Source organism: Megalobrama amblycephala, linkage group LG7, assembly GCF_018812025.1.
Source record: "Megalobrama amblycephala isolate DHTTF-2021 linkage group LG7, ASM1881202v1, whole genome shotgun sequence".
In the NCBI taxonomy this organism is placed as follows: Eukaryota; Metazoa; Chordata; class Actinopteri; order Cypriniformes; family Xenocyprididae; genus Megalobrama; species Megalobrama amblycephala.
This window is the reverse complement of record NC_063050.1, coordinates 31,376,862-31,445,234: the sequence shown is the minus strand read 5'-3', so window position 1 is coordinate 31,445,234 and position 68,373 is coordinate 31,376,862. Positions and strand designations below refer to the sequence as shown.

The 68,373-nt window shown below is 39.7% G+C and overlaps 5 protein-coding genes across 11 annotated transcripts in view; 1 reads left to right on the top strand and 4 right to left on the bottom strand.

Moving 5' to 3' along the window:
* LOC125273152 overlaps positions 1-2,952 on the top strand; it is a gene marked incomplete at its 5' end in the record, with an annotated part of 8,348 nt that extends 5,396 nt beyond the window's left edge. The window contains one exon of the mRNA XM_048198418.1: positions 2,512-2,952. Within this exon, the coding sequence (XP_048054375.1) occupies positions 2,512-2,952 (441 nt within the window). The remainder of the gene's footprint in view (positions 1-2,511) is intronic.
* Positions 2,953-15,995: 13,043 nt separating this feature from the next.
* On the bottom strand, positions 15,996-33,231 carry timmdc1 (translocase of inner mitochondrial membrane domain containing 1). Of its 6 annotated transcripts, XR_007185806.1 has the most exons (10): positions 32,941-33,078; positions 30,421-30,642; positions 22,972-23,137; positions 22,642-22,730; positions 21,372-21,439; positions 21,216-21,294; positions 17,155-17,265; positions 16,873-17,053; positions 16,668-16,699; positions 15,996-16,449 (listed from the first exon to the last, which is right to left on the bottom strand). XR_007185806.1 is itself a non-coding variant. In XM_048197056.1 (9 exons), exons 1-8 carry the CDS (start codon positions 32,970-32,972, stop codon positions 16,906-16,908), a joined length of 915 nt encoding a protein of 304 aa, XP_048053013.1. In that variant the 5' UTR covers positions 32,973-33,078; the 3' UTR covers positions 15,996-16,699; positions 16,873-16,905. The 6 variants fall into 6 exon arrangements, 3 of the variants coding, with proteins under 3 accessions (XP_048053013.1, XP_048053012.1, XP_048053014.1); XM_048197056.1 differs by having other exon boundaries at positions 15,996-16,699; XR_007185807.1 differs by lacking the exons at positions 15,996-16,449; positions 16,668-16,699 and adding an exon at positions 19,224-19,433 and having other exon boundaries at positions 16,823-17,053; positions 32,941-33,231.
* A 782-nt stretch (positions 33,232-34,013) lies between these two features.
* Positions 34,014-62,155, bottom strand: poglut1 (protein O-glucosyltransferase 1). Of its 2 annotated transcripts, none has more exons than XM_048197047.1 (11): positions 61,779-62,155; positions 57,737-57,827; positions 57,484-57,627; positions 57,258-57,393; positions 37,534-37,655; positions 37,350-37,409; positions 37,172-37,271; positions 36,583-36,641; positions 36,305-36,472; positions 34,768-34,824; positions 34,014-34,609 (listed from the first exon to the last, which is right to left on the bottom strand). In XM_048197047.1, exons 2-11 carry the CDS (start codon positions 57,805-57,807, stop codon positions 34,453-34,455), a joined length of 1,074 nt encoding a protein of 357 aa, XP_048053004.1. In that variant the 5' UTR covers positions 57,808-57,827; positions 61,779-62,155; the 3' UTR covers positions 34,014-34,452. The 2 variants fall into 2 exon arrangements, with proteins under 2 accessions (XP_048053004.1, XP_048053003.1); XM_048197046.1 differs by lacking the exon at positions 61,779-62,155 and adding an exon at positions 60,527-60,684.
* On the bottom strand, positions 42,690-47,429 carry LOC125272289 (uncharacterized protein K02A2.6-like). The gene has a single exon (XM_048197036.1). The coding sequence runs from the start codon at positions 47,427-47,429 to the stop codon at positions 45,744-45,746; it is 1,686 nt and encodes a 561-aa protein (XP_048052993.1). The 3' UTR covers positions 42,690-45,743.
* LOC125272291 (uncharacterized protein K02A2.6-like) lies at positions 47,448-50,056 on the bottom strand. Its single transcript, XM_048197043.1, has one exon. It carries the CDS (start codon positions 49,005-49,007, stop codon positions 47,448-47,450), a length of 1,560 nt encoding a protein of 519 aa, XP_048053000.1. The 5' UTR covers positions 49,008-50,056.
* Positions 62,156-68,373: the final 6,218 nt, after the last annotated feature.

Sequence of the window (68,373 nt, the reverse complement as noted above, 5' to 3'; positions counted from 1 at the left end):
AATCGTGCAGCCCTAATTTAATTTAATTTGACTTGACATTTGATATTCAATAGTATCCTTGACATTTATTCAACAGTGCTTTTGATCTGCCTGCATTGACACTATTCTTTAAAAGGAAAAATTATATACCAATTATCAATGTAAAGCTGCTTTGACACAATCTGCATTGTAAAAAGCGCTATATAAATGAAGGTGACTTGACTTGACTTGTTGGAGAGATTTATAAAGAATGAAGTTTTGTTTATGAATTATACAGACTGCAAGTGTTTAAAAATGAAAATAGCGACGGCTCTCTTGTCTCAATGAATACAGTAATAAACGCTGGTAACTTTAACCACGTTTAACAGTACATTAACAACATGCTAACAAAACATTTAGAAAGACAATTTACAAATATCACTAAAAATATCATGATATCATGGATCATGTCAGTTATTATTGCTCCATCTGCCATTTTTCGCTATTGTCCTTGCTCGCTTACCTAGTCTGATGATTTAGCTGTGCACAGATCCAGATGTTAATACTGGCTGCCCTTGTGTAATGCCTTGAACATGGGCTGGCATATGCAAATATTGGGGTCATACATATTAATGATCCCGACTGTTACGTAACAGTCAGTGTTATGTTGAGATTCGCCTGTTCTTCGGAGGTCTTTTAAACAAATGAGATTTATATAAGAAGGAGGAAACAATGGTGTTTAAGAATCACTGTATGTCATTTCCATGTACTAAACACTTGTTATTCAACTATGCCAAGGTAAATTCAATTTTCCATTTGATGGCACCTTTAAGTCAATTCCTCTGGGAAGTTTTATCTGACTTTCTGTGTAGGATGGAGAAATCCTTAACTGAAGTGGTGCAAAGAGGAGGATTGAGTCTCTAGATGATGGGCAAAAAAAGGGTTGAACCGGATGTGTCTCATACGTCCTGAAAAGTGAAGCTGCGGGTTCTTTGATTGCCCCCTGGTGGCTGGATGCAGTACAGGTCATAAACCCCGCCCTCTCAATGCAGTCGAATGAGACTTCAGTGAAAACTTAAAAATAAATTCTGCTTCAAATAAAACTTTCTGAAAGATGGTTTTGGTTATTTGAGGTAGTTGTTATCACGCTGATATATATTAAATTGTTCGTTTTTGTGATGATTTAGATTTTAGCTAGCAATTTGATGCTATAAAAACAGGCCGTGCCATCATGATTCGAAGTTGATTGACGGATTGTCTGAGGACTGTCGGAGCTTCGAGGGGAGACTGAAGATGTATTAACTAACTATTAATTTTCGATTTCTTTGTTATTTAACACCAACAAAATGAGTTGTTCAGCAGTAAACTATACTAACCGACCTACAGGATCTGGCGGATCACTGAACTTTTTTTCTATAACATTAAATGTGGGCGTTATAAGCTAATTAATAAATGTTATTAGTACACACCTAATGTTAACCATGTCGGGAAAAAGCAGGTGATCGTTATCTGGCAGTTACTTATTATTTTTATGGGTATAAAATAATAATTAGCAGGACAAAACTAATGATAGCCTACTCTAATTACAGCAATCGATCTCCTGTAACGTTAGTTGAACTTGATTTAAAATGGCAGGACCGTTTCTGACGATTTAGAGTTGTTTCTAGTGGCATATTATATTGATTTTATCTACTGAATTTGCTGTTTCAAAAATATTGTTGCTCTAGAAACAGAATAGCCTATAATTTTATAGGTATAATTTTAAATTGTATAATTTTTATAGTCTATTTAAAATACATGAATGATGACGCAGTCGTCTGGGCGGAAGTTTGATACCGCGACTCTGCCTCCGGGCTCCACGGACGATTCCTTCTGCGCATGCCCAGGCTCCAAACTTTTTTTTCTTTGACGTATTGCGTAACGTGTCAGCGCCCATTCACCGGCCCATTTTGGCTTCAGTTCAATACAATGGAAGGAAGCGGCGTCGCGTCGTCCATCTTTTTTTACAGTCTATGGGTTGAACAGCTAATTAGAGGTGCGGTTGAATCGGATCTGATGCTTTGCAGTTAAGCCTGAGGGAGAGAAAAGAACAGTCACCCACTTTATTAGCACTGCTAAATAAAATCAAAGAAGCCGAGGAGAACGAAGCTATAAAATCAATGCATCTGTGAAGCCCATACAGCTGAAGCAGGATGATAAACTAGACTCCTCTGTAATCTGATAACTCCAAGCAGAAATTCAGGAGCTAAGATTCAGATTTGGGGAAGATCCAAACACTGTTTCGAGAAGAAAAGGAGAAGAAAAGAGCTGATACACATGGAGAGTCTGAAGTACAAGTGTTAAAGAGGCAAGTTCAACAACTGCAACAACCACTGGCAGTCATGAGTATTAGTTCCACTACTCAGTCACACCAAGCTCAGACAAACTCCAGGCCCATTCCAGTTTTAAGTAGAGATAGGTCAGTGACCATGCTCAGTCAGGACTTTGGTGTATCAAACCAAGCACACTCGCTGAGAATTCACTCCATCACTCCTTAAACCATGTTTACACCAGGTCCAGGGAAAAGAGGAAGTCCTCGAGCCAGTTGAGGGACAGGTCAAGTGGAAAGGACCAGGAGCCCTAACTATCCCTTCAAGAAGTGAAATGTACGCAGTGTGTAAAGTGGAGTGTGAGAAGCCACTGAGAAAATACATATTTATACCAATGGATAGTCAACTTCCAGCTGGACTGTTTATTCTTCAAACTTTTCTGTCTTCTTCTGCCATTGATGAGAACAACTTCAGAGTGCTGGTCTGCAATGAGACCTTTAAAGACATCAGCATCCCCATGGACACAGTCACAGTTACACCAGATGCTCCAACTGATCCAAAGATAGATCCCAATGTGTTCAAGTTTGGTGACTCTCCTATTCCTGCTGATTGGGAGAAAAGGCTTAGGGAGAAGTTAGCTGAACACAGAAATGTGTTTTCCCTTGAGGAGTGGAATGTGGGATGAGTCAAAGGTATGAAACATAACATCAGACTGAGTGACAGCCGACCATTTAGGGAACGATCCAGACATGTTGCACCTGCAGACATCGATGGCGTGAGGTGGCACCTGTTGGCTGCAGGTATCATAAGAGAATCCAGGAGCCCTTATGCCTCGCCAATAGTTATTGCTCAGAAGAAAAACTGAACCATCCGTATGTGCATAGACTACCGGACTTTGAATTCCAGGACAATTCCTGACCAATACACCACCCCCAGGAAAGATAATGCTTTGGACTGTCTGCCTGGAAGTAAATGGTTCTACATCTTAGACTTGTGTAGTGGCTACTACCAGATTGAGATGGCTGACGAGGACAAAGAAAAAACAACGTTCTTCTGTCCTCTGGGTTTTTATCAGTTTGAAAACATGCCACAGGGGATCATGGGGGCTCCAGCCACATTTCAGCAGCTAATGGAGAGCTGTGGGAGATATGCATCCAGGTCATCATATATCTGGACGACCTCAGACCTGCTGAAAGTGTTGGATCGGCTGGAAGAATATCAAAGCGTCTATAGACAAGTGCCAGTTTTGTCAGCCACAAGTCAAATATGTGGGACAAATTGTATCTGGTGTTGGGATTGCTCCTGATCCTGAGAAGGTGAAAGCCATGTCTCACTGGAAGATGCCACATGATTTGAAGTCCCTGAGGTCCTTTCTAGGATTTTGTGGTTTCTATTGCCGCTTTATTAAGAACTACTCTGCCATCGTGAGACCCCTCACTGAACTGACCAAAGGTTATCCCTCTGTCAAAAATAAAGCTGTATAGAAAGGCAAGTAGCTACTACCAAGTGTCAGAGCCGTTTGGTGAGCACTGGGACCAAGGTAGCAACATACTAAAATATGCAATTGAGTGTTAAACATTCTACAAACATTCTAATACATGCTAGCAACACTTAGCTGAGTGTTAAAGCATGCTATTTTGTCATGAAACAGGAAGTTGTTGTAACTCAAGCATAAAATGTCCAATCTGCCTGCAAGACAACAGGTCCATTGCTTTCAGTTCAAATACACTAACTGAATGTCAGTAAAAATACAGCAACATTGAAAGAGAAATGCTTGCTATTGTGTATGGTATGCAGCGATATCACACATACTTGTACAGGAAATCATTCATTATAGTAACTGACCACAAACCTCTTCTCACCATATTCACAAAGCCTGCATGCTACTCCACCCAACTACAGTATCGTCCTGGAAGACAAATGATTCCAGCTGACACTCTCAGCTGCCTGCCAAACCCCGAAATCAATGAAGACATTGAACTTGATCAATGCGTTGATGGGCTGGATACAGAATTTGAAGACCCTGAGCTATCAGAACTGAGACTGCAAAATACATAAAGGTCAGTGCATTAAAAGAAATCATCCATCAGGGATGGCCAGACAGAATTCAAGACCTGCTAAAAGACCTACGCAGCTATTGGCCTTTCCGAGATGAAATTACCATAGAAGCAGGAATTGTATTTAAGGGCAGATTCCAGCTTATTCCAGAATCCATGACTGACGACATTCTGACTCAACTCAATGCAGCCCACCAAGGTATCGGAAAAACATGTAGGTTGGCAGTACCTGTGGAGAACATCAATATGCACAACCAAAAGAACCTCTCATTCCACACAAAACACCCACAAAGCCAGCATCTAACATCAGCATCTAGTACCTAGCATCGGATCTATTCGAGATTCATGGACATCAGTACCTACTTACCTTTGACAGATATTCCAGGCAGCCATTGGTTGATGAAATGCCCATGCCAGTAAGCAGCTATGCAGTTGCACAAAAAATGCAAATGAACATGTCTTTATTTGGTCGACCAGATGAACTAATAACAGATAATGGACCACAGTACACAGGACAACCTTTCAGGAAATTCAAAGCTGACTGGGGAATAAAACACACCACAAGCTCACCACACTACCCAAAAAGCAATGGATTTATTGAAAGACATGTGAGACACATCAAATCCATCATACAAAAAACAAGAAAAAAACACAATACAACGCGAAGGAGATATACAAGTGGCACTGATGGAGGTGCGAGGGATGCCTGTTGACAGTGATTTGCCATCCCCTGTAGAATTACTCCTTGGCAGACCTATCACCAAACTTCTACCATGTCATGCAGAACCCAGGTAAACTGGAACCCAGACAGCACCTGGAAAAAAGGACAGCAAGGATGAAAACACGTCATGATCAACGTAGTGGTAGAGACTTACCTCCAGTGTTTCGCGGACAGTGTGTAGGAGTGCTGGACAAGGAAAGGAAAACATGGCACCCAGGGACTATTGTGGAAAGATGCAGGGAGCCAAGAAGTTACCTGATCCAAACACCAAATGGAAACACATTCAAATGTACCAGGAACCACCTCCATGAAGTGTATGCACCACACACATAAAACCCATAAAAAATACAATTCTCTGAAACACCCAAGAGATGCGATTCAACAAAGCCACAAGGATCCAGTTGAAAACAAAAATCACACAACCTCTTGAAACAAAAACAGACAATACAGGAAATGAGACAACAAGACCAAGATACACAAGATCTGGATGGATCATAATCAAGTCAGCGCAATACAAGGGCTGTGTGTAAAGATGAATGAAATGTCAAGCAGTAAAAACAATTCTTAATATGGACTGAATGCTTATTTCTGCACACGTAACCAAACAGGTTGTTATTGTTCATTATTGTTATAATATGCACCCTACTGAAAAAAAGAAGCTTGAGATATCTTTAGGGTCATACCGTGTCAACTCAACCAGAGGTCCCCAGGTTAAAATTTTTGATTTTGTTAATATTTTTTCTGTAGTATGACAAACAAATGATGATGAAAGCCAGAATATTAAATGTCACAGATGTATATTTACTGAGTAATCCACTATTTTGTAGAGGGGGGTCAAAATGACAAGTTTCACCTGAGATTTGGAGCTAATTTACAGGGGTGTAAAAATGACTTTAGAAAGATGGCAGCATCATTTTATTTTTACACAGAGATTGGTAGGTCTATTAGTAAAATCTGTTGACTTTAGCAATCTTTGTTTCATTATATGCCAACGGTGACAGTTCAAAAATGGAAAAAAGCACTTCTTGTTTTTTTTGCCTCAAGTTTGCATTCCTGTAACAGAAGTTTTATAGATATCTTAATATCCTTTTAAATTTTAGATTAGATTTAAGAAACTTGAGGCAAAAAACAATGCCAAATAACATGATATTTAGCCCCTGGAATGTGAATTTTACCAGGGGAACCCAACCAAAAACACAGATTTTACCCTCCCAGAATGCGATTTTTTACCGGGGGACCTCCCCTGAAACGCGAAAGGGCTAGATTTGAGTAGCAATTTGGCGGGTTTTGTTGTAAAAACCTGGCAACCCTGGTCCACACTACAGTGCGAAAACAGCTTTTTCAAATTTATCCACTTTGGAAAGCGTTTTCAAAAAGCTTAATTTTCGTGAATAAAAACACCAGTGCGGACGAGAGAAAAAGATGCGTTTTCAAACAAAAACATTAGTGTGGACATAGAGTTATAGGCAGCTGACTATAGTGTCGGATCTATTCAAGATTCATGGACATCAGTACCTACTTACCGTCGACAGATATTCCAATTACCCACTGGTTGATGAAACCAACCAACTCTGCCTTATTGGCAATGACTTTGCAGGCAGCATTTGTGCACGAAGGTACCTCACAAAACATTTTGGAGAGGCTTCTGAGGCGGCTTAACAGTTTAATAGACCTTTTTCACAAGAATCAGAAATCACGTGACGCAGGGTAAATTAGTTCCGCTATGCCTCTATGGGTGCTTCTCAATATCACTCCTCGTTTCCTTGCTTTTTTATTTTACTTCTAGGTTAACAAAAGAAAACAAACACGTTGTAAGGAGCAAAATACATGTATTTATTTATTTATAAATAAACAGTTTTATAATTGTTGTGCTCTTTCCGTGTGTGTGTGTTAAGCCGCGGTCACACTAGACTTTGAACGTGCAAAATTTATTCAGATGCTGTAACGGCCGTGATATGACGTCACGGTCTACAACGTCTTTTTTATAAACATGAATTCAACACATAACTTAAAGCAATACATTCAAAATGTAAAATTATAGAACCTACTCGACTTTACTGCAAAAAATATAATTATTTTAATTCAGCCAAGAGGTCACGCTGTGACGAATTGATCTTCTACTGGTCGCACGTCTTCATGTGATGCGAATTCGCAGGTCAGAGTTCACCAAACTTTAACTGTATATAATGGGGAGATAAGAGGGTCTGTATCTCTTACTATTGGAAAAAGCATAACGGCTGACTTAATCACGTGTGGCACCTCTCAGCCTATCCTGTAATGGCAGTAAAGTCAGTCGCAACATTCCCATCTGCCTTCTCTTAAAAAAATATATTTTTATCAAGCTAAAATCTACATATAGTTCCCAACGAAAGTATTGTTTAGTGTAAAACATTCTAAAGATTGGCAAACAGGCAGTGGATTAATTAAATGATTAGCTATTTCCCCACAAAAGCTGTTTAATCAGCATAGTGAAGCCTTCCATTGACTTCCATTCAAAAAACAGCCTCTGTTCTCGTTCCCAGCGTACCGCGGGGGGTGGAGCGTTAGCTTTAGCCGTTACGCTTTTTGGGCTAAAGGTTGCAGGCTTGCCTTCCAGTGGCTTTGCTTTAACTTTGGAACGCAGCGAAATGCGAAATTTTTCGCACGAGCTTGCGTTTCCGGTCTGATGCATTCGCAGGCGTTTGAATGGAAGTCAATGGAACGAAAAGTGCAGTGTGACCGCCCCTTTAAGCCGCGGTCACACTAGACTTTAAACGTGCGAAATTTATTCGGATGCTGTAACGGTCGTGATATGACGTCACTGTCTACGACGTCTTTTTTATAAACATGAATTCAACCCATAACTTAAAGCAATACATTCAAAATGTAAAAATATAGAACCTACTCGACTTTACTGCAAAAAATATAATTCTTTTAATACAGCCAAGAGGTCATGCCGTGACGAATCGATCTTCTACTGGTCGCACGTCTTCACGTGATGCGAATTCGCAGGTCAGAGTTCACCAAACTTGAACTTCGGAACGCACGAAAATTTTTCGCACGAGCTTGCGTTTCCGGTCTGACGCATTCGCGTGCGTTTGAATGGAAGTCAATGGAACGAAAAGTGCAGTGTGACCGCCCCTTTATTAGGCAAACATGCAGTTGTGTGTGTACTCGCGTCTCTCGTTGTCAGCTGTGGTAGTCTGATGGCAGTTTTTTTCGTTGGCTTCTAACCTAAAACGACAAAATGAACACATTCAATAATGTATCAGGTATCGTTTGTCTATTAAAAAACATTTGTTACTGACAATTTGGATTTATTTAGACCAATATTAGCGCACATTTGAAGATAGGCCGTAACGGTCAGCCGCGACGGACAACAACTTCAGCAAACGTTTGTAAACGTAATCTTGTCATATAATTTAAACTTTACAAGATAAACAGTGGTTATGGTAGCTAATGTCTACCAAATTAAAATTTAAAATACCTTTTCGGCTGACGAAAGAGAAAACTCAAGGCCTGATCTAAGAAAATCACCGGCAGGACCGTTAACTCTCTAAAGCCGAGGACACACCTAACGATTAGCTGAAACATTCTAAGATTGAACTGAACACACATACCGATTGTTTCCTTCGACTGGAGCCGATTTTAATCGTTGATAGTCGGAGAAGAACACAAACGTTTACGATTGAGACCGCTGCTAAGCAACACACTGTGCGCGGGATCTTGAAAATGGATGTAAACAAACAGCTGGCGCTCTCCATCTGCAGCTATATTTGTACGGAAAATAACAAAAAAAAAGAGGAAAAACGCGCAGGATATGGGTGAGGTCCTGGCTACTTCGGTAAAGTTGGTTTTGCACATTCGGACTTCTGATAAATTCAGACTTTCCAATAAATGTGCAATAAATTAATGTTTGCGAATTTTAAGCAGCAACATGATATTGACAACCAACGATTGTCAACTTACAACATTTTTCACAGTTGATCAAAATAGGCAAGTATTGTTTTAATGGCATATTTACTTGTGAATGTCCACTGAATGTCCAATGTAGTGTGATTAACAAGGCTATTGAATACGGATGTTCGAATGTGCAAATATAAAACCAACTTTACCGAAGTGTCCTGGCTGGAGAGGCAACATGGACTTTGTTCTCTACAGAGAGAATTTGAGGTGAGTAAACTTTGTTAAATTAATCTATTTTTAGGGCTTGCACTCCGGTGGTGTCGCCGTTGTTAAGTAACGATAAGCTGCGATCCTCAATGAAGCTTGTTCGACTTGAAACGGCACTGTACAGACCATTAAATTACCACAGAAGTAACGTTATACTACCACAATGCGACCTCAAAGGGCACTTTAACTTTCGCGATCAAAGGGGCAGGGCTCTTTATATTCTCTCTGTATATATTGTATCATTAACTGTTAATTTTGTATCTGTATCTTTCCAGATAAATAATATATATACAAAACATGATAAAAAAATAAATAAAAAAAAGTCTAGTCATTATCTTTATCACTTGTTACCCCCCTATTGGCTGGTGCCCCAGGACACTCGCCCAATCTCGTCTATGGATAATCCGGCCCTGTACGTACTGTACCTGACACGTTCAAAGCTTCCGCAATAGCAGCCCAGCTTCTTTCCTTATCGCTTCTAGTATTCCTTCGAAGATATGTTGTATAGACATTCGTACTCTTGCCAGAGTTCAACCAGTTTTTCTTCCATATCGGTTGTCCAATGTGTTTTTATGTTGCAAACTTTTTTTTGACAGCATTTTGCCGCTTGTTTACAATCGCCTGACACAGTCTCCAAGGAAACAGAGATGTCATCGGTCGCAAATATTATGCTGCCTTCACATGCTCTCAGCGCTAAAGATTACTTTCCTTGAAAAAAATTGAACTTGAATGCGATTTGCTCGTAATCACTACTTCAGAAGTGGGAATTATCAAATTTGAGAAGAATCTTTGTGAGGAGGACTGGCAATGACTGTTTCTAAAATTCTAAGACTAGAATCTTCAGATGCAGCACACTACACGATTTTAAGCACCAACTGTAAACACCGACTGAACGCAACTGGCTCTGACTCGGCGCGATTGGACATGATCAGTCGTAAGTATCAAATTACATTCATAATCGGCCTTACAATGGTTAAATGTGTGCCCGGCTTAAGCAGCTGAGCGTTGCCATGGATACATGCACGTACCCTAAAGAATGATGTAACTCGATCGTCACTTGCTTGTATCTCCCAGTGTGGCTACATTACACTTTTGCCACATGCTATAACGTTACCTGTCTTAGGTGTAAAAACTAAAGTAATTTTTTTCTAAAATAACTTTTCTTTAATAAAACCATGTTTGACAGGTATTTATGGGTACAGGAATTGTCTTACCTGTGTTATTTTCCAATTTCTTTGCCAGCAATGTGCTTTTCCATTCTTCATCTTTTTTGCAGCATTCATCAGTTGAAGTGAATAAGATTATTTTAGAGCTCCATGGGATTAAATTTTCTTCATGCATGGGAATACATATAGTGGTGGTCAGAATTATTGGAAGCCTTGGTAAATATGATCAAAGATGACTATAAAAATAAATCTGCATTGTTTATCCTTTTGATCTTTAATTCATAAAATTCATATTACCTTTACCGTTACCTTTCATTGAAGAAAAAGAATTGAAAGTGGGGGGAAAGTCACATTATGAAATAAATGTTTATCTACAAAACACGTTGGCCACAATTATTGGCACCCTTTTATTCAATCATTTTTGCAACCTCCTTTTGCCAAGAAAACAGCTCTCACTCTTCTTCTATAATGCCTGATGAGTTTGGAGAACAGATCAGAGACCATTCCTTCATGCAGAATCTCTCCAGATCCTTCAGATTCCCAGCTCCATGTTAGTGGCAGTGAGAGTTGTCTCTCGAGGCGAAGAGGTCTACCTCTGCCTTCCCGAAGAACTCCCAAATTCTGAGAACTGTCTGTGGGTGGAGCATCCACTCGTCTGAGGGGACGTTACTCCGAGATAGCATGTCTGCTCCCAAGTTCGTCCTCCCAGGTATATGAGTCGCCTTTAGCGACTGAAACCTCGGTAGTGCCCATTCCAGGAGATGTGTCGCCAGAGCGCATTAGTGGCTGAACGAAAGACCGCCCTGGTGATTTATGTAAGACACCACTGTCATGCTGTCCGACTGGACTAAGACGTGGTGGCCTGTCAGGTGTGCCTGGAATGCCTGAAGGGCTCGAATCACTGCCAGCATCTCGAGGCAGTTGATGTGCAGATGGCTCTCCTCGTGAGACCACGAGCCGAAGGCCGGCCTACCCTCGCAAAGAGCGCCCCAACCTTTGTTGGACATGTCTGTCGAGAGCACGGTCCTTCTGGACACTGCCTGTAGGGGTACTCCTTGACTGAACCAAGTGGGGTTCGTCCAGGGTTTCAAAGCTGTCAAACAGGCTCGATTGACCCTGAGACGCAGGCGGCCGTGCCGGCAGGCGTGATGAGGGGCCCGGAACTTCAACCAGTATTGCAGAGGCCACATCTGAAGAAGGCCGAGCTGCAGAACCAGGAAGGTGGAAGCCATCAGCCCTAACATCCTCTGGAAAAACTTCAGAGGGAGACAGGCTTTGTTCCTGACCGAAGCCGCAAGCTGCTGAATAACCAGAGCACGCTCTGGTGAGACTACAGCCGTCATACGGGCTGAGCTGAGAACTGCACCCAGGAACGTTATACACTGGCTGGAGAGCAGTGAGATCTTGGCAAAATTGACCCTGAGACCTAGGCACTCCAAGTGGCTGAGTAACACGGATCTGTGGTATTCTAGCTCGGCTCAAGATTGGGCTAGAATGAGCCAGTCGTCGAGATAATTGAGAACTCGGATTTCCATTTGTCTCAGAGGGGAAAGAGCCGCGTTCATGCACTTGGTAAAAGTGCGAGGAGCTAGGGACAGCCCGAACAGAAGGACTGTGTATTGATAAGCCACTCCCTCGAATGCGAATCTCAAGAATTGCCTGTGGTGGGGGGCTATCTGGATGTGAAAGTATGCATCTTTCAGGTCCAGTGAACAGAACCAGTCCCAGGGGCAAATCTGCGCAAGGATCTCTTTCAGCGTTAGCAACTTCCGTCTCATGAGGGAAAGGTTCAGAAGTCTGAGGTCCAAGATGAGTCTGAGACCGCCATCTTTTTTGGGGACAAGGAAGTAGCGGCTGTAAAAGCCCGACTCGCTCTGTGAGGGGGGCACTATTTCTATAGCCCCTTTCTCCAGCAGACACATCACTTCTGATCGGACATGAGCGTCTGTGTTTACTGAAGTGGGAAGTACGCCGCCAAAGCACGGGGGTCTGCGAGCAAACTGGAGCGAGTAGCCTTGAGATATTATCCCCAGAACCCACTTTGACACTTTCGAAAGAGGACGATGCACTGGCCCACGCCTGGCCCAGCGCTCTCCTCTACGCTTTTCCCCCGATCGCTCTGATCCCTCAAGTCATCAGGCGAGTCGAGGAAGACAAACACAGAGTCCTCCTGGTGGCCCCGCTCTGGAGGAGCCAAGTTTGGTCCTCTGAGCTGTTCAGGCTTTCCACGAAAGCCCCGTGGCCAATTCCCCTGAGACGGGACCTCCTCTCTCAGGCGAACAGGACGATCTGGCACCCTCAGCTAGAACTTTGGGCTCTACACCTCTGGTCCCTCGATGGGAGCCTGCTAACCTCCAAGGGGACGTGCTAAATACCATTTCTCATGCGAGAGCGCTGTCCACGAGACGCCTTTATGCCCAGAAATAGTCTGTCTTTGTTGGCTGGTGCTCTGCACGCAACACAGACCCTGTGGAGTGTGACGTATCACAGATACTGTCTTTTTTCCAGGAGCGTTTGGATATGGGTCACGCCCCCTCAACGCTCAAAGTTTACGTAGCAGCCATTGCAGTGTTTCATGCTCCTATCGCTGGCCAGTCAGTGGGACGAAACAACCTTGTGGTGCGTTTCTTGAGAGGTTCTAGGCGATTAAATCCTCCTCGCCCTCTCACCATCCCTACCTGGGACTTCTCTCTGGTCCTCAGGGCTCTCAAAGGGCCTCCCTTTGAGCCACTGCGTTCAGCTGACCTCAGGCCCCTGACGCTCAAAACCGCTCTGCTGCTTGCACTAGCATCGGTTAAGTGTGTTGGCGACTTGCAGGCGCTCTCTGTGAATCCTGCATGCCTCGAGTTCGGGCCTAACGTCTCCAAAGTCGTTCTAAAACCTAGGCATGGCTACGTCCCTAAGGTGCTCTCGACTCATTTCCCTCTCAGCGCTTCCTCCATCGGACGAGCGAGAGCTGGAATTACTCTGCCCCGTAAGGGCGTTGAGGACCTACACTGAGCGATCTCAGCCTTTCCGGCAATCTGATCAGCTCTTTGTCTGCTTTGGAGGCCGCACCAAGGGGTTGGCGGTCTCTAAGCAGCATCTTTCGCGTTGGATAGTCGACGCTATTGCTCTTTGTTACTCATCTATGGGCCAGAACTGCCCCATAGGAGTTAGAGCCCACTCCACTAGAGGAATGTCTTCCTCTTGGGCCTGGTCCAGTGGATTTTCCATTAAAGACATCTGTGAGGCGGCTGGCTGGTCTTCGCCGTCCACTTTTGTAAGATTTTATAATTTGGATATCCCGACCTTACAAGCTCGGGTCCTGTTGATATGATCCCGCGGCCTCTACTGAGCTCCGCTTCATGCCATTCCGGGAGTTAACTCAACATTTCGGCGGGAATATTCGCGCGCTTTGTCGCCATAGGCCGCGCAGCTATGCCGCGCCGTCATTGGTTCAACAACTTGTCTATGAGTGAACCAATGATGGTGCAGTTACACTGCGTTATTGAAAAAGGCTTCAGTAACGGGGAAAAAGGAGACTTTCCCCATACGCAGTACTCGTTCCGTATCTCAGGGAACCGAGGTTACGTTAGTAACCGAGTATGTTTAACCGCCATCACTTCGAATTATTTATTAAATTTAGCTCTTAATGAGAGCTCTGTAGTCTCACCAATAATTCACCAAGAATGTTCAAACATTTTCATGACATTTAATTCGTAAAACGACTTTGATTCCCGAGCTGGTTCTGAACGAGGCTATCTATCACTGTAACCGGAAAAACTTTTACCCGGTGTGGATCATTCCGGAAGCCAAAAACCCGGAAGTGTGAAAAAGGTCTATGGTCTACAGCAAAATAGAGCGAGCTTTAGTGAGAGCTAAACAAATGCTAAGTATTAATTTCTCGCTAGAAATGACATCAGAATTGGAAAACGCTAGTCAAAAACACATATTTAGACACAAACTGACCAGAAACCTCAAATTTCAGAGGCCATCTTTCTTTTTCCAGCTCAACTGTCACCATGGAACAAATATTATGGTGTATCAAAGCAAAGTGAAGGATACATCTATGCTGCCTTGAAAAAACGATCAGATGAAGGTATATCAGGGGGCAGGAAGCGAAGCTAACATTGGATTCTGACATGCCTTGAGGCCTTCCTACCTAGGAAAAAATCCTCTGCATTTTTAAGTTTTTGGATGGCCAAATATTTTTGTTTAACTTGAAGCAGAGCAGCGCAGACTTATGCTTATAACACATATAATACATGACATAAACTAACCGTATTTTTTATTTTTATAGCAGAATAATTACAAAAAGAAAAAAAATAGAGGAGATAAAAATTGATGACTAGTAAGACTAGTCTTAGCAGTTTATGTAACTGGCTTAATGTTAGCAAACAAGCTGGCGGTCACTCTGTCAGTCAAATCAGAATGTCACTCTGTCAGTCAAATCCGAAGAATTACAACGCAACGCGTCATGACAACGACATCTCAGACCGAAGATACTTAAAGATTTATCATTTAATGATAATTCAAAAGCATATTGTTTTTTTAACTACTATATTGTTCTTGATAATTGTTGATTAATTCAACATTTTGATTAATTTAAAAAAAGGCAGGGGCTCAAGCCCCCTCTTTTTGTGACAGTGGTACTTAACCAGTTGCACTCCGTCAGAGGAGACCTGATTAAGACCTGAAACAAAGAGGTGCAAAGACTAAACCCACTGAAATTATTTAATTTTCTATTATCTTTCCACCTTATTTTTAACATAAGGGTGCGTTTTAAACTTGAATGGACAGTACTTCTTACCAAGGTCCTTGTGGATTAGGTTGCAATTTATCATTTGTACTCATGGTGTTGCTATTGGTCTACCACAATAAAGACAGTGACAGAGGCACACCAAGCACTGAGGAATCTTGTTCTGTAGGCTGCCCCTCGAACGCAATGAATGTTACATTTTATTAAAATTACAAGAAATGCATGTGCTGGGAATGTTCTCACTGCAATGATTCAGTTTGACTGGAGTATTGGGTAGTATGAGTAATACATTTTCACAAGCTTTTACCAGTCATCAGATGGCTGCATAAATCCCTCCTAATATTATTAACTTGAATGTGTAACTGCACTCTGGTTAATCATAAAACATTCTTTGCTCGAGCGAGTAATGAAAAAGTATCAGATTTGGTTGTGAACTTCATAACATGCATTTCATATAAATATTTAAATTTATATTTGTCCACTGCCATTTTTTAACTTTAAGGATAAGAGAGTATCTTCCTGGCCTACAGAAATGGCCTTATCTGGAATATGAAGAGTAAGCTGTCTGTCTCTGGAATTTGCTTTTCCTCTTAATACAGTGGCTATATAAATCTCTGTCATACATTCAGACTGTGTTAGGCATTACTGTTCATCTGAGAGACCCAGATGTTGTCACATCTTGTTTACAGAGGAGATCAAACCCAGCAGCTGGCAAGCTCAAGGCATCATCTCTGCTCAATATGCTGTATTGTTGAAGAGTAATTTGACCGTAACTACCCTCATCAGGATAAAATCAAACATCAATGAGTAGTATGTAGCATACAGTAATTTGTTACATTTAAAGTTATAAAAAGTTTATTCAAAGTCATTAAAATACATTAAACGTATTAATTATTTTTTAAGTAATATTTATTAAATTTATTACATTTATTTAAAGTTATTACATTTCTTATTAGGGCAGTTACTAAAGAATGGTCAATCAAGTTTATATTGTTTTATCAACTCCATGTCATCATATTACTCCAATACATATCATATCTTCATTGGGAAGCATGTCTCCATGTCTCTCTTAAATAATTTAGGAGCTAAGACCTAGTCTTTACACTTATGAACCTTTATGAATCATACTTATTCTTAAGTCTAGGAATAAGAGTAAAATTATGTCATTCTTAGAATTTTGACACATTTGAGACTAAAATTTTACTCTGAGCAGCTTTATATATATGGCTGCTGATCTCACCATCATCGAATCTGTCTGTGATTACATGAAGAAACAGATGAAACTGAGACAAACTAAATCCAGAAGAACTGTGGCCGTGTCTCCAAGAAGCTTGAAGAAACCGACCTGCAAAGATACTGTACTGTGAAGAGTTTTAGGCACTTGTGTAAAAATGCTGTAAAGTGAGGATGCTTTTAAAAAATACTGTCATAAATAGATTTTATTTATCAACTTCTATTACCTAAAGAAAATCAATATTTGGTGTGACCATCCTTTGCATTTAAAACCATGGTAACTGGACTCTGAGTATAAGTTACCTCGCTTCAGAAACGGGTTTGACTTACCCTGCTTTCTCGGGTTTGACATACCTCCCATTCTGAAACAGAAAATCCAGAGTTTCCTTCATTTCAGGGTTAACATACTTAGAGTGTTACTAATGATAGTGATTTGCACAAATACTGGGAGCAGGTACCAGGAACACATAACATCCTAGAAAATGTTCAGCAAATGATTTTTATTTACATGCTGTTGATTCAGGATTAAACATACTTGGGAACAAAAAAGTGTTTTTTCAATTAACACTCAAGTCTCTGCTACTGCTTTTGGCCCTTTCTCATTCCTTGGTTGACTGAGCAGCTCCTCTATTCGTTGAAGGTCATTATCAGTGTGCTGATGTTTCTCAGTCATCATTTCTCCAGCAAGATCATCTGTAAGCTTTAGACGAGCATTCCTGCAATGGAGATATCAGCTCAATTATCTGTTCAAAAGGATAAGTGACCATTTATAAAATTTGTACATTTAAAAAGATTCTCTTCTTTTGGTGGAACTAACCATTCAGCGACTCTCAGCTCATATAACTCTCGTCTTTCTCGTCGCCTCTTGTCATGCATGGTCTCACCCCCCAGCTTCTGCAGACCCACAATTAAAACTCCAGCCGGCAGCCTGTAACATCACATGTTCTTTGAAATTAAATTAAGCAATATCACATAAACAAGAATGCTGTCAGCTTTTTAGGTTTTATAATACACCATTGTATCCAAAACTAAAAATTCGTTTAATTTAAGTTTAATTCATTTTTGTTTTAGTTTTTGTTACCATTTCCAAGTCCAATAACAGTGAGCATGTTAGTGTCTTTAACTTCACACTATGTAGAGCATGCTGTACTATGTATAGACTTTTTTTCAGTTTGCTGCCCATTTTGTTGTACCTGACTGAGGTACAACAAAATGAGGTGCAGACTCACTGTGCGCTCCAGGTGTAAGTGTGCTAAGCAGCTGTATGAAACTTAAAGCAGGGTTGCCAACTTTGGGACTTTGGCTGGAGTGAGACTTTGTAAAAATTTCAGTTCGCGTCTGTGCACGGAGAAAATGTTTGGTAACCCTAATTTTAAAAATCAATGTCAGTCCATGTTTACTTAGTATAATTGAAAATGATGAAATGTGAAATAATTTATTTTATTTTTTGTCAGTTGTGTTACCTGACAGGGGCGGAGCCAGAAATTGTAAACATTCGGGGCTTAGCTTCAGGGCAAATCTATATTTGTCCAAAGACATTTAAATTTTCTATTAATAGCTTTACTGACATGAAAGGAGCTTTTGTTGTCGTATTGTTGTTCAGAAAATGTACATTATTTGACACTGTAAATTGTAAAACTTTGTTGGATGTACCTCCACTAGGGGGGTCCGGGGGCATGCCCCCCCGGAAGAAAATTTTGTACATTTTAAGGTTAAATGCATCAATCTGGTGCACTCTGGAAACTCAAAATTAAGAGCTTCAACCCATGTACAGTGTGCAAATTGAACAAAGAAACAGCATTGACTTGTACCTGGACATTGAAAAGGGTTCAAACATTTTTTTTTACAATACTTTTGTACTCATTTCTTTTTAAAAGATAAATCCTTGACCTTTTATTTTGATCACCAGATCACCAGCTGATCGCGTGCGCAAATGCGCTCACTTCTCTTTAAAACACGCAGCACAGACAGACTGTATATATACTTAATCACTGTCTTCTGCTGTTTTATAAAGGCACAAAGCCATATCACAGTTTCGATTTTAGTTCGAGTATGTTTTAAATTTTCAGTTCATTATGAAACGGTGGCGGCAGCAGAGGGTCATTAATGGAAAACACTGAATGAATGTATAGCTGATAAATGTGCTAAAGTTGTCATATCGGTTGTTATATAACAAAACGTATATAACGTACTCGGTTACTTACGTAACCTCGGTTCCCTGAGAGATAAGGGAACGAGTATTGCATTGCAAACGCTATGAGAAAACTCCTTTTCTCGAGAAAATAACGGCCATGGTGTGCACGATCCGGGAGTGCTGAAGACGTTCTGTGCGGCTTTGATGGGTGCGCGGCCACAAATGGGCGGCGACCGCTTCTTCCAGTGGCAGGAGCTTCACATATCCTTTTTCCTCAGCGCCCTCAACAAATAGAGCGTTAACTGTACGTACACACCGCCGCCGACTTGAGCTGCAAAGAAGCTCTGGCCGCTTTGTCAAAGACGCTTGTCAAAAAGTACGGGGAAGCTTGACGCTTTGGCCGCTCTGAATATTGAGTGCGCGCGCGCGGCCGGGGCTCTCTCTCTCTCTCTCTCTGCTCCTGCGCGCTGAAAATTTCATATTTTGGTATGAACACTAACCCGCCAGTGTGGCGGATAGCCTTTTGAGATTTGCTCGCCAAACGGAAAATCTACCCGCATTTGGCGCTTGGCGGGTGTTAATTTCGGACCATACATGAGACTATTTTTATTGAGCAATTTAGCTAGCCCACATCATAACGCACGTCAGACAACATTTGCAACTTTTGAAGTCTGTAACTTAGTCTCGGCACACAGACTGATTAGGCAAGGCTACATCTGTAGTGACAAGGCTCACCATTATTATTTGCTTACCTTGATTGTCTTCCAAACTTTCACACGTGCCGACTCCGACTCTGAACCTATATGCTCCGATCTCTCTCTGAACTTCTCACACGCAACTGACGTATCAGGTGCAAGGTTTTCAGCCAATCAACGATCAGAGAATACTGCAGTGAGAACGTTGTAGGGAGATGTAACAGCTGTGGGCCTTAAACTCCTCTCCTGTCATTAATACGCTGTGGTCTAGTCATCAACAGAAAGTAAAGGATTGAGAGGGGAGAAGAATGGATTTTGGCGTGACATTTCTTGCGTGTGCGTGAGAGCGTGAGATTGATGCTGAAAGCGTGAGTGTCACGCCAGATGCGTGAGAGTTGGCAACCCTGCTTAAAGGGGACCTATTATGCACCTTTTCATAAGATGTAATAAGGTGTCCCCAGAATGTGAATGTGAAGTTTCAATTAAAAATACCCCACAGATCATTATAGCTTGTAAATTTGCCCCTATTTGCATGTGAGCAAAAACATGTCGTTTTTGTTTGTGTCCCTTTAATTGCAAATGAGCTGCTGCTCTCTGCCTGCTTTCCAAAAAAGGGTGGAGGTTTAACAGCTTGCGATTCGGTTGCTCAACAACAACAAAGCTGGAGAATTTCACACGCAGCAAAAATGACGATTGTCAGTAATGGTGTTCAGCCTTACAAACCGGAGTCGGACACTGATGGAGAGACTCGGGAAGAAGTTACAACTTTTAGAATGCAACTGGACATTTCTGAATAAATTTATGTAGTTGCTGTGGAGTTAATTCAACTCCTCAACTAGCATGTGCAGTCATGTTGATCTTTTCTGCAAAACCCGTATGGACGCCCACTATACATAGCGTACCTGTTTGCCAAACAGAGCCATACGCACAAGGCTAACGTTTATGATTGCTATCAAATGCTGTGAATAGTCTAATATTTCTTCCAAAATATTGCACGGACAGAAACACTCCTTTTTTAGCAATCGAGCTTGCCAGGGTCAACTTGCAGGCTATTCAAGCTAACGAGACTCTAAACAGCGTTCTGTTCTTGTCTGTGCAGCCAACGACAGAACAGTTAGCATGCTTTGCTCGAACTTTTGCCATGGCCTTAGAACTGGTACACCGTTTTCGCTTGTGAAAACAAAATGACAGGGCCGTGGGTGGAAACGTGCAGATTAAGGTGCGGTAATACGTCCCAAGGGGAGTGAAATCTGAGCGGCTTGTTTTTTCACATGCTTGCAGAGAAAGGCTTGCCAAAACAAAGTTACTGGGTTGACCTTTTTCACGTTTTCTGTGTTGGTAGATGCACTGGGGACCTGATTATAGCATGGAAAAAGTCAGATTTTCATGATATGTCCCCTTTAATATCTACGCTAATAAAGGGAAATGGGGAACAAGAAAAAGTGAAATATAACTAATGAACTTAAAAAGAAAAACAAGAAGAAAAATGCAAAAATAGTTCTTTAGATCACAGACTGTTTAGCATATGGGTTCCTGTGGCAATACAAAATTAAGAGTGAAAAGAGCAAAAGGGGGGAAGGGAGTTATTTTGGCTGGGGATACAGATGCAAGACAGGATTACAGGGGAGGCCACAGCTGACTGACAGAATGCCCTCAGAGATGGAGACTGGATGGGGATATAGATGGGTAGAGTGAGGGGGAAGAGAGGGCAGTGTTGCTGCAGGGCAGACATGTCTCCCCAGAGAGAGCGACAGCACTGATACTGACTGACTGAGACATACATAGACACACACATTGGGTTTTCATGTTTTATGGAGACATTCCATAGACATAATGATTTGTATACTGCACAAACAGTAAATTCTATTCCCTAACCCTAAACATTACAGAAAAAGTTCTGCATTTTTACATTTTCAAAAAACATCACTTAATATGATTTATATGCCATTTTCCTCATGGGGACCAAAAAACCATAACATAAGGAATACCGAGTCCACACACACACACAGACTAGTCATAACTCTCTCTTTCTCTCCATGTTCTACTCACCCCAGTACAGCTCCTATGGCTGTACCAGCCAGCAGCCCTCTAAGTCCCAGATTCAGCCGGAACAATCCTCCTGTTACAGCTAAACGCATAAATACTGTCATTCTTTCTTATCTTAATGTGATGAGCAAATATTCTATGAAAGGTTTATGTACTTACCGCCTGCAACAGTGAAATGGCTTAGAGCGTCTTTGTCTCTATATGCTGTCAAGCCAGTATTTACAGTGCTGTGGGTAAAAATATAATCACAGGTTCCAAAAAAATATTAAGCACTGTTTCCAACATTGATGATAATTGAGTATCAAATCAACATATTATAATGATTTCTGAAGGATCATGTGACACTGAAGACTGGAGTAATGGCTGATGAAAATTCAGCTTTACATCACCAGAAATAAATTATATTTTAAGTAAGCAATAAGGTACTCGAGGCTGTGCTGTATCGTGACTTATTCACAATATAGCGCTAGCCTTGAGTACCTTATTGCTTTTATAAAATGGTTACCACACAATACAAATATAAAAGCCAAAAATATGTATCAATGCAACTTTTATGATGCAACTTTCACTAAAAGCCTTCCTTCCGCCGGAAAAAATAGTCCCTGACCGTGAACAGCAACAGAAGTTACATTATTATGCCATTAGATGGCGGCAAAGACTGTCTTTATGAGTGTGTCAGTTAGTAGTGAAGACTTTTACATCGAAAAGACTGAATTGTTGTGAACACGGAACAAGACGCAACTGACAAATGCTTTGACTAGCGCTGTCAGTCACGGGAAAACCCCAACTGTTAAAAAGACAAGATAATACATCGGACATTTAAACAGATTTTTTATGATGAACATAGGACTGACCTGAAGGAAAATGCTAAATCTGAATGCAGGTAATAAACTCACTCACTCAATCTCTTTCTCACAATAGTCTTCTACATAATACAGTAAGCTTCAATGAACAATATCAATTGAGAACATACAGTTTACGTTGCTAAGTGTGGTTGCTAAGGGTGTTGTGTAGTGATACACAGAACCGTTGGGTGAAGTGGTCATAGCCGTGTTTTATCGTGAATAAAACACAGCTATTGACCAATCAGAATCAAAGACAGGATCTACCCGTTTTATAAAGTATATTAAAATAGAAAACCATTATTTTAAATTGTAATAATATTTAACAATATTACTGTTTTTTCTGTATTTTTTGATCAAATAAATGCAGGCTCGATGAGCATAAGACACTTCTTTCAAAAGCATTAAAAATAGTAATATGTCCAAAATTTTGACCGGTACTGTATAAACAAACTAATATTCTTTTTTGTGCTCATAAATAATAAACAAACAAACAAAAAAAAACATCAACACTAAGTGTGAAACAAGTTCATTCAAAAGCATAATTAAACGATTCACAAATTAATACTCAATGTATCTATACTTACTTAAACAGGGTCACAAATGCTGCTACCCTCCAGCTCCATCGCCAGCCAAAGCTCACAAACCCACGAATAGCTGCATTATGTGCAGAGCGCTGGTGAAACAAAAATAAATAAACAAATAAATAAGAAATTTGGATGTAGAACATCAATATGTGCATATTTTAGGCACATGAAATAATGTGCTTTTCAGCTATAGAAAATGTAAAACAAAGCAATTCAAGCTTTAAAAAAAACAATGGGAAATTAAAGCGGATATCTGTATGAACAAATGAACAAAACATGACTCTGCTACAAAGAGATGAATACATTTGCAGCCTCTGTCCTGTGTCTTACCACGGCATCCACTCTGTTTTGGTACATTTCAGCCTGGCTGAGTTGAATAAATCTCTCACGAGCATGTCTGGCTCCTGGTAGGCCTCCATAGACCATCCCTACTATGGATGCAGCAATTCCACACTTTACTATATTCCTTAACTCCTCTGAGTACATCTCACCTTCACTGTGTGGAGAGCAGAACAGAATCAAAGAGAAGCAATTACACCATGCAAATGCATCATGCACACTCTTATGAATCAATCCATAAGGACTGATACTGTGCACAATATGGTAACCAGATGTCTCAGTTTTCTAGGGACAATCCCGGTTTTTGGTATGAAGAAATATGGGGTGCGATTGTTTTGAACACAATTTTGAAACATTCCCTAAAGTTCTGCCACCAAAACGCAGTAATACGCACACACACACACACACACACACACACACACACACACACACACACACACACACACACACACACACACACACACACACCACACAACTTAATTCTTAACTAAACGATTTGGGTGAAAAGTACACTCGATATGAATAAATAAATCAACTAAACAATTTAACCAGCAACAATTACACTTGCTGAAAGCATATCATTTGTGCTTAAAATGCATAAATGAAGAAGAAAGCCAAAATATTAAATGCCATGGATGAATATTTGGCTGAGCTGTTTACTTACTTTTTAATTAGTCTTCACATATGCCATAATTTTTTTGCATTCAGACTGACACGTGGAACACACACATAAACAAGAGGTGGGATTTATTGTACAAACCAATCATAACCAATTTCATCCAATCACCCTATATATCTTCTTAGGTGATTCTTTTGTTTATATGCATCAATAAGTTTGACTCATTAGCAGTGTTGGGCAGTAACGCGTTACTGTAACGCAGTTACTTTTGACAGTAACTAATACTGTAACGCATTACTTTTTAAATAAATGAACTCCGTTACCATATGGTGCATTGTACGTTACTTATTTTAATAAATTAATTTTGGCTGAAGTGTAGCCTACAGCCTAACCTGGCTAACCTAACCTACAGCAGCGACGCATTGTAAGATTGGTGGATGCCAACCACTGTAAACACGAAGACGCACTGTGGGCGTGTTTCCGTTTATTCAAGTATGTGTGGCAGTCATGGCGAGTCAAGGCGAGAGCAAGACGAGTTCCCTTTTGATACTTCACTCATACTGCGTATGGGGGAAAGTCTCCTTTTTCCCCGCTACTGAAGCCTTTTTCAATAACGCAGTGCAACTGCACCGTCATTGGTTCACTCATAGACAAGTTGGCCGCTGGCCAAGCTTCCTCCTCACTGCACACCATGGCCATACTGCAGGTGTTTCAGGCCAAGCTCCTCCGTGCCCTGGATGAGTCTGGTTTTGATGAGTCGAGGCCTGGCAGGCTATCCCCGGAGTGTCAAAATGGGTTCTGGGGATAATATCTCACAGTTACTCGCTCCAGTTTGCTCGCAGACCCCCGCGTTTCAGCGGCATTCTTCCCACTTCAGTAAACACGGACGACGTGCATGTCCTCCGATCAGAAGTGACGTCTCTGCTGGAGAAAGGGGCCATAGAAATAGTGCCTCCCTCAGAGAGCGAGTTGGGCTTTTACAGCCGCTACTTCCTTGTCCCCAAAAAAGATGGCGGTCTCAGACCCATCTTGGACCTCAGAATTTTGAACCTTTCCCTATGAGATGGAAGTTCAAAATGTTAACGCTGAAACAGATCCTCGCACAGATTTGTCCCGGGGACTGCTTCTGTTCTCTGGACTTGAAAGATGCGTACTTTCACATCCAGATATCAATACACGATCCTCCCGTTCGGCCTGTCCCTAGCTCCTCGCACTTTTACCAAGTGCATGAACGCGGCTCTTTCTCCTCTGAGACAGATGGGAATCAGAGTTCTCAATTATCTCGACGACTGGCTCATTCTAGCCCAATCTCGAGACGAGCTAGAGCACCACAGATCCGTGCTACTCAGCCACTTAGAATGCCTGGGTCTCAGGGTCAACTTTGCCAAGAGCTCACTGCTCCCCAGCCAGCGTATAACGTTCCTGGGTGCAGTTCTCGACTCAGTCCGTATGACGGCTATAGTCTCACCAGAGCGCGCTCTGGCTATTCAGCAGCTCACGGCTTCAGTGACTGAGACAGGACCTCCTCTCTCAGGTGAACAGGACGATCTGGCACCCTCAGCCAGAACTGTGGGCTTTGCACCTTTGGTCCCTAGATGGGAGCCTGCTAACCTCCCAAGGGACGTGCTAAATACTATTTCTCATGCGAGAGCACCGTCCACGAGACGCCTTTACGCTCAGAAATGGTCTGTCTTTGTTGGCTGGTGCTCTGCACGCAACATAGACCCAGTGGAGTGTGACGTATCACCGATACTGTCTTTCCTCCAAGAGCGTTTGGATATGGGTCGCGCCCCCTCAACGCTCAAAGTCTACGTAGCAGCCATTGCAGCATTTCATGCTCCTATTGCTGGCCAGTCAGTGGGACGAAACAACCTCGTGGTGCGTTTCTTGAGAGGTTCTAGGCGGTTAAATCCTCCCCGTCCTCTCACTGTCCCTACCTGGGACCTCTCTCTGGTCCTCAGGGCTCTCAAAGGACCTCCCTTTGAGCCGCTGCGTTCAGCTGACCCTGTCCCTAAGGTGCTCTCGACCCCGTTCAGAGCACAGGTCATTCCCTCTCAGCGCTTCCTCCCTCAGCGGATGAGCGAGATCTGGAATTACTCTGCCCTGTCAGGGCATTGAGGGCCTATACTGAGCGATCTCAGCCCTTTCGGCAGTCTGATCAGCTCTCTGTCTGTTTTGGAGGTCGTTCCAAAGGTTTGGCGGTCTCTAAGCAATGTCTGTCACGTTGGATAGTCGACGCTATTACTCTTTCTTACTCCTCTATGGGCCAAAACTGCCCCATATAAGTTAGAGCTCACTCCACTAGAGGAATGTCTTCCTCTTGGCCCTGGTCCTGTGGAGTCTCCATCAAAGACATCTGTGAGGCGGCCGGCTGATCTTCGCCGTCCACTTTTGTAAGATTTTATAATTCGGATATCCCGACCTTACAAGCTCGCGTCCTGTCGGTATGATTTCGCGGCCTCTACTGAGTTCCGCTTCATACTATATCAAGGGCTAACTCCTTGTTGCAATATAACAATGGGATCGGCGGCTTCGGCCTCCTCACTTGCCCGCTGGTTCCCTATCGGTGCCCAAGGCAAGTCCAGTCGTTCCCAGCCGTGGCACGGCGTGGTTGAATTCGTTCCCCCATACGCAGTACGAGTGAAGTATCGAAAGGGAACGTACTCGGTTACTAACGTAATCTCGGTTCCCTGAGATACGGAACGAGTACTGCGATACATGCCGTGCCACGAGGCTGCGGCTTCAGTGTCGTCGCTTCAGTCGAATGACCTGAAATCCTATGGCGAAACGCCTGCTTATATAGCCCTAAACCCCGCCCATTTCGGCGGGAATATTCGCGCGCTTTGTCGCCATAGGCCGTGCAGCTGTGCCGCGCCGTCATTGGTTCAACAACTTGTCTATGAGTGAACCAATGATGGTGCAGTTGCACTGCGTTATTGAAAAAGGCTTCAGTAGCGGGGAAAAAGGAGACTTTCCCCCATACGCAGTACTCGTTCCGTATCTCAGGGAACCGAGGTTACATTAGTAACCGAGTACGTTTCTCAAAGTGGAAATATGCTCATTATTTCACTTTAGTTGAGCATAAAGACAAAAACCTTTTAGTCAAATGTAAGCTGTGTCCTTCTGGTTCGAAGATCCTATCTACTGCGATAAACATGTGACATGCTGGATCGAAAATATGTGAAATAAGTTTTTCTAGTTGACTAGTAGTTGTTCATTTAAGCCATTAGTTGACTAATCACATTTATATTAATTTAATTTCTTAAATACTGGAGAGAATAAACTAATAATGAGCATTTATGTAATATAGGCTATGCACTCAAGCCTACGCATAACGCTTGCCATAAAGAACCGGCAAAAGTAATGATTATGAATATGACAAAAAACAGCAAGGAGACAATTTAATTGTTTATTAATAAAGTAATGTTTTCTGAATCAGTGTCGGCTGCAAAGATGAAGTTGACATTGCTGACTCTCATCATCTCCATATACTGGACGCACCTAGAGAGAAAATGCACATTTCATTCGGATTACATAATCAGAGTAGACTCTTTTCGTTTTTAATTATTTCGTTTTAAAGAAGATATTTCAAGCTTTCTATAGATATATTTCTCATGTCTGCGAGGCAAGCAGCCTATACGCTGAGTTTCGGTTTATTTAGCCTATAAGTCGCGCTCCAGTTCACGCGCCAGTGATCGTGCCTGCGCATCCATGATTATATTGCCTGCTATATTTGCTTTTTATTTATTAAATCCAGGCAATTGGTTGATGAAACATTGATTAAAATTAAGATACAATTTTTACAAAACGAAATTCACTTTAAAGAGAGGCTTTCTATAAAACAAAACTTAATGAAGTGGTCAAAATCATGTCTGACCCACTCCATGACTCCTGATATATTGTGCATCTTATGATGCATCTTACTCATGGTGTTCACTTTTCATAATCAAGTAAATGAATTTAAAACATAACATAGGACTATATAAACATATATATGAAACTACATTTTCTTTAAAGGCAGGGTAGGTAAAAAATGTATAAAAAACTTTTTTTCAAAATTTGTTTAAACTTTATTTATATATCAATACATAATTAAAATGTAAGTACTCTGAAAAAGAAAGTATAAAAATTGAGTGTCTGTAGACCTCTCATGACTGTTTTAAAGACAGCTCATTATTTCCATTCACTCCACCCCCTCCCTTCTGGGCTCCTTCCAAAGCCACGCCCCCAAAACGCATGAACGTGCGACTCTGACCACTGAGCTGGAAGACGCATTATTTACCTGAGACGAGCGGAGAGGAAGGAGCACAGTGCATGTAGTGACATCATGTCAGAATCACATGTAATAAAAATAACTTTATAATTATGAAGATAAACAAACAAGATGTATTTTAGTACTCACTATCAAGCTAGCATATTGATATTGGTAAAGTTTAAAATATATATTTTTTGATTAGCTAACGAGCTAGTTATCTATAAGGCAAAGCTAAAAACAGGTTGCATGATACACGTTTTTCCATTACCATCATTTACACTGTGATGAAGATGAATTTCGTGTAAGATTCATAACATATACGTTGTTCTACAGATAAACAGAGTAACATACACTCAAATATCAACTCACAACTGCATTGCAGACACAAAATAATAACACACACATACAACAAAGTGTGTACGACACACACAGATACAAGATAAAGACATCAGTAAACATAGGTAGAGAATATAAAAACAAAACAAAGGCGAAAAAAACGTGCAGGTAAACTTACAGGTGAACATGGTAAAAGAGTTAAACAGAGGGTAAATATAGTTCTAAGAAAAGTTCCTAGATGCGGAGTAACGGTAGGCCTACTATCTGTTAAACATGTATTTAGTTATCTAAAGCAAAATTATGCACAATTCAACACTATAGCTATCATCTTGAGCTAGGCCTATAGATTATTTATCGTCTCTACTACGGCTCGCTAAGTAATGTTATGTTAGCTATATTACGCAGCTATGTGTGCTAATGACACATGCTTCATGAACAAATAAACAAAAAAATATGTATGATCAAAATACAAAAAGAAAGATTTACCTGTCCAGCAGAAATAAAGCCATCAAGGAGTCACTTTTCAGCCCCTTGAGTTCCCTCAGTTCTCGCCATCGCTGGAAAGCCACGCCGATATTAACTCGCGTTTTATTTCTTTGTTTATCCAAAGACTTTTTTTTCATTGCCTTTTCTTGTACTGTTACTGTCTTCCTTTTTTTGCCTGGTTTGCCTTCACTAACTGCATAGGCCGGTACTGTGAATTTTGCTTGCTGTTTCTCTGCCATTGTTTTGGTATTCCTAGGATCCTTGCCTCTTGAATTCCCCAAATCAAACGTGCACGCGCAAGTGGGCAGGTCATGTGTGGCAAAAGGGTGGTTGCCATGGTTGCGAGAGAGTGACAGTCGCCTAAGCCAATCCTATGTTTCGTCCCGGATGGAAATAATGAGCTGTGTTTAATACAGATTAAACGGTATAGAGTCACTCGATTTTTATACTCTTTTTATCAGAGTTCTTACATTTTAATTATGCATGGATATATATAGAAAGTTTAAACAAATTTGGAACAAAATTTTTTACCTACCCTGCCTTTAATGACAGTACAGAGAAATTTCATAAGCAAGAGCGGATCATGAGTCACGAGTCGGATCAAGAATTATTTATTCTTAGACTTATATTTAATAATGGGGGCATTCAAGTTATTTGACATTTTAATTTTTTTTTAAAGTAATGCAATAGTTACTTTCCCTGGTAATTAGTTACTTTTATAATGATGTAACTCAGTTACTAACTCAATTACTATTTGTGAGAAGTAACTAGTAACTATAACTAATTACTTTTTTAAAGTAACATGCCCATCACTGCTCATTAGACAAGTTAGTTGAGAGAGGCCGCATCTTTCTCGCGAGTGGGCGTGGTTTCTGCGCCGACAGCGGACACGCGAGATGAGATCAGAGAACACTGCTTATTTTTTCAAGATTTTGATAACTTATTTCATTTACTTGGCATTTTTCATGGATTAAAATCCATGTGAAAACAGCTTATATTTAACAAAAGAAAATTACATGTATGGGTAGCGCAAGCCCCGCCCCTCACTTCCGGTTCTGTGGCTGCGGTTCTGCAGCTAAATATATCTTGACTTTCTCCCATTCATTCTCAATTACCCCCCACAAAACCCACCGCAGCTTTAGGAGGTCTATTGATTTTTTATGAGGGGAAAGGAGGCACGAGAGACGCAGACTCCCGCTGTAACTTTACCTGCGGGTGTCGCTGTTGGACAGTGTTATAATATGTATATATAATATGTATATGTGTATATATATATATATATATATATATATATATATATATATATATATATATATATATATATATATATATATATATATATATATATATATATATATATATATATATATATATACACACACACACACACACACACACACACAGTTGCTTAAAGTAGGAGAGAAACTGCAATAGTCTTTTCTTGCCTATTGTGGCATATCCGGGTGAAACAGCTTTTTGAACAAGAAAAAATGGTGGGATTTGATTTTGTCCATCAGGAATTTATTTGATTGTTGTCATTTGCTATTCCTGCAATCTCATGTTGAGTGACAGGTTGTAAAGAGAAGAGAGATGTCGCTGCCAAAGGGAAGTTATTTTGATTAAGAAGTACGAGGGTACATGAATAATAAAAACAAAGAAACCAACAATGATGTGCACCGATAAATTGTATAATAAATACTGCAGCACTGTGTTAATGAATTACTGACACATTACTCATACTCACTGCCTGCTGAAAAGATCTTTGATGCGGTCCCACCCTGTGTCAGGGAACTCTGGCTTGCCTATGTGTTGCGGTAAGGTCTGTGCAGAGGTACTATCAGATGCTTGTACACAAGGAAGAGTGAACCCAAGAAGAGCCTTGAGAGGACCCAGATGTGAGCCCCCAGGTCCATTTGCATCTGTCCCCCCACATAAATCCTGACGCCTTGCAGTACACATCAACAAGCTGTTAAATCAAAGAATGAGAGAAACAAGGCCAGAGGGTATGAGAGCGTGTTTATGCACTTTCATCGAGAAGGACCTGGCTGAAGCCTGCAGATCCCTATTCCGATTGGCTTAATCGTCTTTCATAGGCATACATGATAGAAAATGTGTTCGTAGTACTCGGTGTAGGAAGGAAGAAATGGAAAAGCTGTAGTTTCACAAAACTTTTATTATCACAGGAGGAAAAAAAAACATTAGCCTGTAACTCACAATGTTCCTGAAATGACTGAAATGACTAAATTATGCTGGTCTTTAGATTAAAGCAGGGGTCACCATTCCTGCTCCTGAAGGGCCGGTGTCTCTGCAGAGTTTAGCTCCAACCCTAATCATACTGTACACACCTGAAGCAGCTAATTAAGGTCCTACTAAGCATACTAGAAACTTCCAGGAAGGCGTGCTGATGCAAGTTGGAGCTAAACTCTGCAGGACACCGGCCCTCCAGGAACAAGTTTGGGGACCCCTGGATTAAAGGGTTAGTTCACCCAAAAATTAAAATTCTGTCATTTATTACTTACCCTCATGCCATTCCACACCCGTAAGACCTTTGTTAATCTTCGGAACACAAATTAAGATATTTTTGTTGAAATCCGATGGCTCCGTAAGGCCTGCATAGCAGCAGTTTCCTCTCTCAAGATCCATAAAGGTACTAAAAACATATTTAAATAAGTTCATGTGAGTACAGTGGTTCAATATTAATATTATAAAGCGATGAGAATATTTTTGGTGCGCCAAAAAAAAAAAAAGAAAAAAAAAAAAGACGACTTATATAGTGATGGCCGATTTCAAAACACTGATTCAGGAAGCATCGGAGAATAATGAATCAGCGTGTCGAATCAGCTGTTTGGAGCGCCAAAGTCACGTGATTTCAGCAGTTTGGCTGTTTGACAAGCGATCCGAATCATGATTCGATACACTGATTCATAACGCTCCGAAGCTTCCTGAAGCAGTGTTTTGAAATCGGCCATCACTATATAAATCGTTATTTATTTATTTATTTATTTTTTGCCGCATCAAAATATTCTCGTCGCTTTATAATATTAATATTGAACCACTGTACTCACATGAACTGATTTAAATATGTTTTTAGTACATTCATGGATCTTGAGAGAGGAAATGTCATTGCTGGCTATGCAGGCCTCACTGAGCCATCGGATTTTAACAAAAATATCTTTTTTTTAATAATAATTTTTTAATAATAATTTGTGTTCCGAAGATTAACGAAGGTCTTACGGGTGTGGAACGGCATGAAGGCAAGTAATAAATGACAGAATTTTCATTTTTGGGTGAACTAACCCTTTAACGCATGAACGACCCCACAACATTTCACAAAATGAAAGATTATCAGCAGCCGGAGGGCCGTCTTCAGGTATAGAAATGAATTATGAATTAAATGATTTATATATATGTCATTATTTCATATCACCATAGGGTGAGAAAGGAAATGAAAAAATTGACGCTGTTATCAGTATGAGTATCATGACAAGACATATAGTTACAGAAGGTGTTATTGGTCATGCAGTTGTCTAACTAAAATGACACTGCCGTGATATGTATTTATGTGTATATGAAGCATGCCCAATAGTTAGATATAATGCAGCCATTCTGGATTTTAACGCCGGAAGCAACACAGAAGAGTTTCTGCATCACAGAGGAATAAAGGGCCTGATACCGGAATAAGTGCTCGTGACTTCTTAATTATGAGTTGGAGGTTTGGGAAGAGTGCATTTTGATCTTTACCCTTTCAAAGGAGAAAAACGTTATACCAGACGTAAGTTACATTCGAAGACACGCCACAATGCGCTCAAACCATTAGTAAACCATAGTAAAAAGACAATATTAATGCTATTTTTTGGAGGTAGGCAACAAGTCAATGAGTAGAATTAAACATTCTAAACAAGAGCAGAAAGGCATGTTTAAAATAGACAAGTTATAATGCGCCGGCAGAGCAACACTTGTTTTCGCCGATTAATATTGTTAATTCGCCTTCGCCTGGACGTGGAATATCTGAGAAGTGATGTACTTTAATAATGATAGTCCGCGATGGTCAGCGCAGTGTGAATGCTTTAAACAAGTACCAAATTATATTCCACATTCTAAACAAGCTCTAAGTAGAATTCTAGTCGTACGCACTCCTCCTAGTTGACTTCCTGACTCCACATCAGCAAAAGGTAGCATGACCATAAATTTACTTGAGCAATGCGCAGCATAAATGAATCCAGTTCTAAACTGGCTACCACAAAATCCAACGTGTCTCACTCACCTTCTTTCATTCAGTGCTCCTTCAGCGACCATTATAATGTCAACATGACGTTCACTGTCTTCCTTACGCAATGGTCCGGTTGCTCCATCTAGCGGTGGAGGACCCAACTTAAATAATGCATTTATACTGACACAATTCATGCGAAATAAAACGTTTGCCCCGTTTTGCTCGAACAAGTTCTTTCGAATGTCTTTTATTCAGGGGTTACCTAAATGTTTAAAAAACTAAATATTTAATGTAAAATGATGTTCTAAATGCACCACTTGTGTCAATGAATTTGAAGAAACTTAACTCAATAGTTCACGGGTGTTCCTTTATATTGTCTATTTATTTCTTTTTTTAGTATTTTTTTTCCCCCCTCCATGGTTAAAAAAAAAAAAAAAGAAAGTTTGACTTTTGGTCTGCTCCACACTAGATCTGGGTATTATACAAAAATGACTGTGAAAACAATTTCAATACAGGCAGACAATTATCTACAGGAATACTCAAGCATATTCAACACCTCAGTATCAGTTTGACTCTATTTTGTAAAACTGTTTTACATTCAAATGTTTCTCTAGTAACACTTCAGATTATCATCATCAATACTCCTAATACAGTTGTACTGAGGCTTTGCTGGTATTGTTGATTTGATAGTGACATAAAAGACATGTTACATTCCTATAAAGAATTATTAGAAAACTTGGTATCAGTTAATCCAAAAATACTAATAGTCTGGACCCAGAGATTCCATTTCACTGCAAAAAAAAAAACATTCTGCACTGGAACAAAGTAATCTATTGACATTGTTTTATGTATCAAATGTAATGAAAGTGTTCTTATGTTACAGGATGTTTTGAACTGGCTCCAGTTTTGACTTTTTAAATAACTGGTCCTTCATGCTACCTCTAAAAATGATGGTAGGCGATTATTACCACTGTTAACATTATCTAAAGTAACCCCTTAAATCTGCAATGGAAAAATTTCTACAAACTAACAAAACATCTGACAGAAGAGTCGCTGTTGAGTTACTTTGATTATGAGGGAAGAAAAGTGTAAAGTACTGAAACAACTCCAACAACTTCCACTAAGGCCATGATGAAACAGTTCATTTTTAAGAAACTTCTTTTGGCAGGCTGCTATATGTTATACTGTTGTTTCACAATAAGTTATTTTTACAGTGTTGTAGCTTTACAGGCTTCACTACATACCTCAAACTGACTGCTGAATGCTATGAAAAATGTGTATTTCAGCTATTTCAGATGTGTAATATTGCAGGTCTTATATATATATATATATATATATATATATAGGGTAGCCTTATATATATAGGGTTCCTTGAGTCTTAACCTTTAGAGCAATATAGATAGTCTGAGACATTTGGCAGAATTCACCAGATTAACTAACACAGAGCTGCCTTTAAACACTCTTTTCAGCTATTAAGACCAGTTTAAAGAGCAATTGTGATGTTCAAAAGAATGAATAGCAAGAATAAAGGCAAAGAAAAGAAGAATGATCTCCCCATTCTTCAAGTCAGAGTTCAGATCGGCTGGCTCCGTGGATGATCTGATTATAGTTTGATTTTCTCTTAGGTTTGTATTTGAGCAGCTTGCTGAAGTCAGTGAGCAATCTCTCCCAGTAACAAGACACATCCTCCATACGGAGATGTTCCAGAATAAAGGTCTGGCCCCTAAAGAAATACAGAGCTATAAATATGAGTACAAGTATCAGCACAGACAATGTTTTAAAGAGATAGGTCAGACAATAATGAAAATTCTGTCATAATTTTCTGAAGAATCATATATATATATATATATAATTTATTTGGAACAACATGATTAAAATTACCTGACAGCAATTTCTTCTGCCACAGCATCATTTTCTTTCACAAACTGAAGCAGCTCTCTAACAAACAAACAAACAAACAAACAAACAAATGAACAAATAAACAATTAATAAACTAATAAATAAACAAATTCAGTTGTCTAATTTTTACACGAGTAAAGAGGCAGTTCTCTGCTAGCTCTCAATTACATTTCTATGAATAAATATTTCACTCAATTCACTTGTTTGATGATAATAACATTTCTTCAACAGGTCTGGAAGAATATGAGAGTGAATAAACAATGACAACATTTTCAGATTAAGATACTATACACAGATTACATGTATTCCCTAATCGTACACTTTTGACATTTTCCAAAATTGGCACTTTGACTCATTGTTTGTGGTCATATCATTTGATACAAAAATATGTGCATAACATACTTTAAGAAATACAAAACAATTTGAGCATTAATTTAGACTGGAACCCTTTGGGCTTGGTCTGCTCACATGTATATTTCACTTTAAGACAGTTTTTTATTTTTTATAAAGTAAAACCTTGTGGTTGTTTGGATTTTATCGAAGAACTTTGTAGACCAACTACGTAAAGCCCAGTGTGCTGAAATGGGACTTTGTATTTGTGTGTAATACTGTTATTTTCAGTACCAAATGAATGGATCTTGTTGTTTTTGTTCATTTGTAATTTGTAATTAGTGAGAAGTCATTGCATTTTGTTGTAGAAAAATTAGCATTTTGGGTGAACAATTTCTAAGTTTATTCTGCAAAAACAACAAATTTCACTTCCGTCAGCTAATAGGGGACCTATTATGCAAACTTCACTTTTACATGGTGTTACATGTTACAGGTGTCAACAGTGTGTGTACATAACCACCCTATAATGATTAAAAATAATAAAAAAAAAAAAATCCTTTTTTTAAATCCCCATAAAACTTCAACAGTCTCATAGAGACTAATTTTCTGAGCAATGTGACGTCACATTGTACAGGTCCCATCCACAACTGCTGACAGACTCTGCGAGTTGTACACTGTCCGCCATTGTCTCGACACCGGAGCAGCTGTACTGACAAGAATGTTTGGTAAGTGATATAGGTGTTTTTTTGTTGAATGTAAGAGTGAACATTCATTTACTCCCAACATCTGAGCAGCTGAAGACGCAGTGGATTAGTTTTATTTTTGAAGGGAATGCCGAATGCGCCACAGATCTAATATCCACATGGGATTTTTCTGTCCCAGCTGTTTATGTTCACAAACATAACAGACTGTGTTTATGTGGACTTTGTGTGTTGTCAAAACCAAGCAGATGTCTTGTTAATATTTGGCTGCATTTCAGATGAATACAGGAGCTGTGAATGAAGGAAGCACTATTCTGGATTGGGGGCAGGGAGCAGCAGCTCATTTGCATTTAAAGGCACATGCATCCCCTTTAAAATCACGTCAGTGTAAACACTCTGAACATAAAATCACAACAGGGCACAAAGGGAAATTGTGTGTTAAGGAAAAGATTGGATATCAGCTAGCCTGAGTAAAATGTTTAAGTTACCTGAGGTCAGACAAGTCCTGTTTGACAGGGATGTAGTGAACCCAGGGCTTGAGCTGAGAGTAGAAGAACTCAAGCCACTCCTCTCCAACGTGAAAAACCAGCGAGCCACATAAGAACAGATGCTTCAAACGGAAACTAGCAGCAACACCTCTGAAGTTAAAGAGGTACCTGAGAAATATTGAGAAATCTTTAACAAAATACTTTAAATGCTAGTTCACTGACAGACATCTGGTTCAGTGCTACAGCTCTTGCAAAAGTAGAAATGAGGCTGTTCTTACTTGTATTCACAGTGTTCAACTAGGGGAATTTCCTTTGCTGGGGATCTACCCAGAGTGTCCTATAAAATAATAATAATAAAAAAAAAAAACAGTAGTTATGAAATGACAAATCTGTAAAGTCTAGAGCAGAAATATATTTTGATTTTGCTGAGGATATTAAAGAACTTCGAGCTTAGTCTAGATTAGTGTTTCCCAGACCTGTCCTTGTAGGCCCCTGTGCACTGCTTGTTGCAAAATTCTATTGAATTTTATGGGTTGGCATGAAATGAAAAATCTATTTTCTAAATTAACTGTAATCGATCTTATGGTGAACAATTTATCCAAAATGACATAACGTCTGTCTGTTGATGTATGCAGGATTTTTCTAATAATTTTGTTCTCTTAAACCCGTCCCTGCAAATTCACGTTCATCCGCCTCCACTTTGGAGTAAAAATGCCCACATCTCAAAATCTGTCCATCAACCGTTTTTTTTTTTCACAATCTTGACGAAAAGATCTCTTGCTACTTACATTTCACCACAGCTTTAACCTAATTCTACATAATCTAGATTATTTCTACATGCCTTGTGTGCTAAAAGAGTAAACAAACCTTCTCTGACTTCCAGGCCTGATTCTTGGTGTACTCTGCATCCACAAGGTCAGGGGCTTCTCTTGAGAGAAGGATCAGAGGGTCCCTTTCTGAACTGGTCCTACAAACATAGGAAAAATTGATCAGCTTTTGCTGAAAACAACTCTACATTGAACTGTATGCTGGAGACACAACAGACCTAGAGCCTCTAAAGAATCCTTTTGGGCTTTTCTTCTTCCAGGGCCATCGTGCAGCTGATCTGAAGAATATAAACTAAAATTTAGAATACATCTAATTGCCTTAAATTGACTGATCTGGATTTGTATATTATACTGAGATGTAGGATGAGAACAGGACTTTAAATATTCTAATTTGTTACCAACTTTTTCAGGTCATCCCTCATGAGATCCCATCGGCCCAGTCCAGTGGGGTAGATGGGCCATACAGCAGGACCTCCCTCCCAGAATGTCCATGCAGGGTACATGATGTCCTGGTAGTCTAACGTCTAAACAGTGAGCAAAAGTATAACTATACTAATACACTTTAAATACAATTAGAGCCCGACTAATATACATTTTTTGTTGTGGACGTCAGTAGGGTTGTGCGGGATACAAGTACTGGAAAAACATTGGTATATATTATAATTCAAGGTTCAATATCATGATTTTGGTCATTTCGTTACTTGAAATTCATCACTATGGGGCAGTGTATTACCCAAACTGAATGCGAAACAGGCAAATGTGACAAATGTGTGATCAGCCAGTGTTTCCTGATTCGATTTGCAAATCTCTGAAGCAGTGTTTTGAAATCGGCCCATCACTATATTGTTGAAAAGTCATTATTTTGTTTTTTTTTGCCACGCAAAACATACTCTCGTCGCTTAATAATATTAAGGTAGAACCACTGAACTCGCATGAACTGTTTCAAATATGTTTTTAGTACCTTTATGGATCTTGAGAGAGGAAATGTCATTGCTGTGAATGCAGGCCTCGCTGAGCCATCGGATTTAATCAAAAATATCTTAATTTGTGTTCCAAAGATGAATGAAGGTCTTACGGGTGTAGAACGACATGAGGGTGAGTAATAAATGACATTATTTTCATTTTTGGGTGAACTAACCCTTTAAGCCAGAGACACACAGACTTCATTTTTTTGGTGTGTTCCATAAAGTTATCTCTAGTCAGACGCCGTTGATTTCTTTCTTGGCAGATTCAGCATGTAGAATTGGCATCGGGCCATCAGTGAGAGAGAGAACTCTGATTGGCTGTTCAGCTTAGCGAACGAGTCAGTGCACGAGAATAAGAGCAAAAGTGATGAAAGCGAGCAAAGTAGTCATGACGGCACAGACAGAAGGCTGTTCTAATTTTATGTCATCTTACCTGAGCATTCCACTGATCAAAATTTTCATAATAACATGAGAATAGTGGAATAAAAACATGATCAGCATGATTGACATTCAAATGGTAAGCAAGTGCTGCTTTGTTTATGGTTTGTATAACTGTACTTGTCTTAGTTTCGCTTTCCCTTTTTGAATGACAAATATAGAAGAATATATCTGCTTAAATAGACAGTTATTCTCCTTTACATGCAGGCGCAGAACGCGAATGCTAGTTCACAGTCGCCTGTAGTCCTTTTGGTGTGTTCAAGCACAGTGATTTTTCTCCAACGCAGTCGACGCGACAACACAGTCTGCTTTCATCAGCGCTAGTTCTTTGGCATCGGTTTGTTGTGTCCCAACCCTTAAAAGCAGAAACTTCTCAGCTCAAACCCAGTGGGAGAGTAAATTACAGGCTGGGAGAGTCCCTTTGAAAAGTGTGCTTGCATGAAAATAAAGCCCAGCTCCACTCCATGGGTGGTTGAGAAGCAGAAGTCTGTGCTAGTTAAACACACACTATGAATGAACCATGATCAGTCAATCATCCAGATCATTCAGCACACGAACTCCAATCATTTTAGCAGGGAGAGAGACACATTTCATACATTCCATAAATGTACAAAGACTTTGCCCATTTGAAGAGACTGTGAAGTATGCTGTGCCCATGAAGCAACCTCAGAAACACTTGTGATGATCTGAATATAAAAGCTGGCATTCTCCAGATGCTCTTAAATAAACAGTCCTCCGGCCAACCTGCGAGAGGATCAACTTCTGCATTCAGTCTGAGGGAGTGTTCTGATAGTGCACTTGTAATGCTGGAGGCGTTTTAGAGCTTGCACAACAGTCAATATAAAAGGGGCATCCTGCAAAATAACTATCTTGTAGCCATTCTTATTGTTTCCAGAACTCTCTCTGGTGTCATGCCTCCGTATATTCTGACAAGGGCTGCAGCACTTTGTGCTTTTTACATGGTACTCGCCACTCTAAGACGGGGGTTACTTATCGTATGAAAGAAAAGAGTTCTGATATAAAAGCACCTTCTGTATTCTGTCTTTCAGCTTTGTCACACCACACAGCGAAACAGTCATAGGAAAGACAACTAGTGATCTCAATGCCTACAAAAGGCAGGGAAACCGAGACTTTACTGTTGACCCATCTATTATGCTATGTGGCACTTTTCTCGTGTCGGGGACGGAAGGCGTTTCGGGCATGAGTCCTCTTCTTATCTAGCTCAGGCTCTATGCAAGGGGCTAAGGCAGGCCTAGCCTCAGAGCACTGTGCAGAGAAAGAACACTGAAAACTTCAACATAGTAGGGCTATGACCGGCAGCAGCACCAGTGTATACAATGGCTAGTGTAAGCAACATTACATCCCTGAATGAAAAACAGTGGCACGGCCGGTGCTTATCACAGAAGATGATGAACGTCGGCTGCGCTGGCATACATTAGGTATAGTGGGAAGTAATCATAATATATGATTACTTCCAGCTTAGCTACTGTTTGGACGCTCTTGCTTACTGCTCTGCTCTTACTTGCTCTATTGTTTTTATATTTTATCTCCTAAATTTAACTAAAGATAACAGTGCTAAAAACAACAAAGCTTGACACCAACGCTAAAACTAGAGACACTTGTAACTGGAAGATTACTACAAAAAAAGTGGAATTTTTATCTGACCAGCCACCCACTGACAGCAGCCATCAAGCTTTCATTCCGGAGAAGGATAAACACAGCTGCCTACATTCAAAAGGATAAGAAAGAAAATGCCTCTTCTGGTTGAAGAATCTACCTGCTGCACAAACTGCCACAGACTTCTACAAAGGATTGCAGTTCTCAAAACAAAGTTACGTTCAGGACTACCAAACTAGACGGAACACACATTAGAGCTTTCTCAGCATATAGCTGGTGAGTCCCATAAATCTAGTACTCTTCAACAGGCCGTACTGAGTGTAGAGAAACAAGCCGTAACTGATCAACACACTAATCAATGGCACAAACAGGGAGGGAGGCCCAAAGGCACTTAAGACATCAGATTGTGCCATCTTTCCACTACCCCAAACACTGGTTTCCTACTACAACCTATACATCTTGAGCACAGATTTGAAGTATTAATGAATGTGGGTGAAGAATCCCTAGACATGATGAATGTAGGTGAGGAATTCCCAAAAGTGATCGGACACAGATCGAATCAGCCAGGAGCTAACACTGATGCTAACTGGCGCTCAAGGTCGAACAGACAGCAGCACTCAGCTCAGAGTGCAGCCGAATCCAGGACTCTGATAGTAATACTCAGTCCTACTGGCAGATGAAAAACAATTAAAAGGAGAATTTATTTAAATACTTGTATGTTGGGTTTACAAATGAAGAAAACAGTGGATATAAAGTAACAGATATGATTTATACCAACAGAAATTACACAACAAAACAACACAAGATATATAAAGAGTCCTTAGTCCTTAGTCCATCAATTCCATACCATAAAACAGTCCATAGGAAACTGTGTTGATAGTCCAATGTGTCCACTCGTGTATATACAACCCAATGTGCAAAAATCCAAAGTGCAAGTGCGAGAAAGAAGTCCTGGAATGGCAAGTGTTCACAATAAGATCCTTCGCAATCCAAACAGCGGTTTACATTGACCTAAGTCCCATTTGGTTTTTAGGCCTCAATCTTAGGCCATTCTGCTCCTTTTTAAAATGAGAGGCTACTTCCTACTACTTAAAGACAAACACACATTTTTTTAAAAGGAGTAAAATAGACCATGCAACATGTAAAACCTATTAAAACTCTGATATACAGTTATCTATATACAGAGTAGTTAAAATATGTCCCTTATGTGATAAATATGTAACACATAGCCTATGCAAGGCAGGCTACACAAATAAAGTTGATCCTTTACCCTCCTAAAAGTGTGTTTGAATGAGTGCAGACACAATAAATAACCACAAAAACCAATTATAAACATCAACCCAAAGTGTATTATACAAGAAGACACAGAAAAACAATATTACAATATATGTGTGTGTGTGTGTGTGTGTGCGCGTGTGTGTGTGTGTGTGTGTGTGTGTGTGTGTGTGTGTGTGTGTGTGTGTGTGTGTGTAAGATTGTCTGTAAAAGTCCAATGTTGTGTGTGTGTTATGGTTAGGCCTCACCGGTGAAGCATTTGAGTCTGGAAGCACAAAGAGGAACAGCGCTGTCCTGTGATGGAATCCCCAATGTTAATATAATCCATTAAATTCATTATAATCCAAAAGACGAGAAACAGGAGCCAGTCAAAGAGAGCAAAAGGGTACAGTGTGGGTACATATATACACACACTCAGTTAGCTTGTTTAGCAGCCTTATAAATATCCCCATTATGTAGTTGCACCACATATTGTAATTTATTGGCCCTCTTTTGCTTTTTATTTCAACTGGACCCTCCCACTTGGGTGCTAGCTTGGCAGAAAACTTGTTAGAGGAACTGGAAAGAGGATGGGTCTTAATCCAAACTAGGTCACCCATTTGAAACTGCACATTTTTTTATGGAAATTATCATACCTAGCTTGTTTGGCTTGGCTCACTCTCATCCTGTCCCTTACCTCCTCCGACATGATGTTATGTTGTTCGTTCAGGGAATATGCAGCTTGATCAGGTGAAGGTGGTCAGTGGACCAGGCGTTCCAGTGGTCCCAGATTCTGCCATCCCAGCATTAGCTGGTGTCTTTCTGGTGGTTTCCTGTTGGATAATATTGATGGCATAGCGGAATTCTGGTAGCAACTGGTCCCAGGTTTGATGTTGTTGACCAACATAGGCATCAATCATGGTTTGGTTTATTCTTTTAGTTAAATTTATCTGTGGGTGGTAGCTTGTTGTCAATTTCTGAACACAACCTCATGCCTTGCATTGATCGCCCAGAATGTTGGAGGTGAACTGGGGACCCCTGTCAGACACCAGGTACTTTGGGACACCCCATCATGTTAATATCTCCTCCCAGAGGATTTTCACTAATTTCTGGGTCTTGGCGTCTCTAAGTGGGAACATTTCCACCCACTTGGTGTAATAATCAACAATGACAAGGAGGTAAGTGTTCTGTTTTTTACTGGTGGGAAATGGACCCATCAGGTCCATCCCTAAAGTGTGTCCAGGCTCAGCGATCTGTTGCTCTGTAAAAGTCCAGATGGTTTTGTATTGCTGGGTTTGTATTTCTGGCATACCTCACAGCCTTTGACATACCGCCAAATGTCCTTCCTGATGGAAGGCCATCATGCCACCTCTAGGCTTTTCAGCACTGTTTTTAACGGTCCAAGATAGCCTCCTAAGGGATTGTCATGGTAATAATGCAGGAAGTCGGTTGTTAGAGACTGTGGTACCATGAGCTGCTACTTTTCTCCCTTATTTCTTAAAGGAACTTTGCAGTACCACACCCCTTGGTGGTCTTCAAAGGTGATGGGCTGTTTGACTGAGCGAGGTTGGATGCCAGTTTGGAGGCGAGTGATGGTATTGTCCAAATGTTGAGTTTGAGCAATTTCTTCCAGAGAGTGTGGTGAGGTAGACAAGTGGTGAGAAGATATGGAGAGACATGGGGCAGCATCAGAAGATGGCTCATATAACCGGGATAAAGCGTCAGGACTCATATTGATGCAGCCATTTCTATGATGGACCTGAAAGTTGAATTGTTGCAGACAGAAGATCCAGCGAGTTAGGTGTGAGGAGGTCTTGGGACAGCTGAAGACCCAGGCGAGTGCAGCATGGTCAGTGAAGACATCAAACAACCTTCCCTCCAGGTAATGGCTCCACTTTTCAACAGCCCAAACCACCCCTAAAACATTCTTTTTTAGAAGTGCTACAATACTTTTCTGCCCCTGTGAAGGTCCGTGAAGCAATGTTGAGTGAGGATTGCACCCAGTCCTACATCACTTGCATCTGTGTGAACTTGGAAGGCTCTGTTAAGGTCTGGTTGTATCAGTACTGGTGAGTTCTGTAATGCTTGTTTCAGTGCATCCATGCTAGCCTGTCACTCTGGAGTCCACTCCCACTTAACTCCTTTCTTTTTGAGGTGGTTCAATGGAGCAACAATGTCAGCAAAGTGGGGATTGAACTTATGGTACCACCCTGCCAAGCCCAGAAACTGTTGCAGAGCTTTGAGGTCTTTCAGTGGAGGGAATTCTGCAATGGCCTTGGTCTTCTCGAAGTCCTCTTGGAGACTATATGGCCGAGAAACTTAAGCTGTTGCTTAAAAAAGTGGCATTTCTTTATGTTCAGTGTCAGCCTGGCTTGGGTAAGTTTATGGAGAACAGTATTAAGGTGTTGAATGTGTTGCTCTAATGTCTTTGAATAGATGATGATGTCGTTGATGTAGACAAAATTTTCCCCCTCAAGTCAACCAGAATTCTCTCCATCAAATGCTGGAAGGTGACAGCGGCGTTCCTGAGCCCATAAGGCATAGACATGAATTGAAAAAGCCCCTTTGTGGTAATAAAAGCCATCTTCTCTCTACTCGTTTCCTCCATCTTCACCTGTCAGTACCCGGACTGCAGATCCAATGAGCTAAACCAGCTTCCAGGGATTCTAGGATGTCGTGAATCAGTGGCATTGGGTAAGCGTCAGGTACGGTCTTGCTGTTTAACTTTCTGTAATCCACAAAGAACCTGTATAAGCCATTAGGTTTGGGGACCAGGACCACAGGTGAAGACCGGATATTACTGATCTTTCCTACTATTGAAGCTAGGTCTGTCTCTGTTAAAAAGAGATGCTTAAATTAGATGACTAGTGTGCTGTTTATGAAGGCTATATCTTTAACAGCAAGCATATCTGCAGACTCTTTTTCTTCTTGATTCTTTTAACTCAAGTTAAGAGTGTAATTGATGATATTGCTCCTGTAATAGTCAGGAAGAAGAGTGGCAGACAAAAAGTACCTTTGAGAAACTCAACAGCAGTGCAAAATATGAAAAGACAATGCAACGTGAAATCCACAATAAAATCTATAACATCTATATGTTTTCAATGTGGAACTAGGCAAAGCTAGACAGACCTTGTTCTCAAATATTATAAACGGCAACTTAACACATGCACTCTTTTTGCGACTGTAGCGGGACTAACAAACCCCCCCAAGTCACATTCCCAGTGAAATGTTCTCAGACAGCAAATGCAGTGAGTTTGCTTCCTTCTTCTCTGAGAAAATCAGTAATATCAGAAAGGCGATCAGCACATCCTTGAGTTGCACTAGGGTCAGACAGATCAGACCACAACCTCAGAAAGCAGTTACTATGTCTGATTTTGAAGCAATTGATGGTAAAATTTTGAAAGAAAAAGTAAAGCACATTGCACTTGCTCCTGTACCATTTGGGGTACTATTATCTGCACAGTCAGGGGTAATGCCTGTATTGTCTTTGGATGCTTTTGTTTTAGTGGTCATTGTAAGGCTGTGTGTAAGGTCAACACCTTTTATTGATGATTGCAGCAACCAACAGCATGTTCTCAATAAAGAATCCTGCTGACGATACAACCAAGTCTCCTGGTCTTTGCTTCTAAATTTCCAACACTCCCTTGACACACTTCCCACATCTTTTTTCAAGAGTTTTTCAAAAACTGTTTAGAAGCAGATCTCCTAGAAGTGGTAAACACCTCACTTCTTTCTGCAGTGGTTAAGCCCTTCCTGAAAAAGAGCAATCTGGAAAACACCATATTGAGCAACTATAGACCAATCTCAAATATTCCTTTCATAGGCAAGATCATTGAAAATGTCGTTTTCAATCAGCTGAACAAATTCTTAAGCTTAAATGGATACTTCGACAACTTTCAATCTGGTTTCAGACTCCATCATAGTACAGAGACTGTGCTCATAAAGATAATAAATGATATTTGCTTAAAGCTGCAGTCTGTAAGTTTTGCCTCTTTGTAGCTGTTGTGTTTGTTCGAATAACACAAATAAAAGTCAGGACAACGATGGGCAGTTCTTCTTTTAGTTTTTACTGTGCAATCACTGAATCACAAACTCTGTTAACACAGGTGTCTCATTGGACAATTCACTGGCCAACCAATGTCTAACCCCGAGTGGCCAACAGTGCTTATTCCTGGGTTTATGTATTTAACTCAATACACTACACTTCCTCCCCCCCTTAGATAAGAAAACCTAAAAAAAAAAAAAAAAACAGTTTCACCTTTAACAAAACATTCCACATACAAAAGAAAGAAACTTATGCTACTTATGACTATAATGTCCCATTCAAGCGAGTCTCTTCTACAAATCAAGACAGGTTGGTGGCTTCCGTATACGGGTAGGGTAACGTTTCTCTTCACAGGTTGGAATTGGTGTTTGTGGTGCGTCACTGGAAGATACAGTGCCATCTGGAGGTGTTGTTGCATCACTTCCACTGGTAACAGTATCAGTAGAGCTGAATGGAACACTGACAAAACCACTTTCCAGAGAAACATTTGATCTTCTCAACTGATCAATGTGCCATCTCCAGATGGTATCTGGTGCAATCTCAACTGTATATGAGAGCGGTCCTGTTCGTTCCTTGACCTTTGCAGGTGTCCATTTGTGATCTCCTCTGTAGTTCCTAGCTAGCACACTCTCTCCAACTTCTAACTCTCTCGTTTCTCCTCCCCCTTGTGATTGTTTTATCTGTCTGTCATGTATGGTTCTCCTCAAATTGGGTTTCAGCAAGTCTAGTCTTGAACGTAAGGGTCTACCAAGGAACAACATGGCAGGTGTTCGATTTGTGGTGACATGAGTTGCATTTCGATATGCAAACAAGAAATTGTGAAGCTTCTGGCTTAGTGTGAGCTTCTCATGTGTCATGGCTCGCAGTGCATTCTTCAAGCTTTGCACAAATCTCTCAGCTAAGCCATTAGTAGCTGGGTGGTAGGGCGCTGAGGTCACATGCTTGATACCATTGTTCCTTAGGAAGATCTGGAACTCCTCAGATATAAACGGAGGGCCATTGTCACTCACCAGCTGTTCTGGTACACCAGTCCTTGCGAAAAGTTCTCTCAGAACCAACACAGTTTGAGTGGCAGTTGTGGAGGTCATGCTGAACACTTCTGGCCACTTTGAACATGCATCAACAACAACCAGAAATGTAGTGCCCATGAAAGGACCCGCAAAATCAACATGGATCCTTTGCCACGGTAATGCAGGCCATTCCCAAGGATGTAGCGGTGCAGGTTTAGGCATCTTTTGCACATATTGACATCCTGAGCAGTGCATGGCGAGCTGCTCGATCTGCTGATCTATACCGGGCCACCATACAAAACTTCTTGCAAGTGACTTCATCTTTACCACCCCAAGATGTCCAACGTGAAGCTCCTCCAAGACTCGAGTTCTCAACTCAGGTGGTACAACAACCCTTAAACCCCACATGATGCAACCACCATCTAGAGTGAGTTCATCACGGCGCTGATAGAATTGTGTGAATCGAAGCTTCTGCTCTGCATTCCAGCCAGACAGTATAGCTGAATATACCTGGGACAATGCAGGATCTCTCCTGGTTTCTCTCCGAATCATTTCGTCTGTAACAGGAGAACTCTCAAGCTGAGCAATTGTAAAAACATCCAAAGGTGTGCTTACATTCTCTGTCTTTGAATCACACCCATCCAATGGTAGACGTGATAGCCCGTCAGCGTTAGCATGTTTGTGCGTTCTTTTGAATTCAATCTGGTATCTATGTCCTCCCAGAAACAACGCCCACCTTTGCATCCGTGCTGCTGCTGTCATTGGAACTCCTTTCTGAGGACTGAATATGGAAACCAGCGGCTGATGGTCTGTAACCAAGGTGAACTTGTTTCCATACAGATACTGATTGAATCGTTTCACACCCCATACAAGGCTCAAAGCTTCCCTGTCGATCTGTGCGTAGTTCTTCTCTGCAGCAGTAAGGGAGCGTGACGCAAAAGCTATGGGGCGCTCCGTTCCATCAGCCATCACATGCGACAACACCGCTCAGATTCCGTATGGTGAGGCGTCACAGGCTAACCTTAATGGTTTGTGAGGGTCAAAATGAGTCAGAACTGTATCTGACATCACCAGTTTCTTTGCTTCCTGAAAAGCTTGCATGCATTGCTTTGACCACATCAATTTCTTTCCTGCTTGCAACAAGGAATTTAAAGGATGGAGAACAGTGGCTAGATTTGGCAAAAATCTGTTGTAGTAATTGATAAATCCAAGGAAGGACCTTAATTGTGAGACATCTTTCGGTTGGGGAGCCTCTGCAACAGCTTTTAGCTTGTCATGACACTTGTGCAGACCATTTGCATCGATTTTGTGCCCACAATATGTGATTGTTTCCTTGAAAAACTCACACTTATCACGTCTTGCACGCAGTCCATATTCTTCCAATCTCTTCAAGACTCGTGCTAAGTTCTCCAAGTGACTATTGTCACTGTCACCTGTGACAATGATGTCATCGAGGTAGCATTGAGTACCAGGACAAACCTGAAGTACCTGATCCATAGCCTTTTGCCATAAGGCCGGTGCTGAGGCGACACCGAAAACAAGCCTGTTATAGCAGTACAAGCCCTTGTGAGTATTGATAGTCAAGAACACTTTTGAGTCCTCCTCCATTTCCATTTGTAAATATGCTTCCACCAAGTCTATTTTGCTAAAAAGCTGACCTCCTGAGAGTGTAGCAAAAATATCCTCTATTCTCGGTAGTGGATATTGTTCTGCCTGCAATACAGGGTTAACTGAGACTTTAAAATCCCTGCACAGTCTTACAGTTCCGTCTTTCTTCGCGACAGGAACAACAGGAGTGGCCCAGGGACTCCAGTCAACTTTTGAAAGTATTCCTTCAGCTTCCAACCGATCCAGTTCAGTTTCCAATTTCTGGCGAATAGCATAGGGAACGGGCCTTGCTTTGTGAAACTTTGGAACAGCGTTCTCATCCAAGGTTATCTTCCCCTTGATATGTTTCAGAGTTCCTATTCCCAATTGAAACACTGCTGAAGCCCTATCCAGCACTTTTTCCAGTTTCTTTTGCGTGCTAGATGATGCAGGGACTGTGATTTGCAGACTTTTTATGGATTTCCAGTCCAACTGCAACTTTCTCAACCAGTCACGTCCCCAAAGTGCTGGTCCCTCTGTTCGTACTATGTACAGATCCAACTCACTCTGTTGATTATTGTACTTAACAGTCACGGGCATCACTCCTAGGGGAATTATGGGCTCACCAGTATATGTTTTCAGTTTGACAGGCGGTGGCTTTAACTTAGCCATCTTGAAATGTTTTTCAAACTCGCACTGTGACATCACTGAAACGCCGGAACCTGTGTCCAATTCCATTCTAACTGGCTGTCCATTCACTTGAGGTGTAAGCCAGATTGCTTGTTTCAAGTCACTTTTCAGGCTGTAGATTTCTAAATTCGCCAACCCTTTATCACTTTCTTCATCTGAGTTTTCAGCGACAACATGCACATTCCTACTTTTCTTTTTCTGAATCTTGTACCGTCTCTCCTTATCACTGTATTGTACAACAGATCGACGTGCTCTTTGAATGTGACCCATTTTATTGCACTTTCTGCATATTTCAACCGCACGTTTGAATGTTAGATCTGCCTCAGAGAACAATCTCTTCTGTATACTCTCTTGTGAAATGCCACAGACTAGACGATCTCTCAGCGCGTCATTCAGTCCATCCCCAAACTGAGTGTTCTGACAACTTTTTTAATTCGGCGACATAAACTGCGTTTGACTCTCCATCATTCTGATTCCGTTTATGAAATCTGAATCGTTCTGCAATGAGCAGCGGTTTTGGCGCTAGATGCTCTTGCATTACTTTCACAATATTGTCAAAACTAAGATCGGCAGGCTTTGTGGGAGCAGTGAGGCTTCTTAGCAGTGCATAAGCTTTCCCTCCTATTGCACTCAACAACACCGACACCCTCTTGTCATTATCGATGTCATTAGCTTTGAAATATTCCTCGATTCGTTCACAGTACAAAGTCCAATCATCCGTAGCATTGTCAAATGCATCAATCTTTCCAATATATCCTGCCATCTTTCTGCTTTCACTTACTATTTCGCGCTGAATCTACCCCTCAGTCTTCGTGAGTCTGGGTTTCTCTCCCTTTTTCGCTTTTCCCCCGGGAAAAAAAAACGCCCATCCATAAAAAAAAAACTAGGAGAAATCCTCGTCGCCAACTGTTGTGTTTGTTCGAATAACACAAATAAAAGTCAGGACAACGATGGGCAGTTCTTCTTTTAGTTTTTACTGTGCAATCACTGAATCACGAACTCTGTTAACACAGGTGTCACATTGGACAATTCACTGGCCAACCAATGTCTAACCCCGAGTTGCCAACAGTGCTTATTCCTGGGTTTATGTATTTAACTCAATACACTACAGTAGCCATCTCTGTTTGAAACCTGCAAGTGCAGTTATTTGCTGAATTGTCATTTTTACGTGGGTTGTGGATTGGTACGGCTCCTCAGTGCGGATGAATCTAATGTTTGCTGTCAGTCACCACACAGGTGATACTGTATTTCAGAATCACAGATTCTACATCTTGGAAGTACAACCAAAATAAGAATTTTCACCTTCAACTGAGGAAAAAAACCCCAAATCTCGCTGCTGATGATTAAATCTAAAGATCGCTTAGCTCGGATCACACGAAACCGTGCAAATTATTATTATTGTTATACTTTGTTCTCAAATTGTTAATGTTAACAATATCAGCATTATGTGACTGTGTATTTAGTGTGTATAAGCATTACCTGTAAATTTCAATTTCTGTAGCCACTCCACAGTCCGAAGTCTTTTGCTTTTGACTACGGGTGAATCTCCAGTTGTCACTATTGATTGTTATTTAAACCTTTCTGGAATACAATCCGCCATCAAAATGATAAGTTTAATTGTTCCAGCTGCTGTGAGAAATGCTATAAATGCACAAGTAGCATCCTCCCATATAACCTACAAGTAGCATCCTCCCATATAGCCTACTAGCTGGGACTCCTTTGTTCTGTTTACAGATGTGACGTAACAACACAAAGACTAACGGCTGCATGATTGAATTTCCCGTGGAAACCCACCAGTATCGATTTTATTATAAAACATTATTACAAGCTTACCGTTGTAAATCGGGCTAAGGTAAAGTGATAGTTTTGAACACTGGCTGGTTATGTACTTGCTCAAATTGATTTTGGATCATTTTTGATTTTTTAACCAAAAAAAGTTACGGACAACAGCTTTAAATACTGAAACAGGCAAAATATCAGTGCTGCATTTGACACTGTCAATCACAACATACTTCTTGACAGGCTGGAAAACTGGGATGGTCCTTAAATGGTTCTTAAATGGTTCAGGTCATACTTAGAAGGGAGAGGTTATTATTATGTGAGTATAGGCAACCATAAGTCAGAGTGGACATCCATGACATGCGGAGTCCCCCAAGGCTCAATTCTTGCACCACACTTGTTCAATCTGTACATGCTGCAACTGAGCCAAATAATGAGAAAGAACCAAATTGCTTATCACAGCTATGCAAATGATAGCCAGATTTGCTTAGCCCTATCACCTAAACTACAGCCCCATTGACTCCCTGTACCAATGCATTGATGAACTTAACAATTGGATGTGCCAAAACTTTCTTCAGTTAAAGGCAAAACTGAAGTCATTGCATTTGGAAACGAAGATGAAGTTCTCAAGGTGAACGCATAACTTAGTCAGACCTTAGTTTCAGTAGTCATGTAAAAGCAATAACTAAATCAGCATACTATCATCTCAAAAATATTGCAAGAATAAGATGCTTTGTTTCCAGTCAAGACTTAGAGAAACTTGTTCATGCTTTCCTCATCAGCAGGATGGATTATTGTAATGGACTCCTTACTGGCTTTCCCAAAAAGACCATAAGACAGCTGTAGCTCATACAAAATGCTGGTGCCAGGATTCTGAGAATTGCAGATATGCTCATAGAATATAAACCTAACAGATCTCTAAGATCATCAGGATCAAGTCACTTAGAAATACCAAGGGTTTACTCAAAGCAAAGAGAGTATAATTTTAGGTGTTATGCCAGTCGCAGGTGGAACAAGCTTCCTGAAGAGATCAGATGTCACATTCAAATCCAGACTCAAAACATATCTGTTTAGCTGTGCATTTACTGAATGAGCAATGTGCCACTGTACGTCAGACTGATTGAACTTTATCTATGCATCATCTTTTTGATCTTTTGATTCTTTAATTATCCTTGTTTTTATTTAATTTTTTTAATTTATTTATTTATTTTTTTGGTTAGGGCTGTCTGATTTGAAGAGTTGAGAAAATTGGGAAGTGAGATGATGGGTTTACACACTCAGACTTGAGTGTAAGACACCAGGTCACAGGCTGGTGTAGCACCGTAAGCCATCAGAGGCAGACGGTGTGGTGGATACTCCACTCCGTTAAAGGGTTGGAAAGACACTGGAAGCCATCCGAGGCAGAAGGTATGGGGATACTCCACCCCATGAAGGGGTAGGAAGGACACTAGTAAGCCAGGTTGCTACTAGTGTGTCTCACGAACTGAAGCTCTCTGACTCGGGCAGTTAGAGATAGAGATTGATTCAGACAGCCTTTAGTTAAATATGATTATTTTTATTTCCCATGTATGATATTTTTATGTCTTATGTATATGTTGGGCCAGAGAATTTTGTGCCTTATACAAGACAGACCACCGCTCTGAGACAGGGGCTGCCTATACTGCATGGGTAAGTTAGTGGCTGGAACGTTTTGTACTCTGTGGCAGGGAGCCGTGTTATGAGATGTTACGAGCGGCCGAAGCACATTGCGCTTTATGCAAGGCAGACTGCTTTTCTGAGGCAGAGGACTGCTAATACTGCCTAAGTGAATGAGCGACTGAAGCACTTTGTCCTCTGTACATAGCAGGTCGCTGCTCTGGGTCAGTGGGCTGCTTATATCATGTGAATAATTGAGCAGCTGGAAAAATTTGTCGTCTTCTGTACACGGCAGACAACTGCCCTGAGGCGGAGGGCTGCTTATCTCATGTGAATGAGTGAGGAACTGGAGCGATATAGGCTTTTTACATGGCAGATCGCTGCTCTGAGGTGGGGAGCTGCACGTTTCCAGAGTGGGGGCGATGCAGCACCTGTGCTGGCATGAGAACCCTTAGCTGCAATCTTCACGCTCTGTTCGCCGCTCCACCATGGAGGGAGGAGCATGAGAAGCTAGGTTTATTTCCTGAATGGTTGGGTGAGAGGAACACAGACACTTAGTTGGCATGATCTCATCACTGGAGTCCTTAAGGTCCACCACTGATAGACAGCAAATGGACTCATGCAGCACTGTTTCTGAGAGGGCAACGCCCAAGCAGAAAACACATCAGTCCAGAAGTCACCTGAAAGAAAAATGTTATACTCACTGGAATGCTACAGGGCAGCGGCAATCCAGGCACAGTCCTCTGGCGAGCATACCTCAACTGCAAGCTGCAGATGGCTTCTTGATGACAGTGTAGCTGTCTGAAGGAGAAAGAAGGGAATGACGTTCAGCGCCGCCTTATAGATCAGAGGAGCCCACCTCTATTTTGAACGCTGGCACTCCATTGGCAGGCGAATTCTCGCCTGCAAGATTTAATAGGGCTTCATTATTCACACAAAAAAGGTGCTTCCCCATGGCGTCAGCTACTGACGCAATGTTGAGAGAACCGAACTTGTGAGTGAACATATTCTGTGTGAACGGCCCCCAACTGATTGAATGATAAACAGTGATGCTGTTTCATTCTTATTTCAGTGATGCTATTTAAGCAGATAGTTTTCCACATATATTCAGTTTAACAGCATTAACAGCAAGCCAGGGCAAAGTTTTAACTGAACTATGCATATATGTTTTATAGCCTACACTTACATTGTTCTAGCTCAATCTATGCACGTTCTTTAATGAGCAAGGTTTTCTAGTGTATTTCAACTGCTCAGGTAATTGCAATGGTATGACCCATTTTAGTGGCAGCCAAATGACACTTTAAAATCAGTCAGTAAATATAAAGATAGATAGATATCAGTCAGTCAAGTAAATATGAGATAGATATACATTAAACTCCCCATAATTTGCACCTTGATAGCACGCTAATATTTTTGCCCATTTTCACTTGTGTGATTGTCAGCCTCTGCTTTTCCGCAACAGACTGAAGTCACCTCTTGAATGTATAACGCATCGCACTGTTACTTTCAGCTAATAAAAGAAAATTACTGCAATTTTTATTTATTTATTTATTTATTTATTTATTTTTTTTTTTTTTTGGTTGGTTGGTTGGGGCATTTTACAGCCCTTCACCAAACCAAACTGCTCAACACACAGCCCCCATTAGATCATAAAAAACAGATTAACAATATCTGTGCCAAATTTTAATTGGGTGGTTAAGGCAGACATTTGGGTGGGCTCAGCACACCCCTGCCCATGCCTAGATGTCGACCTGCTCTACACGCCCCAAACTAATTAATTAATAAAGAGGGTGGTAGAAGTGAAATTTGGCATTATTTAGCATACAAAAGAGATGAAAAAGGTGAACCAATATACCTTACCACACCAGTCATAAACATTGTTGAAAATAATGTGTTGCCTCTGGACACTCTAGAACCAATAATGTTTAGGTCTCATAATATTTGTACTTGCGTTTTTTAACTGAATTTGCTTGAATGAATAAAGAGATTAGTAATATTAATTTAAGTAAATTAAATATTAATATTATTAATATGAATGTTTACAATAAAACTTAACAATAAAGCTACATTCATCAACATTCATTAGGTAACCTGAGCTAACAGTATTATATTAATTAATCTAGTAAGTTCAATAACAAATTATAAATATACTAAAACAAGTTTAACATGTTAACATTACTTGATGTATTAAACTAATATTAACTCAAACATTAACCAAGATTAATAAATATCATTCATTGTTGATGTATGACAGCTAATGTTTTATATGTAATTTTATTATTCTTCCTTTTGACACCCACAGAAAGGGATAAAAGCATCTTCAGGTTGTCAGCCTACTATTCCAGAAGTACTATCAGCAACAAGTTTTTTATTGTTACATTTTGATTCTATTGCGCCATTTTGCACCATGTGATATACAAACTAGTATACAGTGTATGGAACACTGAGAAGTGCTATTTATATTTATTCTTTAAAACATGCAACACATTTGTTACTACAGAGTTTCAAGCAGAGTTCTTAATAGATTTGCCTTCAACTCTATCTTTTGAGGCTGGTTATTTGTCACCTATTGTATTGATTTAGTATCAATACTGAGGCATTAGATTCTGGTGTCATACCAAAGCCAAAATTGTGGTATTGTTTACCCCTCTTAAAACAGCAGGTTTTTGTGATGTAAATAATGAAACAAGGATAAGTCATATCAGAACATTTGCACCTAACGGGGGGGGGGGGGGGGGGGGGGGGGGGGGGGGGGCTTGGGGGGGTCAATAATGGTTGCATAATACTACAAGAGCCATGGGCCACAAAGAGCTTAGGAACGTAATCTGTTGAATGTTATCACTCAGATGAGCTACAAAATATTTTTTCAAGACATTAGACATACCAGGGAACACAGTGAAGACAGAAATCAACAAGTGGACAAAAAATGGCACAACAATAAAAATGATCAAGAACAAGAGGGTCCCTCCAAAAGACAAAGAGAAAACAGGGCAGGGAGGATGTCAAGAGGCTTACAGCAACATTAAAAGAGTTGCAGCTCTTTCTGGCAAGTACCGGATGCTTCCTAAATGTGACAACTATCGCCTGTATTCTCCATCAGTCTGGGCTATGGGGCAGGGTGGCAAGATGCAAGCCTTTTCTGACTAAAAAATATCCAAGCCCAGCTAAACATAATATATCCAGTCTCTCAAAACCATGTGGAAAAATGTGTTATGGTCTAATGAGACCAAGATTTAACTTTTTGGCCAAAATTTTAAAAGATATGTTTGGAACAAAAACAACACAGCAGATCAGCAAAAGATGCAATGGCCCAGCCAAAACCCAGACCTGAAACTTGTGAGGGAACTGAAGAGGGCAGTGCACAGGAGATGCTCTTGCAATTTAATAGATCTAGAGCAAAGAGGCACAATATTCATAAGTCAATGTACCAACCCAGATAGCATGGTGACACTGATACAATGTTAAGTTTTGATCCAAACCATCATTTTGATTGAGATTGAAATTTAAATGTTTAAAGTGTGTTGGATCAGCATTGAAATGTTGGTGAAAGTCGACAGCACACATGGGTGAAGACAGTGACATTAAACTAACAGTGATTTGTAGTTGATGACCACAAGGTCATGCAGGTATGTATCTCTGCAGAGCACTAATGGGTGTTTCCCAATCAGTGGGGCATTTTCAAACCACGATGGGCATTTTTAACTTCTTTACTCAATTTGCTCTAATTCACTGGGGGCTTGTTTCAGGGGTGGGCCTTCATGATTTTAGCAAGTCTGTTGAAAAATGGTTGAAAAACATCTATTGGATGCAGTGTCTCATTTTGAAGGCTGGGTTCTCCGCAGGTCGCATTTGAATAGTGATTTAATAGTGATTTAAGACTACAACACCGGTCATCTGTACCTGGAAAATCAGTGCCTTGTCTGCATTTGTATTGCCCAATTTTCTGATAAATAAATAGTTCTTAATCTTTGACGTCTGTCTGTTATTTATACTTAGAATCTGACTTAATTAACTGAAATACATTAATTTAAATAATCCACTTAATATTATTAATAATATTAACTTAATTTTGTGTTATGTCAAAATAATTTCATTAAGTAGTATTTATTAATATAATTTTGTTTTGTCCAATGAACCTAATATTTTTGTTTAAAATTTACTTAATTTATTTGTGTGCTATTTGCAGTTACTCATTTTAAATGGTTCATTTTTTAGGAGCTCATTTGATTAATTTTAACTCAATTCTTATTTGTTAAATTTTAATAATATTGCTTGCAATCTGTTGCCACAGATCGACCTTTTTTGAGTATATATAGGGTATTATTTTTTACAGTGCAGTGTTGATTCAACAGCAGTGATGTAAGAATCAACATCATAGTGTCACGTTGATTCAACAATATTACCACTGATTATTTTTTTTATTTCAATATTGATTCAGCATCGGTGATGTAGAATCAATCATAGTATAATGTTGATTCAATAGCATTAACATTGTTTTTTTGTTCACCATTGTTTCAACATTAAAAACGGGTGCAAACATGATATTGAACCAACATCAATTCATAATGTTGATTCATTCATAATATCATTGATTTTTTGTTGAAATCACAACACTGTTTCAACAGTAACTGAGGGAGTAAAAGTGATGTTGAAAAAATATCACTTTGTAATGTTGAATCAATAATATTACCATTGATTTGTGGTTGAAATCTCAACATTGCTTCAACATTAAGTGAGGGTGCACAAGTGATACTGAAGCAACATCACTTTGTAACGTTAATTTAATGCAATTAGCGTTGACTCATCAACACTGACTCAACATTGTTTTAATGATTTCATGCTATTTGGGAACCGATAAGACTACTTTCCAAACAGACTGTGTTCTGTAATAAAATCAAAGGGTGCTTCAACTAAGTATTAGTTCAGGGGTGTGCACATTTATGCAGTTAGTAATCAGCTGTTTTAACGGGGGTATCGGTGGATCAGTGTTAGTAATCTAAAAGCGGAGGCACAAATTAATGTAAATAGTCAAGGTACTGACAAAACATAAATTCAATTTAAGTAGATAGTTCTTAGGCACTTTATTGGGGTAAAGGGTGCACACACCTTACTGAAGGAAAGTACAGGCAAGACTGGCTGAACCCATCGAGGAACCTGTGGATAGTCACGCACATTAATCACCATCTCCATATCTGGCAACCTGTTAATCACTTTTAGGATGAAGTGCTCAACACCGCTGCATCTGCAAAGAAAGGATAATTGTCTGATATTCAACACCCATTTGCACATGACAGGATCATGATTTTACAAAAAAATTTTACACTTCACCAACCTTGCTGGAAACATGCAGCTTTGTTCTCTGTACAGCTTGTTACCGATTATCTGGTAGTGCGTACCAACACCTCTTTGGACTGTGTCTGCCATGAGCCCCTCAGATATGCCATTTTTAAATGGCCTAAGGTCATTGTTCAGGACACTGCAATCAAAAGAGTGATGGATTAAAGTCTACATAATACAGCCTTTTAACCTGTACAGCTGCATGTATATGCATATTCTATTGCAAGATACTCTTTATATTTGCTGACCTCAGATGACAGCTGCAGTTTTCCTGACTGCATGGCTGATAATTATTTGTGGCTTCTGTGATCCTCCTCATGAAAGACTGCCAATGTATTGCTGAAAGAAAGAAAGAAAGAAAGAAAGAAAGAAAGAAAGAAAGAAAGAAAGAAAGAAAGAAAGAAAGAAAGAAAGAAAGAAAGAAAGAAAGAAAGAAAGAAAGAAAGAAAGAAAGAAAGAAAGAAAGAAAGAAAGAAAGGGCACATTAGTCACATACACAACATATAGTAGGCTAAATGATCGTTCATAAATGATAAATGGTCAAACATGTAGAGTATACATTAAACCATTAAAATATGTAGCAAAAGAGGTTACCTTTGTTGAATTAATTTATTAGTGGGAATACATCTGTATTTGTGGAACTAATGATCACTCTTTGATTTGTTAAACAATTAAGCATGCACTAAACACACTACTTCATTATAAACAGAAACAACAAATTAATAAAAATATATAATCATAAGCTGACCAATAAATAAATAAATAAAATACTAGGTGACTATAAATCAGCAACAAAAAGTATGCTAGCCTAATTCTTGAAAAAAAAAAAACTTTGCACAGTAATTTTATAAAATCAAAATGTAATAAAAAGTTTAAAATTACTATTTGTATTCATATGAAATGAAAAAAACTATTTATATTAGATTTATATTTATATGTAAAAAATTATATGCATTTATAATAATGTAAGATTAAAAGACGTTTATTTTAAATGTACTGTGCAGCTTTTTTATGGGGCAAGAAGATATTATAGATACGACAGAACAAAATAGGCTATTAATAATCTTTCAGTGTGCAAAACCATGATAATAGAGGATCTAAAAGTGTATAAAAATACACTCAGAAAAGTTTATGAGAACAGTGCATGAAAATTCTAACAAAATCTGGGACAATTGGAATTCCCTGAATAAAAAACAACAGCCATACAAAATGGAGACACATGGAAAAATCACTTTGAACAACTTTATATCGAAATAAAAATGAACCCAGAACAAATCCAAATATATGAAAAAAATATAAATATAGAACATAAGAATTGGTAAATACCAAACCCCATTAGACTACCCCATAACAGAAAATTAACTGATTGATAAAATTCAGGCCCTAAAAATAAAAAAAGCAAGTCAACGGGATGGCATCCTCAATGAAATGCTGAAGAACACAGAGCAAATTAAGATTGGCTTTACTAAAACTGTTCAACTTGGTTCTAAGTGTGGGTCAGTTGGTCATGTTGACACCTGGAATAGAAGACTCGTAAAGCCCATTTTCAAAAGTGGAGACAAATTAGAATCCAGAAAAGACTCCAGAATCCAGAAAGAAAAAGCAAGAAGGGCCTTGTATGCCATCAAAAAAATCAATCCAAATTGAAATACCAATCAGAATCTGGCTCAAAATATTCCAATCACTCATAGAACCTATTGCACTATATGGCAGTGAAGTTTGGGGTCCTCTTCTAAATCACGAATTTGACAAATGGGACAAAAACCCAACAGAACCCTGCATGCCGAGTTCTGTAAGAGTATTCTGAGAGTACAGAGGAACACAATTAAGCCAATATCCTCTATTAATCCACATTGAGAAAAGAGCCATCAAATTTTGGAAACATCTAAAAATGAGTGACCCCAACTTTTAAAGCCCTTAAAAACCATGAAATTAACACTGAAAAAAGCCCCCTGATTCAGATGGTCCTGAGGCTGCAAAAACAAACTAACAATGACTAACAACAGCCAGCCTCTCGACACTGACACCCTTAACCACAGAATTAGGCCCAACCAAATTATATAAGCACAAATAGAAAGACTTATTGGACTGAAACAACAGTAAACTTAAATGTTATTTGGGCCTAAATAGAGAATACGCAACAGCAGAATATCTGAGTACAGTGAAAGATTGTAAATTAAGAAGAATAATGACGAGGTACAGACTGAGCAATCACACTCTGACTGTAGAGACCGGCAGATACAGACAGAACTGGCTGCCCAGAGAGAGCTGCATCTGCCCGTACTGTGACCAGGGAGAAGTGGAGACAGCAACACTTCCTCACCAGCTGCCCTAACTATGAAGAAATCAGAAATCAGACATTTTATCCAAAATTTGAAATACTTTGCCCTAACTTCATAAAATTAAACAATAAAAAAAACTTCAACATTTATTAGGAGAAAAAAAAGAGATTGTATCCTACTAGCAGCAAGATGCATTGATGCCTGTCACAAAAAGAGAGAGTCGACTAATCAGTAATGCGCTCTCACACTCACTCACTCACAGAATTCTAAATTGTTCATGGTATTCTAAAAAGTTGATTGACTGTTCTACTTACTTTTTATGTTTGTATATGTACTGTAACGTTACATGTGATTCACTGTATGTTGATTTGCTGATGTTAGAAAAAAATGAGAAATGCTTGGGCAATACGTTGTCATATCATGTCAATAAAGCACACTTTGAATTTGAGAGAGAGAGAGAGAGAGAGAGAGATTTTATACTTGGATCACAGTGATTGTCAAAACGTGTGTACACCCTCTGTTCATTTAATATTTAGCCTTGCCTAAACACGCAGACAGTTGACAACTATAACAAGACATGCTGCATTTTCAAAAAGAGAATATCAAAAAACTTTAAAGCAGATTTGCTGGGTCTTACCTTACAGAGACGCTAATGCTAAGATATCACAGGTAGTCTACAGAAACGTACAGTATGAAGATTCACAAATTAAAAAATAACCGACCAAAAGATCAAAACAACATTCTGCAAGTTCTCACCGTAATCAGAAAGACAAAATTCAACTCCATTCAGCAGAATAATTAAAGACGGTATAAGCAGCCACGGCAGATCCATTTTTTCTGCATCAATTAACCGTGACTTGCTCGATTTGAGGAGAACTCGATCAATGTACTAGTATGGTCTGACACTAGATTAGAAGTCCCCGCTTCGGCTCAAGAATATATAGCCTCTTAAATATAATAGTGGATCTCTAAACATGACATGGTTCCTGCAGGTCTTAGAAAGTCTTAATTTACCATTGCACAAATTAAGGCCTTTTAAAGAGGTCTTAAATCAGAGCAAAAAGTCTTAAATCTATTTTATTTTCGAATAAAAATAGATACATTTATTTGAATTGCAAATGTCATTGTCTTGTAAAAATGAAAAAAGCGAATTTATGCTTAAAACAAGAAAAAATATCTGTCAGTGAGTTATATAAACTTACCCTTGAAACTTAAGTTGATTTTTCTGAGCCCATTGGCAGAAATTTGTTCTTGTTTTAATTATAAACTCACTTCATGTTGACTTCATATTTTGAGGCACCTCAGCCATAATATCGAGTCAGTGTCGTCAGTGGCCACTGGTCAGCCGCGTTCAGAGTTTTACAGTCAGTTACACCAAAGACTTGAAAGGGAATTTGGTTAGTGTGGATTAACGCTCTCGTCTTGTAAATAATGTTCTATATTTTATTATATTGTTATATCGCTATATTGTATCGCTGGTAGTAAACGTACAGTAGCTGCAATGTTTGTGGAACGTGCTTTACTATGGAAGTTTAATGCCAAAAGTGTTTGAAATCATAAAAAACAAACAGTTGAATTGTATTAATTGAAAAAAAAAAGTACACTGCATTAACATTTTGCATTATTGCAGTGTATTTTTAGGGCTCGCATTTCTGTGGGCTGGAATTCAACATGGTCGTATGTGAATATTTCAATTCAAAACATTTCACCCACATTTTCATTAGCCTATTAAAAATTCGCTTCCACAAATTCAGTGGTTAAAATTCGACAGAAAGAACATCAGAGCGGCTACTGTAAGTCATCATTCATTCACAAAAACGGATTTACAGAAATAGTCCAATGACATTTTAATTTTCTGTTAACAGGAGAGAGAAAAAAAAAAAAAAAAAAAAAAAAAAGCTGATCGTGTGAGCAAAGTGCGCACTTCTCTTTAAAACACGCAGCACAGACTGTAGGCGTTTCTCAATGTCAAGGATACTTCCTGGCAGGACTGGTCCAAGATACTTACTTCAGAGGCTAGGCGAGGCTCCTCTTTAGCATTCGGAGAACACGTAAATGGAACAGACTAAGTGCACGTCATTGCGTCATTACGTCAGTGAAAAGGTCTAAAAAAGACGAGAAAGCTAACGCTGTGAATGGTATTACTTTGGACAACTTAACTAGTTATTTATAAAAGAAATGCCAGTGACGGCAACCAAGCTAATTGTTAAATGACGGTCCGGTTCAGTTAGCCATCAATAATGTAATTTGTATTTGTATAATTTATAATATCAATACGGTAACGGTAGTAATTTGTACTGGCATCCTTGGCATCCTGGCTTCCAAGGATCCTTCCTTGACATTGAGAAACGCCTTGTATATATACTTAATCACTGTATTTTGCTGTTGTATAAAGGCACAAAGCCATATCACGGTTTCGATTTTAGTTCGTTGGCAAAATACAATGTAGAGACCATGTTTTAAATTTTCGGTTCATTATGTAACGGCGGTGGCGGCACAGGGTCATTAATGGGAAACACTGAATGAATGTTTAGCTGACACGTGCTAAAGTTGTCATATCAGTTGTTATATCATAACAAAAACCCTTCAACCGGACCAAACGAGATCTTGAGGCCTGCCGCTGCGCTGAGTGAGTGACGGGAGGTGTCTGTGTGGTTCAACTGGTTCAACTGCGGTGTGCGTGAACTCGCTGCCGATGTGGATACTGTAGAAAAGTGGTATTGAACTGTTTAACATATTTTAATAGAGAGATATGTTTAGAAAAATATATATATATATTAACATCACTATTAAGAAACCTCTATGCTGTATGCTGGCCAGACTTTTTTGCAATGTATTTGCGGATTATTTTGAACGAGATATAAAACGGGGACATTTCCGGGGACAGCTCCAGTCGGGGACGGAGCACCAAAAGCCGGGACTGTCCCCGGAAAATGGGGACGTCTGGTCACCCTACTATGTAGTCCAGGTGATAAAAGTTAAAGCGAAACTCAGTAAGATTTGCGAAGCTCCCCCTACAGGTTCCTTCAGTGAATCACACTGTCGTAAATACTCCAAGCGCAGCTCTGGACTACAACAACTACAATGCTCACCAGCGCAGTAGTTTTGCAAATACAGTACAAGAATCTCGATGGAGGTGGGTAATTTTCGAAATTGTCTTATAAAGTTATATTGTTTTTGAATTACTGTAAAGCATTTTGTCACTCTCGCGTGAACATGAACATGAGGCGAGATTGTGTCGGGTCGGCGCAGCTCAACTTGCAAGTGCTGTTTTTTGGCGTAGACGCAGGCGCGCCGTTGGCACGGGGGACAGGGGGGTCAGGACCCCCGCAGTTTTGAAAAGACAGAAATCGACCCCCGCACTTTTGATTAGTGATGGGCAGATCGAGGCTTCATGAAACACTTGAAGCAGCTGAATCAAAAGTGCCGTAATGATTCAAGGCTTCGAAACAATCTGACACCCGTCTCCACGGTGACCCCTAGTGGTCAGAGCAGTGCAAATGCAACAAAACTCAGGCCAAACATGCATTAAAAATACACTTTAACAAATGTATTGCAAAAGTTGTATTGAAAGCAAAATCAATTAAATGGAATTAACTAATCATCTAATAAGATTAAATATAGAGTGTCTGTATAATTTGTGTTCTTTTATCAATTTTAAAGGCTTGTTTCTCTGTTCCATGGCTCAAGCTAAACAGGCCAATAAGAGATTAATAACTACCATTATTCATTTTAATTATTCTAATGTATAATTAAAACATCTACAACTGTATAAAACTGATCGGAGATCAGGTAAAACCATAGGGTAAAGCCCTAGACACTTGTTCAATAGTTCTCAGTGAATCTGCATGATTCATGGGTTCACTTTATCATCGCCCTCTATCGGTGAACCATTGAAATTTCGAACTGTTTCGAAACAGTGATGACGTAATGAAGCCTCGTTTACTAAAATCACGTGACTTTGGCAGTTTGATACACGCTCCGAATCACTGATTCGAAACAAAAAGATTCATGAAGCTTCGGAGCTTCATGAAGCAGTGTTTCGAAATCGGCCATCACTACTTTTGATAAGGGCTGCTTCAATCAGTCACAATGTATCATCTTTTAGCTTAGGATATTTTCTTTCAAATGAGACCATTTTCACGTTTCTGTGAGCTTTTGTTCGTAAATAATCAACTGTTTTGTCGCAGATGTGAACAGGAAATGCGCTCTCGAACGGATAAACACGCGATCTCCAAGCAATCGATCACAGCGTGCTAACGTTTTAGGACAGGTCGATGGTATATAAATCGTGGCCGAACGTTAGCGTTTGTCAATCAAGCCGAACCGTCCATTTAGAAACCGAGAAATTTGACACTTTAAGGTAATGAGGCTGCTCAGGTTGACGCGCGAGCTGGCTTGTTTTGATTTCGGTAATTACATCTAAAAGGTTAAAAGCATTGATGGCATCTATAAAAGAGATATCTAAAAGCGAAACGAAAGTTATTGCCTCGACGGGCGACGGGCGACACAGTGGGAAGGATGCACGAGAGGAGACCTGCGCGTTTAATTGGTGTATACTGTAATACTGCATTTACAAAGCTTATCAGTGGCATGCACTTTGATCGCGATCGCGAAAGTGAAAGTGCCCAATTGCGGTCGCAAATTGTATTAAAACCTAATACAATAAAAGTGCCATATAAGACAGAACATTCTCTAGTATGTATAATATCAAATCTATTTATAAGTAATGTAGCAATTCATTATTTTAAACGCGCTTCACTGCGCGCTCAGGTGATTCATTCATGTTCACGCGCGCGGCGGGGGAGGGGTCTCGTACCTGTGTGGGTGAATCCGCCATGTTTGTGCGGTTTGGAGCGGACGCAAGCAAAACAATGTATTGTTTACCAAGAGATATTAATGTATGGAGTCATGTTGAGAAAACGGTTCTGGTAAGCATCGACGCACATTTACATTTGTAGTTTACTTAGCAGACGCTGATAAAGGAACTTGCTAAACGTTACCCAGATAGCAAACTAACATAGAATCAACGTAGAAACGACGTTTCTCGTGACATCGAAACGACGTTGATCTCCGACGTTGATCCGGCATCAGTTTGCTCATCGGGGTAATGTTGAATCAACGTCAGACACTCCATTCAAATCTAACGGAAAATCGACGCAATTGGTTTGGTTACCGAACGTTGAAACGATGTTGATTTTCGGATGGTTGAAACGACGTTGTAGAATCAACACATATTCAACATAAAATCGATCTAATTAGTTTGCTTACCTAACGTCGAAACGATGTTGATTTCAGCTGAGTGAAACGACGTTGTAGATCAACACGAATTCAACATGAAATCGATCTAACTGGTTTGCTTACCCAACGTTGATGTTGATTTCATTTGGGTGAAATAACTCTATACAATTAACACATTTTCTACTTATTTTAAAAATCTCAAACACTTAATACTAAAAGATAAGCCTGTTTACAAAATAATCACACATCACATTCAGTTAACATTGCTTTAATATTTACAAAATACAGTTACAAATAGCCTACATCGTTAGAGCATACAAATCTTCTATACAAGACTAACATAGAAAAGGCATTTACTCTCAAATACACACAAAGAGGTATACAAGTTAATTATTAGCTATTATAAATAATCTCAAGTTACAAATTAAAAGCAATATTTACTCAAGTATAAAACTGGTCATGTTCTTTTGTACCAAATGTGTTATTTTTATTGGAGCACAAAAGGAGATGTAAGGCAGAACATCAAAGAGACTGACAGCCTGAGTCAGAATATGCCATCAGTTTCTTTTCTTGCTGTGACTGAGACTATATGACTCTCTCCTTTTGTGTTCAACAAAAATAAAGACATATGGGTCAGTAGATGATTTATAAAGAAATCTTACCCTTGAAAATGGAGGACAGAAGAATATAGCAGATTAATTGGTTTTCCTGTTGCAATTAAAATGTAAGTTCCTTGCTCTTGTAACAGGAATGTAAACTCATCAGGGGTGAAAGGGTGACAAAGATGTAACCCACAATTTCAATACAATGGACAATAAAATATATTTTTAAATTACTTTTTTTAATTTCAAAGTTTATTAATATTTTAATTTATTTTATAATTATTATTGACATATCAAAATTAAAATATTTCATTTTTATCTAAATGTAAACCAGTGTCAATTCATGAAGTGCCCCAATGCTTTAACAGATTCACTCCTGTAATTGGATAAATGCGAATGTCACTCCTGAAAATTTGCAGTGCAGGTGGTTCTCTAGCAGTGTAAAAATAAAACTGTGAATACAGAAAGCAATATTTATTATAATATTACTCATTTATTATAAGTCTATAGCCCCCAGCTGTTAGAATAGCGACTCAGTTATGCACATGTGTATTGTATCTGGCATTATTGTAGTGAAACTGAGCAACTGACAGTGGAAGGAGTAGACAATATTTCAGTGAAGTCATCAAAATGTTTTAGGAGTTGAAAACTTAGTTCCTTTCTCTCTCACAAACACAACACAACAGTTACACCTTTTCAATTTCAGAGTGTCTATTTACATAAAGTGCAAATAGCATCCCTTGTTGGCAAACGCTATTTACACTAGCTTTTGGGCCACTCAAGTTTTAAAAAAGAAGCACAGAAGGCAACGTCTTCAGTCACACAGCAGTAGCGAGTAGGGAGTTCTGGCTTTTGATGCAGGTTCAAATCTGCCTTTTGCTAAGCTCGCATTTATTTTCAATTAAAATGAAAATAATGTTCTAAAAGCGGAACTAAACTGAACGAGTGTTTAATAATATTAAAAATGTTTATTGGGTAGGGTTAGGAGAAGGTGTAGGGAGGGTTTTATTCTACCAATAAGGCAGCATCCATTTAATCATTTTAATAAATACAATCATTTACACTCTATATTATTGCATCCTGTTAATGTACAAAAATATTGAGGTGCAAATAGTATCTGCCAATATTAAGTAGGCCTATAGATAGCATCTATTTACTCTTATTGCAAAGAATTGATACTTTACATGGTGTAAATAGAATCTATCACTATTTTCACCTAGTGTAAGAAAATGTGCTATTGTCACTTAGTGCAAATAGCCGCTGCCTTTAATTTTTTTTCATTGCAGGTGCACTAAACCTATTCTACAAATCACAAATTAAGAAATTCATAAGCTCAATTTTTTTGTAGATCAGTAAAACTTTGGCCAATCATGCACATTTCTTTGTGTATGATTTTGTGAATCACCTACACTGTTTGGCTATTCTCATGTGGTAACATTAAAGAAATATTAAGTGCTAGCTAAAAACAAACAAAAACAGTTTGTAATAAAAAAAAAAAAATCATACATAAAAGAGACTTGTATCCCTTTAATATAGACTAAAATACTGAATGTCAAATAGTAGCATTTATAATAAATATTTAGCTACTGTTCATTTCTTGCCAAAACCATACTTCTGCAGTGCATGTAATTTCAGGGTGGTGCAGGTGTTGATTACTGATTGATTAATAATGACAAGATCAGATTGTCAGATTGTATATCTTTACATTTTGAATATATTTGTTAAAATTTGAATTCATGTTAATAAAAAAGATACTGCAAAGTGTGACATCATATCAGGACTGTTACAAGTGTCCGAAGAACACGGCTTAAATGTGAGCATATGAATTTCTTAATTTGTGAAATAGGATTTGTGCACCCCCAATGAAGAATTTGAAAAGGTGTAACAGCTGTTTTTGTAACTGGAGAAAAAAAGTTTGCAACTTTTAAAAATCCTTTCAAATTTTTAAATAAAAAAATAAATAAATAATTTACTGATGTTTGACTATTCTTTAAAATTAGAAATCCCACTGTCACATGGTGCTCAGTTTTGCTATAATAATACCCTCACAGAACATGGTAGTAATCAGCCATCCATTTAAAAGCAGAGGTCTTTGTGGTGTAACTGTTGGTACATCTGTCCAGGCCAACATCTGATGTCCTGATGCCTTCAACTGGGGATCCCTGAGAACCTGCAATAGAAATAGTACAGATCAAAATCATACATCATACATACCCATTACAAAGTATCTCATCTGGTAACACAAATTATCATTCCAGGTTTAGTTTAAGTTTAGCTCAATATACAATATTTGTGGCATGATAATGCCCAAAAGAAATTATTTCAATTCGCCCCTCTGAATATTCCTCTAACGTGGCATTTTGTGAGAAGACCAATGACCTTGTCACGTCTTCTTTTACATTGTAATTTTCATATAAGAGAAATAATTAATGCAAAATATGAAACATCCATGCATTTACAAACCTCATTTGGATAAATACAATGGTGGAAAACTTGAATCAGTGATTACACAGGAAAGCCTGTCAGTGATGTGCTGTAAAGTAAAAGGAAAGACACGAATAACACTGGAAAACTGTGTTTTCATAGTGGGTCCTTTTATAATAAAGTCATTATGTTTTTAAAAGATCTTGTTAATTTTGTTTAATAATATGAACAATATTAATAGTAGTAGTATATATAAATGCTAGAAAAATTTCAGGACTTTCAAGAGCTTTTTGCATGTAAATGAACGTAATGGGATACAAGACCTAAGTCAAAAAA

Excerpts from the sequence above, each read along its gene's own strand:
- LOC125272289 (XM_048197036.1), bottom strand. The coding sequence starts at position 47,429 with ATGGCTGATGGAACGGAGCGCCCCATAGCTTTTGCGTCACGCTCCCTT.
- poglut1 (XM_048197046.1), bottom strand. The coding sequence starts at position 60,602 with ATGGATCTGCCGTGGCTGCTTATACCGTCTTTAATTATTCTGCTGAAT. Across the intron at positions 57,394-57,483 it reads AGCTGCATGTTTCCAGCAAG|ATGCAGCGGTGTTGAGCACT; the intron begins GTTGGTGAAGTG and ends CTTTCTTTGCAG. Across the intron at positions 34,825-36,304 it reads CAGGACTTGTCTGACCTCAG|AGAGCTGCTTCAGTTTGTGA; the intron begins GTAACTTAAACA and ends TTTGTTTGTTAG.
- LOC125272291 (XM_048197043.1), bottom strand. The coding sequence starts at position 49,007 with ATGGGTCACATTCAAAGAGCACGTCGATCTGTTGTACAATACAGTGAT.
- timmdc1 (XM_048197056.1), bottom strand. The coding sequence starts at position 32,972 with ATGGTCGCTGAAGGAGCACTGAATGAAAGAAG. Across the intron at positions 21,440-22,641 it reads GCATTTGTGACCCTGTTTAA|CACTGTAAATACTGGCTTGA; the intron begins GTAAGTATAGAT and ends TTTTACCCACAG. Across the intron at positions 21,295-21,371 it reads CCATTTCACTGTTGCAGGCG|CTGTAACAGGAGGATTGTTC; the intron begins GTAAGTACATAA and ends TTATGCGTTTAG.